Source organism: Pseudopipra pipra, chromosome 14, assembly GCF_036250125.1.
Source record: "Pseudopipra pipra isolate bDixPip1 chromosome 14, bDixPip1.hap1, whole genome shotgun sequence".
NCBI lineage: Eukaryota > Metazoa > Chordata > Aves > Passeriformes > Pipridae > Pseudopipra > Pseudopipra pipra.
In genome coordinates, this window is record NC_087562.1 from 7413645 (window position 1) to 7474083 (window position 60439).

Below are 60439 nucleotides of genomic sequence, written 5' to 3' on the forward strand. Positions count from 1 at the left end.
CCACCCACTCTGGTTGCATCTTTTCCCTCCAGCTCCAAGAGAGAGGACGGTTTTCTTCCAGAGGAGGGTGGTGATGTGTTTCCATGGATGGACAAGAACATGCATCGATAGAGAAAAAAAACAACTAAGTGGGAAGACACAGCCTGAAACTTCCTCCTGGGTGGGCAACGTGGCAGGGACTGAGCACAACAAGCCCTTCCAGGGGGGATGCACAGCCTAAATCCCGTGGGTTTCCATTGTATGGTTTATTTTTTGTCTTGGAGTCCTGACCGAGCTGGGTCTGGAATCCAAGTCTTGGCTCAAAACGAGCACTCCAGTAACACTGGTGGAGATGTCAGGATGCAAATCTGAGCCGGTGTGTGATTTTTGGGAAGAGCTGTGTTTTCATACATCACCCAGATTTTGCTTTATAAGCACTTGTGAGCATCTTTTTAATTATTCTCCAACAGAGCTCCCCCTTTAATATTTGTGTACTAATACAGGGGTGTATTAACACAAACAGATAGGTGTGTCAGGCACAGGGACCTGCACAGACACCCCGATGCTGCAAATATTGGGCACGTTTAGAGCCGAGGGGATGCACCACCGGACCAAGACCCCGCGAAACGCCACTGCCTGGGGAGGATTCCACATCTCCAGCGATCCCAGGGAAAAAAAATAAATATCTGCAGACTAGACCGGTGAGGGCCTCCCGGTGGACTGGGAGGACCCCGCTGGGATGCTGTGCTGGAGGGAGGGGACCAAGGTGCGCCGCAGCCCCGCTGGATGGGGATAGAGCCCAGACCGCTGCCATAAATCCCGAGCGCTGCCATCCCCCCCGGAGCGACAGCACGGCCTTTTCATGAATAAATAATCCGTGTTGCAGTTGCGGTGTGCCGGACCCGGCTCGGAGCAGAGTCTGCCCGGAGACCTGGCGGTGGCGGAACGAGGCGTTTGGCCCTTTCCCGGTGTCCACCCACCCACCCACCCACCTGCCAACGGGGCCCCCCGGCTCTGGCGGGGGATGTCGGCCCCTCGTCGGCCCCTCGTCGCAGCGGGAGAGAGGCGGGAGCGGGGCGGGGGAGAGACGAAGGGATAAAAAAAAAATCCAGGAGCATCCCGCGAGTCTGCGGGGGGCTAGGGCCCTGCTGGGGTGGGAGGCGAAGGCGACGCAGTTCCTGTCTCTTTAAATCCACTCTGAGCCCGGCGCCGGGAGCTGAGGCAGAGCAGAAAGCCCAGGATCCTGCTCATTAATAAGCGGGATTTATCCCCGTAGGGAGCCGGGAAGGAGCGGTGGGGGGAGGCCGCGGGGCGAGCCGAGGCCCCTTTGCAACCCCGCAGCCCCTCGCCCCGGCATCCAGCCTCGCCGCGAGCATCCTCCGGCCGGGATGCGGGATCCGCCGGGCGCGGCGAGCGGGTCCCCCCGGGAGTGAGGTTTGCGGCGGGGGAGCGGCGCGGGGGAGGCGGCCGGGGGAGGGTGTGCGGGGCGCGGGGCGTGCGCGGTGCGGGAGCGGCCGGGGAGCCGTGCGGGAGGGCGGCGGAGGAGGCACCGCATTGCTGCTGCTGCTGCTGCCGCTGCCGAGCCCCGCGATGCCGCCGCGCCCGCCGCTGCCCCCGGCCCTGCGCCCCAGCCAGCCCGGCCGGCGGCGGGGGGCTCCGTGGGGGCTCTGAGCATCCCCCCCTCCGGGGCTGCCCAGCGCTCGCTTTTTTCCTTTTTTTTTTTTTTTTTTTTTTTTTTATTCCCTTCTCTTGGCATTTGGCCTCTTTTTTTTTTTTTCCTTTCCTCCTTTTCCCCCACCCCCGTTCCCTGCCTTGGATGGTTTTTAGGTGGAGTCGTTTGCACCAAAACCCAATAGCTGCTGCTGTTCTTGCTGCTATTTTTTTTTTTTTTTTAATGATCCTGTTTCCACAGCAGGGGAAGAGAGAACTGATCCTCAACATACTCCCAGAGAATGAATAATCACAAGAAACTGGCTTAAGCAGCTCCCTGGATCTGGTGCATGATTTCGATTGAGTTTGATTTGGTTTAATTTTTTTATTTTTGTTTATATTTTTTTCCCCAAGTCATCGTTCGTGTTTTATTTTCTGCATTTCTTCCTATTTTTTTTTTTCACCTTTTGGGAGATTTGCAAACCGAATTACATGCATGTCCAGTGGGGGAAGGTTTAATTTTGACGATGGAGGGTCGTACTGTGGAGGCTGGGAGGACGGAAAGGCTCATGGCCATGGAATCTGTACCGGCCCGAAGGGTCAAGGTGAATATTCGGGCTCCTGGAGTCACGGCTTTGAGGTGCTGGGGGTCTACACTTGGCCCAGTGGCAACACTTACCAGGGCACCTGGGCGCAGGGCAAGCGCCATGGCATTGGCATGGAGAGCAAAGGGAAGTGGGTGTACAAAGGAGAGTGGACCCATGGATTTAAGGGACGGTACGGGGTCCGAGAATGCACTGGAAACGGGGCCAAGTACGAAGGCACCTGGAGCAATGGATTACAGGATGGCTACGGGACAGAGACCTACTCGGATGGAGGTAGGTGCCCATTGATCCCTTCCTGGGGTGGTGATGGGGTACAAACCTCCAAACAGGGACCCTGGGTTTAGGTTGGAGTCTGTGAGTTTGCAACCTGCTGGTTTGGAGCGAGGGATGCTCCCACCCCGCAGGAAATGAGGAACCAGCCCAGCGTGGCACCAGCCCAGCTCTTTGCCACAGGTAGCCCCATATGTCCAGCGGGTCTCTGGGCACTAGGTCCTCCCCCCTTCCTGTCCTCAACCAGGTTTTTGGGGAGGGGAATTGGCTGTGCTGGTGGAGGGATGCCCAGCTCTGGCCCAGAGGGGTCAGAGGATGGGGTGGGCCAAGCCTTGGGGAGACAACCCAAGTTGCACATGGCAGTTCTGACTGCACCACTGGAACCTGTAGGATTTGCATGGATGCAGCGCGGGGAAGGATGGAGGCGAACTGTGTCTGGGGGATCCAGGGCAGATGGGGGCAGCTCTAGTGCTGCCACTGCTTCCAACTAGGGGCCTGGGTGTTTGCACGTCCCCCAGCCCCTCCAAAGGCAGTCCCACACTTAATAATACCAGGGAAAAGACTTTAATTCAGACAAGAGTCTTACATTCCTAGTTTACGGCTTAATGCTTAGCGTAGGGGCTCAGAGGGATCACCAGAGCTATTCTCTGCCGTCAACACGGCTTAACGAGATGCTGAGGGGAAACTGGGATTAGATAAAAAACAAGAAAACCCAATTGGAGTGATCAAACCCCCAAAAAATTGCTGGACTAACAAGCTTTAAGGCTGAACTGGGAGAAACAGCTGGTGCTGTGCTGTAAGTGGCTGTATCATCCTCTCTCATGGTTTGTGGCTACTTCCATCGGAATTGCCTCCATAATCCAAGGCAGGCCTACCTGCCGGCAGCCAGAGGCATCCAGCACCACTGCCCCCTTGTTTTCCTGGGAACTGTGGCCATCCAAAGCAGGCTCATGGATTATTTTTAAGATGTTTTGGTTTTCCATACTGCTCCGTTGAGGAAATTGCAGTCTTGGTGAGCTCCATCACAGCCCTTCCTGAAAGGTGCTGCAAGACCTTTCTCTGGAAAACCCAGTTTGCTGCCTTGTGGTTGTACAGGGAGGAGAGGTTAAACCTCACCTGCAGCTGCTTTTTCATGCTCTAGAAGGGAGAGGCGCAACCATCTCCGGATTTTTAATGATAATTTTGTGCTGGTGGCTTTGTCCTAAAGGAAAATAGAGCTGCAACCTTTTGTTTCAGCTGCATGGAATGCTGCTGGGGTCTGATCTGGAATCTAGCGGGTGTGTGTTTGGAAGCCATCAATAAATCCCAGCAGTCCTTCAGTCGAGGATAAAGCTTGGGCAGGGAATAATTGCAGTCTCCCACGTTCAAGGTGGTCAGGAGGGGATGTGGGGGGGTTTCTGCGTGCTCCCAACGTGGGTGCTGTCTCCTCCTGGCACCCAGCCCTTGCCTGGGAGGTTTGTGGGAGGACAAACAGAAGTCTGGACAAACTACAGGTCTCTGAGGGCTGCGTGTTGCAGGGCTGGCCCTGTCCTCGGCCACGCACATGCCCCCACCCTGCTGCGCTCCCCATCCTCTACAGGGCAGTGTTTTTAGGGAGGAACATGGGGAGCATCCCACACTAGGGTGGCTAAGCAGCAATTTCAGTGTTTTCTGAGAACCTACCAGAAGGAAAGAGCTTTTTCTTCCATCTTGTCCAGCCAGCCCGCCTTCCCGGGGTTTGGGGACCGATATCATGTGTTTGTGATTTCAGGAGGAGGGAAGAGGATCAGTGTGGGGAAAGGGCACGGTGTCTGTGGCAAAATGGTCCTCATGGGACTCTCAAACCCTCTGAGGAGGAAGGGATGCTGTGCTGGGGAAATGCAAAGCGATAGGACCTGTGGACACCCCAGCAGGCTCTTCCACACCAGGTTCCCTCATCCCAGTTGGGCCAGAACCCAGCTGGAATGTCACTTCCACCAACTCAACTCCAAGCACCGAGAAGCCATATCCCTTTCCTGGTTGCCTGGCTCCATTCTGGGTAGAAAACACCAAAGTTGGGTATCTCCAGCCTTTTGAGCACCAAACCTCACTGAACTTTGTGTGTTTGGGTCCCAGAGGCCACTGAGTGCGGGAGCAGTGCTGGGTGGCACCAGGGAGGCAACTGTTGGGAAGGATGTTTCTCATTAATCTCTTCAAGTTATTACCTCCATCAAACTGAAGTATCCAAGAATCCTCGCCCCAGCATCTGTCACTTGCCACCCACAGATAAATATTCATCCCTTGCACATTATTTTTTTTTAGCTCCTCAGCCATGGCTGAGGGGCTGGATCCCCAAATGCGCAGCAAGGCTCGGGAAGTGAGATGCCCCAGAATCCATGGATTCACTCCAATTTTACCATTCCCTCGCACAACAGTGGGTAAGGGAACATCTCCAGCGCTATCTTGGCAAGCAATATTTTTGATGAGCACGTGTTGATGTGTTGGGGGGAGGGGACGGCACGCAGTGGCCTGGGCCACGTTGTCACCCCCTCTGTCCCCTGGGCGCTGTCCCCCGCCCCGCCGGGCCCTCGCACTGCCCCACACACCCCCAGGCAGCGCTTCCCCCAGGCACAGCTTGCAGCTCTCACACCTCCCACGCCACATGCCGGGCACACACACGCCTCTCCTCCCCACACCACGCCGCCGCCTCGCCCCCCGCTCCCCTTCCCACACACACGTGGTCAGCCCCCAGCGCTCCCTGACCCCTGCACACGCCAGGGGAATGCAAACCGTGTTCCCTGAGCTGTGTGGATTCATGTCCATCAACACAGACCTATTGCAGAGCCCACGTAAGCAAACAGAGCCCTGCTGCTCTCCCAGAAGCCCACGCTTTGCCAAATCTCCCCGGCACGCCTGACCCACGGCCCCGCACCTGTGGCACTGTCCTGTTGTTCCCTGTACACACTCACCCCCTCGGACCTCCCCAAACCACAACACTGCTGACATGTCCTTATCTTTTTTGCCAAAAAATCCCTGCCACCTTCTGCCCCCTCCAGAAGCACCCTGATATTACATAAACCAGGCTCCCGAGGATTGCTTCAGTTGGATGCTGGAGTTGCACCGCTCGTTTGCTGGGTCTGATTCATCCCAGCTCCAGAGTGGGAGCAGGATTGCTCCCTTTCTTCAGGTGGAAGGGGCTGCATCCACCTGGATCAGCCTGGATCAGATGTGAGCTGGAGCTGCTCCCAGTAGCTCTGGTGGAACCTCTCAGGGGCAGAGGGTTGGAGACCCTCTTTCGAGCAGGTCTGGAGATCTGGAGACGTCTCAGTTGGTACTTTCTGTACCTCCTCGGACACTTTGGGAATGCTCAGTAATTTCACCCTGGGGACAGTTGGAGTTGTAGCTACAGGCTTCCCATGGGAATCCTTGGGCTCTGCGTTGAGTTTGGGTTTAGCTGCTGAAACCATGGTTGTGGGGGTGGATGAAGGAAGAAGCCCCAAATCAGCATTTTGCCCTTTCCATCCCTGCCAACGCTGTTTTTATCTTCCCTCCACCTCTTCCCAGAGGAGCAGCTGGGATCCAAGACTGGACAGGGGCTTGGGGAGGGGACTAGCCCCCTTCCAGGTGCTCGGTGCCCAGCAGCCCTGCTGCCGCCCCTCTCCCAATCCGAATCTCACATGCTCCCCAAATCCTTGTTCCTCGGGAGGGCTACCCCGAAAGGGCCGGGTGGTCGCACCGTGGTGTTCATCTTGTGTAATGCTCTGTGCCCACTCACCTCAGTGAATCATCCCTTTGATAGGTGAGGGAAATATAATTAGTGTTTGCATTGTTAGCGCCGCCTGAGTAGGCAAGTGGGTTTTCTTGGCCCGGGCTGGGAAATTTTCCTGCGCTGGGGAGAGGGAAGGGGAGCAGTGGGAGCCACTGGGTGGGTCCCTCCCAGCCTGTCTCGCCCGGGCAGGAGCCGTGGTGGCTCCATGTCCCACTTTCCCACCCCTGCAGTGGCACCAGTGACACCTCTCTTAGCAGGTGCACCAGGAGCTACCAACCAAATGGCTTTGGGATAGTTGAGGAGGTGGAAAACATGAAACACTTTGCAAAAGCAGATCCCTTGCCAGTGTAAAGGGCTGCTCCGGGGGGATGAACTGGGAATGCTGCGTCTGGGAAGGGGCCACAGCCCCTCACCTGAGCTGAGATGTGGTTTGGGAGGAACCACCACCAGCCAGTGCTGCAGGGTTGGAACAAGATGATCTTTAAGGTCCCTTCCAACCCAAACCAATCTGGGATTCCATGATCCAGTGCCACCATGGCAGCGGTCTCGTCCCTCTCACCATACCGGCGTTTTCCTGGGTTCCTGTGCAGGGAACCAGCAAGCAAGGGCAAATTTCCATAAGGATCTATTCATAGCACGGATGTCAGAATTACCTTAAAAGTACCAGCTCTTCTCTTGTTTTGCTGTCGGGAAGGAATTGTTGATGCACTTCAAATAGTGGGCGGAAACAAGCAAATACAAGTGTGCCCTGATCCTCGATCCCGGTTCCTGCAGGATCCAGACACAGCTGTAGCTGGTCCTATCAACCCCCTCAGAACTTGAAAATTAATTAAAAAAACTCAGAACTTTGTTGATGAAGCATCTGGCTGTCTAGATTTGGTACAGAAGCTGCCCACAGTGGTTCTAGGAGGGCAAATCTGGAGACATCGGACCTGCCGAGCACAGAAAAATGAATCAAAATACTAAATGAAGATTCTGACCAGCCTCATTAAAAAGAAATGATATGAACTCATGGTAATTACTTATCTCACTGGAACATGCTGCTTAGTTTCAGGTACAGCTCAGGACAGAGGAAGAAGGATTTTGACCCCAGGGAAAAGTACATGAGATAGAAATTGCCAGACAGGCTTCAGACCCTCACTCCATCTTCCCAAGTATTTTATCCAGCACCAGGGGATGGTGAATGACCCCAGCTTTGGGAACCCCCTCAGACACCTTTCCCTGACCCATAATAGAGGGGAACTTAAGTCCTGAAGCACAGTTTTCATATAATTTCACTGGGGTGGGTTTCTCATGGCTTTTCATGCAAATCTCAGGATATTTGCATGTGATTTGATATCCCATGGGGCTCCTCGTGGTTGGGTGACATCTGCTCCTGGAGCTGAACATTTTTTATTTTTTTTTTTTCCTTAGAAGCTCCAGCTTGTGGAATCATGTGATTTTGCAAGATTTTCAGCTTTGGTTTCGAAGCAAGGTTTCCACCCAGGCTATTGCAGAAAAGTCATTCTTACAGGCTTGGGAACCAGCAGCCGAGAGCTAAAAATGCCTCCTGTTTAAAAATGCCTCGATTTTAAAATGAACCTGATGAATTTTGAATGCTTTGAGTCAGGTAATGCTGACGTAGATGAATGAGCTGTATTAATGTAGGCATGACTTGAAGATAGAGGAGCTGGGCAGGATGAGGTTGGTGATGGTCTTTTAGGGGGCAGTGCTGTGGTTTAGCATCTGTCTTGTGAATTTTGGCAGTTGTTGCCTGTTTGGGGTCTGGTTTTAGCATTGATTGAAATCCTGACCAAGAAAGGATTTTTTTGCAGGAGTTTGCAGTAGTTACAGGGGAGTCTTGATGCTAATTTACCATGCAAAAAAGCTGTTTAATTTACAATTAAAGCATTTTTAACAAAAAAAAAAAAAAAAAAAAAGAAAAAAGGGGAGCTTGGAGAAAACAAAACACTGGAATGGCAAGTGTTTATATTTTGATGTTGATACTGGATTTTAAAAGACGGATTATGGCCTTTGAATCAAAAATCTCTAAAATTGCAATTGATACATGAGCATTCCCTTAGAACAGCCACTCCTTTCTCAATATTATTCCCTGAAGAGGTTCCACTTACTCTCAGAGTACAGCAGAGCATCATGAATTTTCATGAATGAGTGAACAGCCAGAGCAAGGTCCCTTATTTTGCTGATTTTCACACCAAAATGATCACTATAAAGGTATTATTTCCTGCTCAGGGCATCACTTTGGGTCTGCAAGGTGTTTCCCTGGACTGAATAAGGGTTTGGAAGTGTCCAAGGCCAGGTTGGACAGGGCTTGGAGCAACCTGGTCTAGTGGAAGGTGTCCCTGCCCGTGGCAGGGGGTTGGAACGAGATGAACTTTAAGGTCCTTCCAACCCAAACCATTCTGTAATTTGATGGTTTGTTTCACAGGAAATAAATAAACTCTGCTCTTGCCTTATCCCATCCTGTGCCATCCCTGGTGCAGCCTTCTATCCTGATCCATGGGGATATCAGCCTCATCCCATCCAGCTGAGCATCTCCCACACCTCGGGAGGGATGCAGCCCCCAAAACACAGTGCTGGCACTCAGCACCTTTAGGGAGAGCTGGAGGATCAGCCCTTCCTCCTATGAGCTCTGCTGAGGAATGGGGTGAGATCTTGGAGTTTGCAGTAAGGATTAGAGCCCAGGAGGATTAAGGAAACAAGCATTAGCCTGATTTCACTCTGCTCTGTGAGAGGAGCACATTAACCTTAATAAAGGTGCTGAGCAATATCTTAATGTGTTTTTCCTTCCTTGTGATCCTGATTTTCACCCCAGTCAGCGGCTGAATCCATAAGGATTCAGCTGCCCTGGGAAGAACTGTGGGCCCCGTGTCACCAGGGGAAGATGCTTCCTTGACTTTCCCTGTTTGGCAAACCCAGTGCTTCCCACTCCCAGGACAATTAGAAATGTCTTTCTTTAGTTCATTCCTTTTAAAAGCTGTATTTTCCCTGACTTCAGGACCAGGTGTTTTAAGACAAATTACAACTGGCCTGAGAGGCATTCTGAACTCATCAGAATTAGTAATGCTGAGATTTGATTGTCAGTATAGTGATTTGAAGCCTTTCCCTGAATTCTGGCTGGAAAAGGCACTTACTAAGAGTCTTGGGGAAGCAGGAGATGCACAAGCAATGAGAGAGAAGAGGGAGGGAATGCTCAGGACAGACTTGTGTTTTCCTGGAGAAAAACTGAGTTGTTCCCCCTTGAAGCAAATACCCAAAGACGTGAATTTCCATATGAAATTTTTCTGGAGTGACTTCTCCTTAATATTATAAAGGCATGTATTCCTCACTGAGCAGTCCCTGTGGAAAATGGTTTAATTTCTGCAGCCAGAGTTATCTTCAGAGGTAGGACATCATCTCTGGGGCCTTGCCCCATTCCCTGCCCTGCTGTGGATGTGCTGTATGCTCTGCAAAGCCACTCTGTGCCCTCAGCACAAGGCAAACACCTTGTTCTGTTGGAGCAGCTCATCCTGCACCTCTCTCTGTGCCTCAGTTTCCCACCTGTAAGTGCAAATTCCAGCAGTTTCTGCAATATTGTGATGCATGTTAGTGTTGGCCAGTGAGGGAAGAGAATTCATTCTGCTGGTTGAAAAGTACCTTTGGGGCAGGAATGATGGCAATGAGAATATAAAGGTCTCCCCACGTTTGGGATGGGGCTCATATCCCCCAGTTCTCACCACAGGTGAACCTGTGATTTTCAGGTGATTTTCCCTGTAGAGAACAGCTGAGCAATCCCTGTTCTGTGCTATTTCAGCCAGAGATACTTTATGTTGTTATTTGCATCCACAGAGGAGGAGGAGGCAGATTCCCTGGCTGAGGAGAGGGAGGCTGTATAAATCCATCTCCTCCCTGCAGCCCCCGGCTCTTGCTCCTGAAGAGGTTCTGGCTCTGCCAGGGTCAGCCCTGCTCCCACCCCTACCACTCTGGACCAGAGCTCTTTCCTACTGTGCATCATCCAAACCCACCTCCAGTGCTTGGTTCCTTTAGATGGTGGCTCCCTGCTTTTAAAGTACAAGCCGACTGTGCTGATATGAGCTGCAGACTTGTAATACTTTATTATTTACTGAGCCCCAAAACAGACCAAATTCTACCCAGCACCCAGGCAGGAACACAGCAGCCCATGGCAACTCTGCTCTCATCCTCTTCTCCTCTCCCTTCCCCTCCATCCCTCCATCCTCCCTCTGGGTGCCCAGACCTCTCTGTGCCCACCGTGTCTGTATGTACCCAGCATTAGCACTATGACTAACATCTATCACGTGTTCCTGCCTGCAGATTATATTTGCATACTCAAAAATCCATACTTTATTTCTTCCCCTGTGTAAGCAGTTACCAGAGCATATTTTTGGCAAATTAGCAGCCACAGCAGAAGCATCTGACTGTGTTTTTAGCATGGCTTGGTGATGGTCAGAGGCACGGAAAGCCTTGGCAGGGTTGGAGGGGGGATAATTTGCCGTATCCATGCGGTGTTGCACACGGGAACCATCAGTGATTCCCACCTTTCATGGTGGGCAAAGCAGGTGGGAAGTCCCAGCCATCCATGTCATGCCTGTGTGGGATTTAGGTGAGCCTTTGGGGGATGAGACCAGCAGCTGGGGACAGGACAGGGAATGGAAGTCACCCAGCACAACACCTTGTCCTGCTGCCAGGAGGGATAGGGCAGGAAGGGTGGCTCCTGGGGTGTCGTGGCAGAGAACATCCCCATGTCCACACAGTGACCAGTGGGCCAAGGAAGGGGATTCTCCCTCTCTGCTCTGCTCTGGTGAGACCCCACCTGCAGTGCTGCCTCCAGCTCTGAGGTCCCCAATGTAAAAAGGATATGGAGCTGCTGGAGCAAATCCAGAGAAGGCCACAGAGATGCTCTGAGGGCTGAGCCCCTCTTCCATGGAGATAGGCTGGGAGAGCTGGGGGTGTTCACCTGGAGAAGAAAAGGCTCCACTAGGGAGACCTTAGAGCCCCTTCCAGTGCCTAAAGGGGCTCCAAGAGAGCTGGAGAGGGACTTTGGACAAGGGCCTGGAGGGGCAGGACAAGGGGGAATGGCTTCCCACTGCCATGGCAGGGTTAGATCGGATGTTGGGAAGGAATTCTTCCCTGTGAGGGGTGAGGCCCTGGCACAGGTTGCCCAGAGAAGCTGTGGCTGCCCCATCCCTGGAAGTGTTCAGGGCCAGGTTGGACGGGGCTTGGAGCAACCTGGGCTAGTGGAAGGTGTCCCTGCCCATGGCAGGGGATGGAACTGAATGATCTTTAAGCTCCCTTCCAACCCAAACCATTCTGGGATTCTATGATCCTATCCTTGGGAGGACCCATACAGTAAGGTAGAACATTTGGGGGGCACATTTTTCCCAGTGATCCCCCTGGCTGTTGCACATCAGCCGGGGTGGCCAGTGAGGATATCCCCATCACACACCACCAGGACTGAGGCTAAGTGAACATCCTCCAGTCCTCTCTTTTCTCCCATAGATCTCTCTTGCATAGGTGTTTTTGAGGTGTGAAACTTGATCTGTGTGTGAATCCTCCTGGGCCTTTCTGATATCGAGTAGCTGGAAAGGGATATCTGTAAAACTCACTCTTTTAGTCGGAATTCAAGAGCCCGGCCTAATTATTGCCATCGGACATCTTTAATTAATATGCTGCAGAGGTCGGAGATAAGAGGGGGGCTGAGCATACCAGGAAGGATCTGTTGCAAGATAAACTAGCAATTTGTAAAACCCAGTTACTTTGACTTGGTTTGGAAAAGTGGATGGGCACTCTGGACCTCTCGGACCTCCTTCCTGGATTTTGCTGAGCGGGGAAAGTGAGCTGGGAGGTTTGGATTGCTGCTCTTGCCCAACACAGTCACCACACCAGGAGGATCTGGCTGTACCTCAAGGATGGGACAGAAAAGCTGTCCTTTGGATCCTGCTGCTCCCATGTTCCAAGCCTGGGGAGCTGCTCCCAAGTCACCGGTTATTTTATTATTGTTCCAGTTAACCTGGAAATACACAAGGTATTGACCCACGATGGTGGGTTGTGTTTGTTTGTTTAACTCAGTGTTAGCGATGGATAGGGAGTATTTTCTAAACATTTGACTCTTTCTGAGGTCATGTTGTGATAATAACATGTGTGTGTCCTTCGGCCTCAAAGTGCTTTACAACATCCTGAATTGCTGCTGGAATGTCTCCACACGAGAAACTGGAGGCAGGGCAGGTCTGTGCAAACCTCCCCACGCGCTCTACTCCGTGTGTTTGCCAAAGGCTTCGTCATGCAGGACATGGAACCAGCTATCTTGGTTTGGGAAAAGCCTGGGAACAGCCTTCAGTCCGTAAAGCTTCTACTTAATGGTGTTCCTGGAGTGGGGCCAGAGGGCTCAGCAACCTACAAAATGCCAAATCTTGGGTGTGGGGAGAGGGTGGAAAGAAAACACAGTCATTCCAACCCCAAAAATCCTGGGTTTTTTTCTCTTTCTAACACCATAAGGAAGTTGGGCTGAGTTTATATCCAAGTGCATGATCCCACCTTGTGCCAAGCGAAGCCCCACGTGCATGAGCAGCCCATCATCCTCCCTTTGGGCTTCCCCCCATAACATTCAAAATCCAGCTATTCCTGTGGCCTGCCCTAAGGGAGCCCCTGGGGCTGCTTATTTTTGTGGAAGCAGAATTTCCCTGGGCATCACTGTTGGTCTTTGCCATGTTTCTCTAAGCAGGAGAGGACTTGGAGTCCAGACAGCCCCTCAGTTTGGGGCAGCAAGCAGCAAAGCTGAGTGCTTCCCACCTTCTGGCATTGCTCACTGGCACCTGCTGAGTGCAGCCAGAAAGGCTGCAGTGCCAGAAGGGGCATTTTCCAGGTGTTTCAGGTCTCTCCATCATTCTCAGGTGCAAAAGGCACCTGGAATGGAGACAAATGGCATCAGTGAAGTGACTCTTCCTCGTGCCCGAGGTTCCGGCCCCGGGTGCTCCGTGGGCCAAGGGTGAGCCATGGCTTGGTGGCCTCTTCCCAGCTGTGGTCTAGACAGACCTTGTCTGGAAGAGTGAGCAGCTCAGTTCCCTCCATGACCCTGGACCCACATGATCCCGGCCACAGTGCCTGTACCCAGGGGGATGAACTGGAGATGGGGATTGGTCCTCTACTCCCCAGGAAAATCCCCAAAATCTGTTTGGCAAAGCCAAGGAAATGAATGGAATCACGTCATTCTTCCTGGTACCTGTGACATCTCTGATCCTCCCAGAGCACTTTGAAAATAGGAGGTAATTAGTGTTCCCAGACCCAGCTGAATTGCTGGAGTGCCGCTGCCTTATCCCTGTTTCCAGCAGGGAATGTGGAGGCGCAGAGGTTGCACTCAGGATTTCACTGTTGGCTTTGAGCAGAGTCCTGCTCCTCTCCCCATATCTGAAAGGTGCAAACTGGGCCAGCCCTGATTTCAGGGATTTTGGCATGATGGGGACAACAGGAGCTGCCCTGCAGACTCTCTGCTCTCTTCCCAGAATGGATTTTATCCAAATGCTGAGGAAGTGCTGCTGCTTGTCATTGCTCAAAACATACAATCTTCTGCTGGGGAATCAAGAATGATGCTTTGGAGGCCAGTGACTTCCTGCTTTCTGCTTTCAGCCTGGGTGCTTCCAGCCAAGGATGGGGCTCTGCACTGTCCTCAAGGCAATGGAAATTCCTGCAGGAGTTTTAAAAGCGGTCTGGAAACAAGCCAGCCTTGCTCCAAGGGGAGTGAGCCAAAAAAAACCCAAACTCAGGCTTAGGAATACAAGTGAACGGGGCCAACAGCATTGTCCATTTCTTGTCTCCATGTTTCCATCCCATCCCAACTTTTCCTGTCTTTCCCATGAACCTGTTCCTTTTCTTATGCTTCATATGTTATTTCTGAAGAAGGAATATTCTCTCCAATCCATCTTTTGGGATGACTCCAGTTATTTCCTCCTAACCTCAGGTTGTGCCCTCTCCTTAGCTCTTTTTGGCATGGACGTGGCCTCTTCCTCATCCTTCTTGGCATCACCTTTATCTTGGCCAAATCCCACTGGAGTGGTGACACCAGGGTGATTTGGAATCTTCCCTGGGGTGGGAAGAGTGGTGAGCAAGATCACAACCTGCTTATTCTCTCGTGCTCTGATTTTACTGCAAAAATCCCATTCCCAGGGCAGGATCTGACCCTCTTTTCAGCAGGATTGTGGGGGTGGCTGCCCAGTACTCTCCTATCTGCTCTTGTCTGTGACTTAAACCCACAGATGCTGCCCTGGCCACCTAATGGATGCTGCATTTTCTCAGTGCAATCACTCCATTAATCTCATGCAACTAATGCTTTGGGAAGTGTTTTGCAAATATTGATGGTCAGGAAAGAGCTACAATTCAGACATGGCAGCTGCTTCGGTTGTATTGCCCTAGTAAGTCATGAATCACTGAGCTCAGGAGGATTTTGTGGCTGCCCCATCCCTGGAAGTGTCCAAGGCCAGGTTGGATGGGGCTTAGAGCAACCTGATCTAGTGGAAGGTGTGCCTGCCCATGGCAGGGGTTGGAAAGAGATGAGCTTTAGGGTCCTTTCCAACACAAATAGTTCCATGATTCTGTGATGATTTTCTTTCCTTTTCAAGACTTTCTTGGCTGCTCTTTGTCCTTCTTCCTCAGTGCAGAAGGGCCATGCAGAATTGGGATGGGTATTTGTGGTATCTTAGAGGCATTCATAAGAGTGACCTGCATGGCTGAGGGAAGAGTTTGGGACCTTTTCCTCCCCAGCAATTCTCCATCATGATGGCTTTTCCTCTTTCCTGGCTTGGGCAATACAATCAGCTTGTGGCCAGGATTGCCTTGGCTCTCTCCCTGCTTCCCATCCCAATGGAGGCATGTTCCCTGACTCATTCTATCACTCCCAGCCCCATCCTGTGGTCCCCACTGTGCCACCTTCCCACTGCACACTCCCTTTTCAACTCCTGAGCTCTGAAACTTGGGATAGCTATAGCCAGTCCATCCTGGCATGTGAAGTGGAAAATCATAAAATCCTGTTTCCTCTGCAGGGAGAAAGAGTCTCCCAGCTCCTTGTGAGATTAAACCTTGTGCAGTATCTGCAAATGTTGGGAGCAGAGGTTAAGCTGAGCAGGGCAAGGGGAGGAGGTGGCAGCGCTTAGCAATGTAGATCAGATGGCTCTGAAACCTCCCGACATCCACGGCCAAATCCTGGGATATTTAGGGGTTTAAAACAGAATGAAGTCAGAGGAAGGAAGTAGTACTGTTGGGTAAGGAAGGACGGATTAACTCAGCTCCCTGAAGGAAGCTCTTTGATCTGCTTGTGGCCATGGAGGTGCCCAGATGTCTTGGTGGCCCTCTGAGACAATCCCTGGAGATATTCTGTATGCTGCCTCCAACAGGGAAGCAGCAAGGAAAGCAATTACATCCATAAAAACAGTTAGGTTTCAGATTTTGCTCTCTGCTGGGAGTTGCTCCATGGTGGTGAGGGGAGAATCAGGATGGACTGGCTGGATGGGATGGCTCCTTGCATCCTCTGCTTGGAAAAATCAGCCTTGCTGAGGAGATGCAGAGCCTGCTCCTGGCAGCCATGCAATTCCAGCAGTACATTTTAAGGGCACACAGGGATGAGCTTCCTGGGCTCCTCAGCCTGACTGGGGACATGCACAGGCTGCAACTGGAACCTGCTGGGACCAATTTGTGCCTCTGCTCTGGCCGGGCCACGCTGTCACGATCCATCCTGGAGCACCTTGTTCTGCTCTTTGCCTGTCCCTCAGCTTTCCAGCACAGGGCTGTGCTTGCTTTATGGTGCTTCAGCTTAATCCAGGGAGTTTTTTCCAGCTGCAGATTTGCCAGGAGATGAGGAGGTCAAGAGACGTGCCTGGAGACAGGGATCAAGTCCAGGGATTCAACCAAGGGAAAGGGAAGACTTGGGCAGGACAGGCTCTGATGAATCCCATTCAGGACCTTTTCTCCCTTTCCCCTTCCCCATACTGGCATTTTTCCTTGAAATGCATTGAATCCATCTCCAGGGGAAACAGGAGGCTGAGCACAGTGTGAGAACATCCCAAGCCATCTTGGAAGCTCCTTTGCAGAGTACTCGGAGTGTTGAGGGTAATTTCTCTCACCCAGTTGCTGCCCATCACCCCAGCAGGTTGTCCTGCCAAGATGCTCTGGGATGGAGCCAGAAAGGGCAGTGAGATGGTGCCAGGTCCCTGGGGAATGCATGGACAGCTTGGTGGGCTCTCTCCTGCCACAGCCACCATTCCAGGCTGCCACTGGGCATGGGGCGAGCCATGGGGGTATGGCACCAGCTGTTCCCTGTTCTTGTGGACACCAAGGTGGACTGCAGTGGGACAAGCCAGGCTCACAGCTCCAACCCAACCACAGGACATGTCTGATGTCTCCTCTGAGCTGTTTTCCAGCCATCTTGCTGGTTGTCCCCCATCCTTCTTCCTGCCACCACCTCGCCCTGCCCTGCCAGTGCCTGCCCTAATCCCTGTGCTCTGCTCCCTCCCCAGTGCTAATCCTATAAACCCTCAGTAAATCCTGCCCACCTGCCCCTGCCTCTCCACGTCCCTTCTCCAAGGCAGTCTTTGTGGGATCCCTCAGTTTGGGGCTGGTGTTTTTTGGGGTTGCACAAAGCTGTCACCCAGACAATGTAGCACCTTGGGATGTTGCACTGGAGCACCAGGAAGGATGCCCAAGTCCTGCAGAATTTGTGCAAAGCACTAGCAGATAAAAGACAGCTGATGCACCCCAAAATGCACCCCAAAATGTGGCCTGGTGCTGGTTTCACACTCTCAAGAAGCAGTTCCTGTGCTCAGCATGAGCCACTCCAGCCCAGACCTATCTCCAGAGCTACTGCTGAGCCCCAGAACCGGGTGTGAAAATTCCTAAGGGAGTCCTGGGGGTAGGATTGGCTGGATTCATGCAGAGTTCACTATTTCAGCAGGTCTATTTTAAGACTGCCTTGGCGTGTGGGAGCGGGGCTGGCACAAAGGGAGGTCCCAGTGCTCCGAGGTGCTGCCTGTGCCCATCCCAGCCCTTTGCAGCCGGGGGCTGGGACCAGCCACAGCATCCCAGCATCACCAGTGCCTGGCAAGGAGCCATCCTTGGGCTCGTCAGTCTGCCCCAAAAGGGCTTAGGCGAGCAGTGAATCACTGTGTCTTGAGCTGGTCCAGAAAAGATTAAGCCGACCTAAGAATAAAAACAAGCCCTGCAGTTCAACCGGCTGGGATAACGCCTGGAATTGTGCCAGTCACCAAGCTCCAGGAGAAGATGGGATTATGCACCCCGAGCAGATTACCACCCACCCCCATTTCAGTGCACAGGGTGGATGATGTGCTCCAGTTGTGCTTCTCGGACTGGATGGGTTCCTTGTCCCTCCATTCCCAGTGCTGTGGTGGAGTCCTGTGTGTGTTTCATCCCACTAATGACCAGTTAAGCAACTCCAGTAACTGCCCAGACAAATGTAGGAGCTCAAACGGGCCCATTTCTGAGGGGAATAACCAAATGGATCTCTCCCCATGAGGCCTTTGTCTCTATAGAGCTGCTTCCTTCCTCAACACACCGGAAGAAGGCACTATGTGTATAAATAAATGTATTGTTATATGCCACCCATCCAATGTGATATAGCATTGATCACTGTCGGCAGCATGGATGGGATTGGAATCTGCTCCTGGATAACAATTCCCCCTTCCCATCTCCCTACTCCCTTTTCTTTTGCATTAGGGATTGATCCAAGGGACAGTTCCTCAATGCCTTGGCTGGTTTCTAATATTCCTATGCTGCAGGTGGAGTGCAGGCCTGCAATCCAACCATGGATTTCCTCCTACAACATGACGTTACAATCCTTGTCACGGAGATGGGACTGGGATCCAGAGCTGCCCTTGGCTGCTCCCACTAGTAAAGGGCTCGCGGAGGAGTTTGATGCCATTAGCTGACCACAGGCAGCCATGCCATGAACCCCCTCTTTGCTTTTTGTCTCCTCTCCCCAGGGACATACCAGGGCCAGTGGGTCGGAGGGATGCGCCAGGGTTACGGCGTCCGGCAGAGCGTTCCCTACGGCATGGCCGCGGTTATCAGGTCACCCCTGAGGACGTCCATCAACTCCCTGCGCAGCGAGCACACCAACGGCACGGCGCTGCACCCCGACGCCTCGCCGGCCGTGGCCGGCAGCCCGGCCGTGTCCCGGGGGGGCTTCGTCCTCATGGCCCACAGCGACGCCGAGATCCTCAAGAGCAAGAAGAAGGGCATCTTCCGGCGGTCGCTGCTGAGCGGGCTCAAGCTCCGCAAGTCCGAGTCCAAGAGCTCCTTGGCCAGCCAGCGGAGCAAGCAGAGCTCGTTCCGGAGCGAAGCCGGGATGAGCACGGTCAGCTCCACCGCCAGCGACATCAACTCCACCATCAGCCTGGGCGAGGGCGAGGCCGAGCTCTCTGTCATTGAAGACGACATCGACGCCACCACCACCGAGATCTACGTGGGCGAGTGGAAGAACGACAAGCGGTCGGGCTTCGGGGTGAGCCAGCGCTCGGACGGGCTCAAGTACGAGGGGGAGTGGGCCAACAACAAGCGCCACGGCTACGGCTGCATGACCTTCCCTGACGGCACCAAGGAGGAGGGCAAGTACAAGCAGAACATCCTGGTCAGCGGCAAGAGGAAGAACCTCATCCCGCTGCGGGCCAGCAAGATCCGTGAGAAGGTGGATCGGGCCGTGGAGGCGGCCGAGCGGGCGGCCACCATCGCCAAGCAGAAAGCGGAGATCGCGGCGTCCAGGTAAGGGCATCTCTGTCCCTCCCCACGTGGCATCTCAGCTGGGGTGCCACCCCAGTGGCTTTGCTGGGATAAGTGGGATAAGTGCTCAGGGCAGTGTTTTAGGGATGCTGCTGGAGGCAAGTTGTGGAGGGCATGTGCAGGCACAGCAGCTGTTGGTGCTGTCTGGACCCCAAAGTGGGAGCAGGCAGCACCCTTGGGCGTGCCCAAACCTCATGGATGGTGTTCATAATGGGGTGGATCCAAGCTGAATTGTCCCTCTGCTAATTCCAAGCGGGCTGCGGATGCACAAGCTTCCCAAAGGAGCCGGTGAGGCCTTGCAGGGCCACCCAGGTGCAGCTGGGGCAGGGGTGGTGACACCGTGATGGGACTGCATGTGTGGGGCTCACAGGCTGAGAGCTGTCACTTAGGGGGTACTGGGTTATCCACCCTGTTTTTCCCTATCCCTCTGGAGAAGCAGGATTATGCCCTTAGCAGACTCCTGAAATGCTGTTTGCTCATATCCTCTGTCTGACTTACAGCCAGGAGGAACCATCCCAGGGTTGGCCTGTGCTGGGAGGATTCCCAGCTATCTCCATTCCCAAGAGGGTTTTTGAGAGGAAAAACAGTCAAATCTCTGGCTGCAGCTGATGCCTGGGGAGGGTTTGCCCTGCCTGAGGCTCTGCTGGAAAACAGCAGATCTGGGTGCCCAAATAATCCTCCTTCTCCCTGTGCAGACTGCAGTCAGCATGGAACTGCTCAGGGATCCAGAGCTGGGACCTGATCTGGCTAAAAATCAGCAGGAGGGAAGGGGGAAAGGAGTCGTGTCTAATTTAGATTGAAATAGGGTCCCCAGCTCAAAGCAGGGCCAGCTCAAGCACCTCCTAGCTGGCTCCCAAAAGGCACCTGGAGCTTTGTGGCTTTGCAGCAGTTCCCAGACTGGAGGTGAGCTGAGGAGGAAAAGCTCCTCTGGAGAATTCAGGGCTCTTTGTATCCCTTTTTGGGATGGTTTATTAGAGCATGTCATTCCTTTCTGTTTTTGAGCAAGAGCTATATATAGCAACCAGGCTGGGAAAAAGGGCTGGGGTTAGGGGAAAAACCCAGGTACCTCCTCAGTCTCCTGTGCAGGATTAATTGTTGAGTCTGGTATATTTGTATGCAGAGTCACACTTGAAATCCTTATCAGCCTGCCTGCTGATGGCTTATCTGCAATATGAATGAGACTCCCAGGCCTGCTTTGGGAACCTTTTTGGGCTTGATGATGTTTTTGAGCTGATGTTGTACCAAATTGATGTCAAAGCTTTAGAATAAAACTAAAAATCCTACTAGAATGCCAGGTAGGAAAGCAGAGCAGCAGAAAGACTAGATCTTTCCCTGTGATCTGGGGATGTGAATGCCTCAAAAGGCCTGAATCCTGGAAATGTGGAGCTCTAGTCTGCTGTGGGATGAATCCTGGAAATGAGGAGCTCTAATCTGCTGTGGGATGCTGGGTCTGAGGACCTGAGCATCCTCCATCTCTGGGTGGTAATGGTCCTGGAACATCATGAATGTGGGATTGGAAGAGATGTGACCCTTCCCCCTTCCATGCTGGAAATGCTTAATAAGCTCTTGGCATATAATATTCCACTTCTGATTATGGGAAAGAAGAAAAAAAAAATCAAGTCAGACAGGAATGCCTGATGCAAATACTTCCCTCTCCTGCACTGACTGGGGTGCTGTGGACCTGAGCTGTGCTGGAAAGCAGCAGGGAGGATGGAGGATGGAGAGCTGGAGGGAGGATGCAGCCTGTGGTCACATGTGTGCATGGAGGAGGGGAAAAGCTGTGGGATTTGTGAGATTTGACCCCTTCAGTCACCAGTGAAGATGCAAAGAAATAAATACCTGGGATGCAGTGGCTTGAATATATTCCACCAGAGACCAAAGCTGGTCCTGCCAGAAAATGCTCTGTGAGCAATCCGACACCTCCATCCTGCATCCCAGCTCCCTCCTCCTGGCTAGTCTGCCCTTGACTGGACACATGGAAGGAAGCAAGTGCTGGGAATGCAAGGCTTGGCTCTTGCCATGGCCCAGCCGCCGCCTGCGGTGCACGAGGGCTGCTGGTGTGTTGAAAAGCCCTTTATTGATCCCCTGCACTGCCCAGCTCCGACTGCAAGAGCTGGGGACAGAGACACTCCAACGTGACTCTGTGCATTAGCCCTGAGTTACCAACGGGCATGACACCATCCTGGGAATGTTTGCTGCCTCTGTTAATGGCCTGTGCTGAGGCCCCAGTGTCTGTCAATGAAGAGCCAAAGTATCTGGCTAGAGCTGGGCAGGACTGTGGGATTTAGGCTTTGCTGGAAACAGAGGGCAGATGGATTAGGTGGATGTACAGGCTCAACCCTAGAAGCGTCCAAGGCCAGGCTGGACGTGGCTTGGAGTGACCTGGTCTAGTGCAAAGTGTCCCTGCCCATGGCAGGGGGCTGGAACGAGGTGGGCTTTATGGTCCCTTTTAACCCAAACCATTCTGTGTTTGTATGAATTTTATGATTCTATGATAAAGCAGCTCTCCCTGCTTCTACGCTGAGGTCATAGAATCACAGAATCATAAAATCACAGTCAAAGAATCATCACAGAATCAGGGAATGGTTTGGGTTGGAAGGGACCATAAAGCCCATCTCGTTCCACCCCCTGCCATGGGCAGGGACACCTTCCACTAGACCAGGTCGCTCCCAGCCCCGTCCAGCCTGGCCTTGGACACTTCCAGGGATGGGACAGCCCCAGCTTCTCTGGGCAACCTGTGCCAGGGCCGCACCGTTGTCACAGGGAATAATTTCTTCCTAATATCCAATCTAAATATCTGCTCTGTTAACTTAAACTGCTTTGTCTGAACCCTTCAATCCTGCAGCTCGAGTTCTCCCACTTTGCAAGGGTTTTGGCCGAGAGTCTCTGAGCCTGCAGAATCAGAAGAGAGCAAGGTTTTACATACCCAGATCCAGCTAGAAAGGCTTTCATCTAGTTAGTCCGATTAATTTTAAAGCTTCCTAATGAAGGAACACTCCCCTGCAGTGCCCACACCAAATTCCACCGTCTGAATAACAAGAAAGGCACAAAACAGGCAGTGGGTGCCTTGGTGGAGGAATCCTGGTGCTCATTTTGGTGGCTTTAGGAACCAGGTGTGCAACATCCCCCCTCTAAGACCAACACGAGTGACTTACCAGCACCTGGGGATTTTATATAGCACTGGTGTGTGTCTGTGCATGTGTGTGTGTGTGTGTGTATTCTTTTCTGTCTAATGATATGGCTGAGTTCACTCTGCAGCCTTTCCCTTGGTGGGGGAAAATATGTGCCCACCCACGTATTTCATTAAATTTGTAAGAATTCAGTATTTTTGAAAACTCTGCCGCTCTGTCAGATTTGGTTGGAATTGGCCAACACGTTCAAAAGTTATTAGTGTGGGAGTGATGGCATATAGATATATAAACAGCACAATCACAGAAGTAAAGCCCCATTTCCTGAGGAAAGTAGGCTAAAAACACAGTGTACTGGAGACAAGTAAATTGGGTTCCTAAAGTTGTTTTAGTCAGAATGGAGTACAATGATTTCTGTGACACAGAAAAATAAGCTCATTTAAAGAATAGTTTTTTAGATTTGGGAGATGATTCTCCTAAATTTTCTCTCATGCAATTAAAATGAGAAACACTTTATTCCCTCTTATCATTCCCATTCACCGAAATCATTTGTGTAAAGTGAGCGGGCAAAAAGGGATATGAATGAGGGCTGAGAAACTCCTGTTGATAACAGCTGCCTCATCCCTGGACGTGTTGCCCTGTCCCTGGAAGTGTCCAAGGCCAGGTTGGATGGGGCTTGGAGCAACCTGGTCTAGTGGAAGGTGTCCCTGCCCATGGCAGGGGCTGGAACAAGATGAGCTTTAATGTCCCTTCCAACCCAAACCATTCTGGGATTCCATGATCAGTTTTTGGAGGTAGCCAAGGAGGGAACCCTTTTTCAGCCTGTTTAAAATAAAGGTGCAGGGTGTCCTTTAAGTGCTATGAGATCCTTCATTCCCTCTCATATCAACCAAGAGCCACCACTCTTCTGCTGCCACCCTGGAAGGATGAAAGATGCACTGGAGGCACCGACTCCCATCTCATTAATGCTCACATTGATACCTACGGCAAATTGTCTGTAGGCACTGGTGTGTCATGGTCCACTAAAATATAATATCCAGGCAAGAAAGGTGGGCCAGAAAGCTCATCCCACCCTTGGCTTTCAGCACAGCCTCCTGCTGTAGGTGATGGATGCACGTGGAGTGTCCGGGCGAGCTCAGGACCACACTCCACACTGCACAGGTGATGATGGTAGTTCTAATGCAAAGCAGACAGACCCAAATTCTCTCCAGGGTTTCCTTGTGCTACCACAGTTCAAGGTGTTGTAATTAGTGGCTGGACTGCTTATGAGAGGAAGGGCCATCAGCAGTGCTGGAGATGAGTCCCAGATGGGTGGCATGTGACAACACTCCGCTCCTCTCCAGCACTGGCTTCATGGGACCCCTTGTTCAGAACTTTAAGTAAGAGCTCCTGGGAGCAGCCAGTGCCCTGGCACCCTGTGGGGGGGAGGCTGTTCTCAGGTTAGTCCTAAGTAATGCTCTTCCTGGCGTAATTATAGCCGAGCCATTCACCAACCATGGGAAAAATATAATTAAAGCTCGACAGTCTCAGGAGGAGTCGGGCTACAAATTACCACAGTGTCATTCAACTTCAGAAAGGGAAGCTGGAGAAAAATAGAAGAAGGAAGCAAATAAAGACAACCTGGCAGTGAGGGGGGGGTAAAGGGAAGTGTTTGGACTCAGCATGGATGCTCCTCGAGGATGCTGCAGTGAGGGCGAAGCATCCGGCCGCGTTTGACGTACGACAGGGAGCGGGGAGGCAGGAAAAGCCCCGGAGAGCTGAGCAGCAAAGTGCAGGAGGTTGTTTGAGCCAAGCAGGTATTTTCTTCAGAAAAATAGAAACGCAGCCCAGGCAAAACCCACAGAAAAGAAAAGATGCTGCAGTTGTGATCCCAAACATTGTGAGTCGCGGTAATGTCCCCACCGGCGGCTCGAGCCACCGTAATGCTGCTTAATGCTCTGCCAGGCCTGTGCCTGCAGCTCTGCCATTGTGCTGCACTGCCTTTGATTGCAGGTTTCTGCTGCTTTTTGGGTGCCTGAGGGGTCTGTCTGCGGGGTTCCCGCATTAGTCTCGCCCTAATCCTGCCTCGTGCTGCCCAAGGGGCTTTAGATGGAAAGGGAGGAGGAGGAGGGGGGTGGGGGTTAAGGGGAGTGTTGTGGCCCCAAAAGGGTTGTGTGTCCCCTTCCTCAGGTCGGGATGGCAGGGATGACCAAAGCAAGAACAGGTCACAGATTCAAGGATAGGGCTGAGCTGATGCCCAAGCGGGTCAGGGTCTCCCACCAGCCCCTCTTTGGGCAGCTCTGGGTCCAGGGAGGGTTCCTCTGACTGTGGTCCCTTGGAGAAGTTCTACCTGTTTCCCTGAGGCTGTGGAAGCCACCTGGAGCCTGGAGCTCTGCAGGAGTCACCTCAGCCCATGAGCTGGGGGACTGATGGGGTCACGACAGCATCACCTGGTACCTGCTGGGTCTCATGCAGGGTAAGCACACTGCCTCCATCCCTGCCCAGTCTCTCCATCCTTTCCTTCAGGGGTGCAAAGAGACAGGGAGGAAAACACAGAGAGGATGGATGGGGGTGGCTCAAAGGCTGAGAGCAGCTGGGGCAGGAGGTGATTCTCTTCCTTCATAGCACCCTTTTCTTGTCCCTCCCTGCCCTCTCTCCCCCAAGCAGCCCCTGTGCAATGCAGAGAAGAGCAAAGCCAGGGGCTGGCAGCCTCTGACAGGCTCTGCCACGGATGGAGCTGAGCATTCCCTCCTACCAGCTCCTTCTCTGCCACCTCCCTCCCCTGCTCCTGCCCGTGCCAGGCTCCTGCATATTGACAGTGGTCAGAGGATGGGATTAGGATCAGCTGTTATTCCTCATGTTGGTGTGTCACTGTCAACTGGGATGACACGGGCACCTCTGACTCATGGTAAGCCCATTTCCACCTCTAGGCCAGGACACTCAGGGATCAGCAGATCCCGGATGGCATCCTGGAGCGTCGCAGCCCTACCCAGTGCCGGCTCTTGCGGGATGTGATGTCGGCACCGTGACTGTTTACGTCCTCCTGCGATGCCAATTTAATAACTTCCTGCTCAGACAGGATTTACAGCTTTAAGCCCTTTTGTGGCCGTGTCAAAAGTCAGGAGCAGCCGCTGTGCTTTGCGCAGGGCCAGCTCGGAATGTCCCCAAGTGCCACCCCGCTGCCTGCAGGGCAGGGATGGCAGGGCACATCCATCCACAGGTATGGACAGGCTGCAAAATTGAGTGTCTTTCATAGGAATGATGCTTTACAAGGTAATCCAACTGGAAAAACTTTGGCAGGGTCTTCTGTAGCCTCTGGGAGAGCAGCTAGGCAGGTTTTTGGTTTTCATTGCCCTCCCATCCTTCAGCCACCACCACTGATCCCAACTTGGCAATTCCCACCACCTTCCTTCTCTGTTGAGCCAAATAAGAGCTAAACCACCCCATCCCTATGGCCCAGGCATGTGACATACATTCCTATAATCATTCCCAACTTTGCCAGGTTGCAAATAAATAACCAATTCAGAGCAGAGATTCCCAGCCCGTTGGATTTGCCGTGGTCCTGTCCAGCTGTGCTGCTCTCCCAGATCCATGTGGTTGTGTCATATCAGGCCCACAGCAAAGCACAGCTGGAAGGGATGGTTTTGCCGGAGAGTGAAGCAGGAAAGGGGTCTTGGGATGCGGGAGGAAGCGGAACAGCCGGTGGGATGGGAGAGTCGTGCCGCTGCTGGAGCGCCGTGTGCCTGCTCCATGGTCACCTGTGCAGGGAGACCAGATGGAAGCGGGCAGGGATGGATGGCACCGGCCGGCAGCGAGGCGGGAGGATGGGAGGTGATTCACTCCTGGCAGGCACCGCTTCCATGGGAAGGGGCTGCCCCGGAGAGCTGGGCAGGAGGCGAGGGGGAGCGCGGGGGGCAAAGGAGAGGCTGCCTCCTCCTCTTCCTCCTTCTCCTCCTCCTCCTATCGCACAGCAGCCCATCGCAGCCCAGATCATCTGCCTGGACTTTAATCCAAGCCTTTTACCGGCTTAGCGCAGGGGTTGAGCGGCCGGCGCTGCTGTCCCGCTGGGACGGCCCTTCTGGGGAGGTGGGGCAGGATGATTTCAGCCCCCGGAGCCCTGTGAGATCCCCCCACTAATCTAACAACCTCCTGCCTGCCCTGACTGCACAGCACAGGGAATAGGGAATGAGCTAAGGAAGAGGACGGGGAAGCTTCTTCCTTATCCTTTTGGGTGGAGCAGCCCTTCATCAGATGGGAAAAAAAGCAAAAACCAACAAAACCAACACAAACCCAGCCCCTGCTTTTTCTTTCTGCTGCTCTTCTTATTCAAGGACCAGAAGCTGCAGCGTTGCTTTTCTCAGGGATCTTGGGGAGGGAAGGATTGTTCCTCCCCCAGCACGATTGATCCTCCCCCAGCCTTCTTGGCTGCCTGGCAGATGGGGCTGGCTTGCAGCCCCCTCGCTCTCCTCCATCCTCATCCTCACCCTCCATGGAGTGCAAGGAGGCTGCTGAGGGTTCAGGCCCAAGGGCTGGGTGTGGAGGATCCTGACTGTGTCGTCCCAGCCCCTCACTGCCATGTCCCACCACCCAAACCCCCCAGCCATGTCTGTGGGTGCTGCTGCACCGTGTCCCTGCCGTGTCCTGGCAGTGCTGTATCCCAAGGCTTTGATCATGGGGAAGAGCCAAAGGGAAGGTTTTGGGTCCCCCTGCTACCTCCCCATCATGTGAGAGAGGCCTGCCTGCTTTTTTCCTCTCCCAGCTCCCCTTTTGGGTTTTCTGGCTTCTGTTCCTTCTGGCTGCTCCCACCCCAGCTGCCCACCCACCTACTTCCCTGCAGCAACAACCCCAACACCCCCATGTTCCTGTCCCCCCCCAAGCCCCTTCCTCCCTGGGGAGAGCAGAAAGCAATATCAGGAGCACAGCCAAGATGAAAACACAGAGCTGAGCTAAAAAATGAGTATTTCCCTTGCTGGTGTTCCTGAGCATTGCTCCCCACCACAGCCAGAGATTGGGATGCTGGGGGGAGCACAGGGGGATGCTGGGGCTCCCAAACCCTCTGTGCTCCTATAGTCAGTTTGAAAAGTCTCAAGCAATGAGGTTTCTGTCGCCTTCTCCATGCAGGACAAATGACAAGCTGTCCTGGCTTCCTAATCCAGGAAATTAAAGGATTTGACCGTAGACCCTGCTAAGCAAATTTCCCCCCTGAAAATCCCAGGGAGATTTAACCCATGGATCTGACTGATTATCCCGTTAAAGTTGTGACTAAGAAAGGTCCCAATTCTCCAGGGTGCTGAGCACCCTAAAATCCCATCGTGGCAGTGCTGTGGCCATGCCTGGTGCTCAGCCCAGTGTCCAGTGGGACCTACTTTTCAATTTTGGCCCATCTCCAGTGCCCCATTTCCATGGAGAGCAGCTTCCCTTTGCATCATGCTCACTTCCAACTGGGACAGCAGGGCCTCGCAGTGCCCCTGTATCACCCTCCAGGGTCATGGCAGGTTATGTGTGGACTGTTGGCTTTCCCAGTTGGGCCTCAGGAGCAACCCATATGGGAGATGGGATGGGTGCACCCTGATGAGGAAGGGGTGGGCTCTGTCAGCAGCACCAGCTCCTGTTCATGGACCACAACAGCAGAAGGGAGCCTGGGACCAGGCCATAGAGCTTTGCTGAGCTCACTCTGCTCAATTAAAGCAGTTCTGGCATCTGTCCCCAAAGGAAAAGCTGCAGGAGATGGTGAACTCAAGCAAGGCTGGGGCAGCGGACACTCTGCCATGAAGTTTGTGAGCTGCAGTGGCTCCATGATCTACCCCAAACCAGCAGTTCCTCAGGGTTGTACTCCTTTATGGAAAAGAAATATGTTTGTGAGCTCAAATCTGGACACAGTGGTCACATTGTCCCATGGTCACTCCAGAGACAGGTGGGCAGCTGGTCCCCATCCAACATGAGAAAATCCCTGGGGACTTTCAAACAGCCATGGCAGGTGACAGGACTTCCCAACCCTTCAGTCCTGGGCATGAACCCTCCAGGGAAGTGGTGGCAGGGATAGTCTGCCACTCTCTCTGAAGAGAGCCAGGGATAAAGCACTTTTCCAAGGGAAGAGCTGTGGGGCAGGACTCGGGCAGGGACCTTGGGCTCACCTGAATTGTATAAATGGGCTCTCTGGAGAGCCAGGCTGCACCTCCTCTCTCTTACCCGGTTGTGTTGTGTCTCTGTCAGATCTGTCTCTCATCCCCATAGCACGGAGGTGAAGCATAAATAATTAAAAGCCCAGATTCTCTCCTGGCAGAGCTGGGCTCCCAGTCCCTTCCCCTGTTGTGCTGCTGGCTACTTAAGTGGAAATTTTCACTGGCTTTGCCTCGGAGGCAGGTCAGACCTGCAAACCCAGGGCCTCGGGGCATGTTGGTGTTTGAGGGCCTGACAGGGCACCCACTGCCCCAGCAGGTCCTGTGCAGCCACATCCCATCCAAGGCATTCCACAGGATGCCTGGGGGTCACTGGCATGAGCAGCATCCACCAGTTGAGGACCAAAGCAGAGCTGAACAAGGACCCAATGGCTCAGACACAGGTTGAGAAGCCTCATGAGCAGTGGGATATTTGGGGGTGCAGCTGATCTTGGGGCTCCTGTGCACTCAAAAAAACCAGAGGAGAAACTCACAGAGGCAGCTGGGATGAAGGAAGCAGCTCCTCCTGGGTGGGCTCTGAAGTTTGAGGCAGACAGGACATCCTCGTTGCTGTGGCAACTGGGATGATTTATTATTTCCCCCCCCCACCCAGACATCAAGGCTGTGGCCAACACTTGCACTACAGAAGGGTGACACAGCCCCAGAGGCACCTCCAGCCCCTCTCCCTCCTGTCTGCTCCCACCAGGGCTGCAGGTGGTGCGGGGGGTTGGGTGATTGGTGCCCCAGGCAGTGCTTAAAATGAGAAAAAACTTCACCAAGCACTCATCGTTCGGTTTTCTCATCGGTCCTGGGGGTTGCTGGTGAGCACATGTGGGACTGGACGTGGCAATGGGGGATGGAGATGATGCTACCGTGCCCCACACATGGCTGTCTCCAACCACTTTGGGGCTGGTTGTCCCTTACAGCAAGGAAAAGCTTCCCTGTCATCACCAGGTCCATCCCGGAGAGGCTGAAGGCAGCAAGAGGTGCAGAGGGGTGCCCATCACCAGCATCTCCTCCAGGCAGGAAATCGGCCTCCTCCCAGCTCTGCGGAGCAACACATGGATGTATTTGCTTTCCAGGCATCTCTGGTGGTCAAAATACAGTTTTCCAGAGTAAAAATACAGGGGTTTTTCGGAGTACCAGACTGTTTAAACACATCCCTTAGACCTCTGTTACATCACCTAGGAAAAGAGTCCTGTCTCCTACCCCACGGGGCTGGAGGTGTCAGAGAACTCCTGGATATCAACCACCTCTGCTCCGACAGCTGGAGAGCATTGTCACTGCTCCTGGGGCCATTTCAGCTCCTTGGCTTGGCCTGAGTCCAGGCTGTGCTGGAACTAAAATTTTAACTTCAGTTAAATGAGGTTTTGGTTGATTTTGGGTGAGGTTTTTATGCCGTTTGCTCAGAACCAGGGTGGGGTTTGCTGGTGGGCTGGTTAAAACACTGCATGGCCAGAGGAAGGTCACAGATCCTCCCTCTCCATCAGCCCATCTCCAGGGGAAAAGGAGGACCATGAGCTCAGCATTTTGCTGCCTCTTTGGGACTTTTGTGGCTCCAACAGCAGGGGAAAAAAAAAATTGCCTGGAAAGTTCATTTGCCAAATGTCTGTTTCGCTTGAGGTGACCAAAACTTGTGAAGCTGCCAAAGAGTCTCAGCCAAAACACAAAGGGGGTGAAGGGTCAGGAAAGGAAAAAAGACTTTTCCTTGCAGTTCTGTTGTGGTTTGCTTTGAAATTTGGCTTAACTTCTTCTTTTTAGGTGTCAAAACTGAAATTCAACGGACAGACCAGCTTTGCTTTTCTGTTGGCACCTCCCTCACCTGGAGTGTTTCGCCTGAACTCCTCAAATTCCCTTATTCTGAGCACTTTTCCCTTGGCTATAGGAAAGAATATCTAATTATTCCCAAGGGGCCGGGGTGTGCTGGTGGCTCCTCGAAGGGATTTGAGGGATTCCCTGGAGGCAGAGCAGAGGCTCCTGAGGCTCCCTTTGCCCGTGGCCTGGTTGAGTTTCTCTCCCTGTGCTGCACTTGGCATTGAGGTTTCCACCTCCAGCTCCATCCCATGGTGGCATCAGCCCAGTGAGGAGGGTAGCATGAAAAACAGGGAAGAATGGGGTGTTTTGGGGAGTTATCTGGTGATGGAGGCCAGGGTGAGATGCTGATGATCCACCGAATCCTCCACCTTTTGACCTGCAGCCTGGGGCAGGTCATGGCAGGAGGGGTTACCCAGTGTCCACACCAGCCAGGCATTTTCTGATGGTCTTCAAGCATCCCACAAAATTTCTTCCAAATTTGTGGCTGGACTGGGAGTAGTCATGGAATCACAGTGTGGTTTAGGTTGGAAAGGACCTTAAAGCCCATCGAGTTCCAACCGCCCCGCCATGGGCAGGTCATGACCATGTCTCCACCCTCCTCTCCTCGATGAATCCATGCAGATGGATGATGTCCCACCAACCCACCTCTCCAGACCCACCACCAAAACCTGGCCTTTCCCTGCTCAGACCAGCAGTGATGGGCTCGTGAGGGTTTTGCTGGGGCTGCCTTTGGATCCGGCTTTACCCGGAGACAGGACGACGCAGCCGGAATGCGGGATCCAGCCTGAAGCCATTCCAGTCAGCAGCATGTGCAGCCAAAGCCGGCCCTCCACATGTCCAGGCAGGCTGAGTTACGGCTGCTCGGGGAGCTCCAGCTTGGCCTGTTGTGCATTCCAAAATCTCCACCCGACTGCGGCATCGGTGTCGGGATTTTCTGCTCTCCTGTTCCTGCTTTTAACACAGCCAGGAGGGATCTGCAGTGTGCAGATGATCCGGTGCTGCTTCCCGGCTTCCTCGGAGATTTTGTGCCTCCTCTTTGCTTTTTCTATTTCTTTTTCTTTTTCTTTTTTTTTTTTTTTACTTCTTTTGGTTTTTTCTTTTTCCAAGGGTTGTTAGGGATTTCTTCCAACCTGTTCTGCCTCCTGCCTGGCAGTGGCAGGCTCGTTTGTAATGTGCTATTTTTGCCCAGAGTTAGAGGAGCGTTTGCTGTGCCTTTGGGATGTGAGCGTGGAGGGCTGGCAGGGGATGGAGAGGGGGACTCAGCCTCTCCCATTTCCACTAGATACATTTTCCACTATGTCCATGACAATTATCCAGTAAAATCACGGAAACCTGCCCTATCCAAAGCACCACAGCTGGAAAGCAAGAAATATCCCCCCTGCTCACTCCTTTCCTTCCTTGAAGCTGGCTCTTCCCAAATCCTGCTCCAAGTGCGTTCCCATACGTTTTGCATCACTTTTCAGTACATAATGTTGCTCACATCACTGCAGTTATCTCATGCCTTCCCCAGATTATAAGGAAAGGGGAAAATCCATCCCTGGAGCTGGAGTTTGCTCTTTCCTCTGTGTTGGATTTGGGAGAGGGAACCACCTGGAGCTCGGCTGCAGCCTGGGGGCAGTTCCCTGTCCCACCACTGCCCATGTCTGGCAAAGTGGCAGGTCTGGAGAGAGGCCAAACCTCAATCAGTCAGGTGAGACAGTGGCATCAAAGCCATCCTTTCCCAAGGCAAATCCCAGTCTGGGCTGGCAGGCACTGGAACACCGGGATGTGCAGGTACTGCCTGGCCGTGTCGCTCACCTGCCTCCTCCGGAGCTTCATTCCAAGTGACAGATGGCAGGGGATGAGGCTCCCTCTCCAGATGTTAATTATCTTGTGAGCTGTGAATAACATCTCAGGGCAGCCTGTGCATCATCTCCATCAGCTTTGTCCTTGCTGGGGGGCAAGAAGTTAAAAGGAAGGAAAACCCACCAGGAGGGAAACGCAGAGTCTGCCTGGCCCTGCTTATTCCATGTGTCCCTTGGCCAGAGAGATGCTGGGAGCATCCTGGCTGATGGTGGCAGATGTGCCTCTGGGTACCAGCTCCACCTGGCTCGGCCCTTTGAAGTCAGAGGAGTTTGATTTTCTTGTGCCAGGGCTGGGATTTTCTGTTTAGCAAAAAAAACAGGGATAAAATGAACAAATTCGAGAAACCCCATGAATGGTTTCGGATGGTGGGAATAAGGTGAGCTGGAGAGGATCATGGTGTTATGACCATTTGGACACTCTCATCTTCTCCACTGGGAAGGGCCCAGCTTAGGGATGTGGTTTGAGTTGTTTCTCTCAGAATTTTGGGGACATGACCCATCCCTGTACCACAAGTCACCAAGACTTTGCATCTTTACGTGTCATGAATTCAGTTCTCCAGCAAAACTGATTTTATCTACTTCAAGGCAAGGCACAGGACACAAGGACACGGCCTGGGAATTTTTTTTCCCTTACTTGGATTTAAAAATGGAATTTCAGTACAAAATAGCAAATGACACCTCAGTGAATTCACTCTCCATTTGTAAGCTCCAAAAATTTAAAGGTAGGGAAGGATCTGGCACAGGTGCCTGGAGCTAAATGGGAACTGGCTCCATCCCCGTTTCCATGAATTTGGGAGTTCATGCATTCCATGCCCCAGCTGGGCCACAGGCACCTGCTCTCCACAAGGTCTCCCAGCTAGCCTGGGAATGGTTTCCCCCCTTAATGTGACATTTCCCGGTGTAAAACCACAGGGAAACTTGGATTTGGGCTTTTGACCACAACATTTTCCGTGCTTTGCTGTGTTTTGCTTTCTTGGGCAGCAACAAACACACCGAGGGGTTTTTTCAGGATTAAAGGGTTTGAGGGGTTTTTTTCTTTTTCTTTTTCTTTAATTCTCTTGAAATGTGACTTTCAGAGCCATTTTTTCCAAGCCTGCAATCCCTGTTCCTTCTGTCCCGTGCCATCCCAGCCTTCCCCAGCCCTTCCCTCTTGCTGTCCCACTGATGGGAGGTTTCCTGCTACTCCTCCCTGTGCTCAGGTGCACAGAGCCCAAGCAGGAATGATCCATCCTCCCATCCCAAACTCTCCCAGTGGAGCTGGGAAGCCTGGCAGCGGGTGTTGGGAAGCCAGGCTTTCTCTTTGCTATGCACAGCACCTGCTTTGTGTCTGGCTGCAAGGAGCCAGAGCAGACGGTTTTGGCTGCATTACGTCATGTCAGAGGTCACATTAAGCAGCTTTTTTCCCTTGATTAAGAATTCCAGAGATGGGGGGGATGGGGGTGTGGAGGAAAAAGCAGACAGAGGGAGCGGGCAGGGAAATATGCCTGTGATAAGCAGGTAAATGGGAATTTATGCACAGATAGCTAATTGGTGTGTCTAATATTCCACCCCCTGAGTACAAGCACTGTATTACTGCCTTCACAAATCACTCAGGGCGAGCCTGGTGCAATAACAACGAGCCGGGAGAGCTGTGAAAAGAGCCAAGCCGGAATTAAGAGCGGGTTTTATCGGGGCAATAAATGCCAGATAGGGAAAATAACAAACAGGTTGTTAATTGCTGCCATCTCCCCGTTCCCTGAAGGCATTGTCTAGACAGAGCCTGGCCCTGGGTCGTGCCTACCCCGACCCTCACCGGCAGGTTATTGCGCTGGGATTTGGGGCTGGAGAGGTGCTGGATGCGGGATGTGTGCCAGGTGAAGCCCATGGAGGGGGAAAGGGAGGCAGGATGGGCACTGCAGCTCTCCCCAGCTCTGCCCTAAATCAGGGATGCTCCCGCAGAGGTAAAGCCAGACAGTCTGCAGTGCCTATTAATAATTCAGTCCCAATTTGTCCCATCTAGGAGAGCATGAAGACCAGCCAAGCCTCCCCTCCTCGCAGGCAGGGATGGAGATGCTGCCCGGAGCTCGCAGAGCCTCCTGGTGCTGGTTGCAGCGATCGATCCCACGCTGGCAGGGCCGGGAGCTGGGAACGCCTCTCTTTTGCCATCCTGGAGCGATTGGATAGCCTCGGGAGAGGGTTGCATCAGCATTCCCATCTCCCAGAGCTCTGGCGTTTGGTTACCGGCATCGATCACTTGGGGACTTGTGCTTTGTGTTTCTTGGTGCATCTCTGCTGGATGCAATTAGGGCCAGATCCTGCTCTGCTGTGCCAGAGGGAGTGGAAAACAACCCCTGGGGAATCAACACAGCTGAGGGTCTCGTGCTCATACCAGCCTGGGTTTTACACACGGGGAGGTTGGACTGTAGAACTCCTTTTCCTTGTTTCATCCAGCCATCCCTTCCCAGGACAAGGTGCATCCCGAAGCTTTCCCTGAGCCCCCACTGCTTCTCAAGAGCTGGGGTTGGATGGCAGAGCCTGCAAATGCTCTCTCTGAATTTTTCCTGAAGTGTTTTCTCGCAGCTGGTGTGTGTTTTAATTGAATTTCGCCATTTGAAAAATACATGAACCTCTGTAATGGAGGGAGAAAACATTCCTCCTGTAGGAAGATAAAGATGCATTAAAAAAAAAAAAACAACAAAAAAAAAAATCAACCCCAAAGCTGCCTGATTACATATTGACCTGCAGACAGAGTGAATCCAGTGGAGCCAGCCTGGCCCCTTAGGAAAACTTCAGGCTGTTCATTATGGCCCAGGATGAGCTCACTGGCAGATTAACTCCATCCTCACCACTTGTGATGCTAGAAGCCCTCAGTGCTCTCAGTGAAACCTTCAGTGATTTACAAGTTTTCCATGAAAATATGGACCACTGGGTCCTTTTACGTGGTGCAAAGTGTTTAGGACTTGTTGCAATCTCATATACGCTCCTGTTGAGGAGCTGGAGAGCTCAGGAGAGGTTTCCATTGGCTCTGGATGTGGGATGGAGGAGGGCTGGGTGGTCTCCATCCCTGCAGAGGATCCTGACAATAAAGCAGGAATTTCCTACTTCCCTGTCAAACCTCAGTCCCACTGAGGAGGAGGCTTTGAGTTCAGGGGGGCATCAGGGAAGTGAGGAGTTTGCTTGGAAAGGAACAGAAATCCCTTGGCGAGATCTGCCATGTGAATTTCAGGAATTTTCTTTTGCAGAAATCTTGTCCATATGATGCTTTTTAACATTTAAATCACCAATAATAACAATAATGCAGATTTTCCCATGTCCAGCCCAGAGCTCCCTTTGACCCCAAACATGAGTTTACTCAGAGTCTGCTGCCTGTTTTTTTATTAAGGAGTGTGTTTTTCATACAGAAATGCAAGAAAAATAGGAATAAGGATGGCAAAAGCCTTACCTGGATCCAGCTCCCCCTTTGCACTATCACTGCACTCAAACAATGGGCAGAGAGAGACTCAGTAGTGAACCAGGTTTCCTGTGACTCCAGGTGCCATCCCAGAAATTCCAGGTGTCCCATTTATAGCTCAGAAATGTTTCTGGGGTTCTGTAAACTTGCTCTAATTTCCAGCCTAATTTTTAAGCAGTTTGTCCCACTTGTTCTCCTGCCAAAGAATTCCATTAACCAAAACACCTCTCGAGCCTCACCTGGTTCTAATTTTGCTTCCTTCCTTCCTGATCCATCAGGATTTTGCTGAGAGCTCCCCCCTTTTTGGGTAAACCAGCCCCCAGTCTCAGGTTTGCAGCAAAGGCCTTGCATTGACTCCTTTCTCACAAAAAGCCAGCCCAGAGTCACTGCTGGAATTCCTAAAAAGCCAAATTCTTCCTTGCAAATCAGTTGATTCCAGCTTCTTATAGATTAGCTGGAGCTGATAAACTTGGCATTAGGAACCAGGCACAGGTACTATCCCTTCCCTTGTCAGCTCCAGCCAAATCACAAGAGATCTGCAAAGATTTACAGAAATCTGGTTGGTTGGGATTTTTCCTGCCTCCTGCCAGCTCCCCTTGCCAGTTTGACCACTTGCCCACTCATCCTCCAAGAAGAGTGAGTCAGCTTGGCAAAAAATTAATAAATAAAATATCCCAAGCCAGTCCCAGCGTGGACTCTCTGCCCTGACCCAAACTGGACCCTTGGGACTGAAAAGCCATAAACCATCCTGGCCATCACCCCTCTGGCTCTTCCCAGCCCTGTCCTTGCTGAAATACCCTCTCCCAGTTCACCTTGGATAGTGAAGTGCACTAAAACCCTGGAATCATGGAATGGTTTGGGTTGGAAGGGACATTAAAGCTCATCTTGTTCTACCCCCTGCCATGGGCAGGGACACTTTCCACTAGACCAGGTTGCTGGATTCATCCCAGCTGGAGGAGGAGGCTGAGGATGCTCAGAGGTGGGAGGAATTAAACAGCTCCTCTTGCATCACTCTTCCCTTCATCCCATCATGAGCCCACCGGAAGAAGATGATCTTTAAGGTCCCTTCCAACCCAAACCATTCCATGATTCTATGATTCATAGGGAAGGATCCAGCCTTATTTTGACTGTGGTTTCTAGCAAAAATCTATGGCAGCACTTAGGGCAGGAGAAGAAGAGTGATCAGATCAGGTCCTGTCCATGTGTCATGGAGAAAAACCCGCTTTGCAAGGAAATAAACTCAGGCAATTAACTGGGAATTAAGATTTAGCGGCCTCCACGAGCAGCAGGAACATGTAGGGGAGACAGCTGTTAAATTTGGGATGTGACAAAGTCATGCAAGCACTAACTGGATTACTTGCATTTATTTGGGAATACTGATGTATTTTATTATGCAACATATAGATCACTATAATTCTGCTTTTCACTCCACTGGCGGCTCCCCCCCCCCGAGCGTCTTAGGGAGCTTTACAAACAATTAAGCTGCGCTTTCCATCCGCTTTGGGGGAATCCAGGGTATTTGGGATTGGAGATGGCTTAATTAATGGGATTGATTTTTAACCCTCTCTGAGCCAAAGCCTCGAGTTTTAGCTTTCAAAAGTTCGCTGCTCTTCCTGGGCTGATCGTGGGATGAACTGGCCCAGAGGTCACTGGAGTGAGTTTTCCAGGGACACAAATGCATTGGTCCCTCCAGGGATGGTGATTTTAACCCATTTAGGTTGGACATCAGGAGGAATTTCTCCATGGAAAGGGTGCTCAGGCATTAGAAGGGGCTGCCCAGGGAGGTGGTGGAGTCCCTGAAGGTGTCCAAGGAACAACTGGACGTGGCACTCAGTGCTCTGGGCTGGGTGACGAGGTGGGGGTCGGGCACAGGTTGGACTTGATGGTCTTGGAGGGCTTTTCCAACCTCACTGATTCTGGGATTCTGTAAAGGGAGGGGATGATAAATCCTGGAGAGAGGAGCAGAGCTTGGGAGATCCCAGAATTGGGTGATAGCTCCATGTGTGCTCCTGCTGCTCTGCAGACACCTCCATGTGTCCCCACGACCCTTGGAGATGGCACAAGCTGCTGTTCAGCACTTCCAGACTCCTTCCCTGGCAGGCAGTGACAGATAAGTGCCTCCAGTTGCCTCTCCAGGGAAGAGTTTCAGGAGGCAGAGTGTAATCCTGCCTGCTGAGTTCAGTCCAGACGCTCTCAGACGTTATTAATCCTTTGTATCAAACCAGCAGGGACCTGCAGCCTGCTCTAGGAATGTGCTGCAGGATGGGAGGGACAGGCTCATCTGCAGTTTTCAGTCCAGGAGACAGCAAAGGGATAGATGGATGAAGGACCTTTGGATCCACATCTCTGGGAGGCTCTGATGGAAGGTGTCAGATGTTTAACAACCTCAGTGTCAGTATCTGAATTTCAAGCCTCAAGTGGCCCCATCCTTGGTACTGGGGGGGTTTAATCAGTGGGTCTGATGTCCCAGCCTTTCCCACAGACCACATTGTGCCAAAAGTGTGGCCTAGAAGAGAGCTGGAGAGGGACTTTGGGCAAGGGCCTGGAGTGACAGGACAAGGGAAACTGCTTCCCACTGCCAGAGGGCAGGGTTAGATGGGATACTGGGAAGAAATCCTTTCCTGTGAAGGTGGAGAGGCCCTGGCACAGGTTGCCCAGAGAAGCTGTGGCTGCCCCATCCCTGGAAGTGTCCAAAGCCAGGTTTGACAGGGCTTGGAGCAACCTGGGCTAGTGGAAGGTGTCTCTGCTCATGTCAGGGGGTCAACCTGGGTAATCTTTAAGGTCCCTTCCCACCCAAACCATTCCATGGTTCTATGAAAAACAGGAGCAGTTTGTGCCTCCTCTCCTAGCAGTTTGCTTCACCTCCTGCTTGGAGCATCCCTGCTCCTCCTAAAAGAGAAGTGGGATACCTGCCAGGGAATGGGCTGTAACACGTTTGTCCACTCCTCCAACCCTGCATGAGTGTTAAGCAAAGAGAGCACTGGACTCAAGGTGGGTAAAAAACCATTTCCACCCAATTTTTGGTTGCACTGGTCACAGAGGACCTGTGGGACCTGCAACAGCATCACCACAACCCCTCCACCACCTTCAACAGCTCTAGAAAACAGGTTGGATCCACTTGCAGGGCTGTTCCAACTAAGCCCATTGAGGTAAATAAAGCACTTATTAAAGCAAGGACACTTGGAAAGTGTCAGCACTGGAACACAAGTGACGGCACCGGGAGCGGGAACCAGGCGTCTCTCCGGGCTCAGGGAGGTGACAGCACACAGTCACACCCCCCCTGTTTCATAGCCCTGGTTTGTGCCACACGATGGGATGCCAGGCACATTCCTGGCCCTGTTTTCCATTTCTAGGAGCCTGTCAGGAGTGGCACTCCTCCCTGCACAGATGTTGGGAAATTAGAGGGAATTCAGAGAGCGGCAGAAAAAAAAATGATTAAAGGAGATGGAGGGCCTGATTTTGGAGGGAAAAGAAATCAGCTGAGCTATTTATAGTTCTGCCTGCACCGGGGTGGGAACAGGAATTTTTAAAAGTGCCTGGATAGCTCGGATAAGGGGAAGGGACAAACCAGCCTCCGGAGGATGCTCGCAGAGAGGCTGTGTGAGGGTGTAAATCCGGAGTGATGGGATGAAATGCCATCAAACACGAGCATTTGGGGAATCATTGGTGAGTGCAGGGGACAGTTGTTCATCCAGAGTGAAAAGAATGCCCTGAGAAAGATGTGTTAAGGGGTGGTGGAGGTGGGACCAGTGCCAAACCCCCGTTCCAACCTCTGCTCCCAGTATTTATTTACATCCAGCGTTTTACGCAAAACGTGGGGGTGGGGATGGAAATCTTCCTCTTTGCATCCCAAAGCAAGTGGTTTTGGTTAAAAAAAACCCAAACCAGCTTTAAATTCAGGCCTTCAGCTCCAGAGGCTTGTGGGAGATGCACGGAGACGCTGCTGGGCTGGGATCCCCTACGGAGGGATGTGGGATGGAGGGGACCAGCCTGCTCCGGGGTGATGCATCCCTGGGGGAACAAAGCATCCTGCTCCTGTTTCCAAACTGATTTCCAGGCTGGGAAGCAGCTCATGAACATCTTGTTGCTGTAACATCCCTCATTCCTCAGCGAGCCCCAAGGTCCCCATGACAGCTCCTCTGCCGCACCAAAGGGTTTCAGAGCAAAGGGGTTCTCTGGGGGCAATTTGGGGTTGTCCATGCAGGGAGGAGCTGCCTAACGTGGTCCTTGTGTCTCCTGTTGCCTTGCAGGACCTCTCACTCCAGGGCCAAGGCAGAGGCGGCTGTGACAGCGGCGCAGAAAGCTCAGGAGGAAGCGCGGATCGCCAGGATCACTGCCAAAGAGTTCTCGCCTTCCTTCCAGCACAGGGAAAACGGTCAGTTCTGAGCCCTGCAGAGACCCAAACCCCCCAAAAATGAGCCCTGAGCAGAGGCTTGGTCTGTGCCCACAGCTCCCAGTCCTCACCAGGACTCTTGGGGTGGGAAACCTCCCAGCAACACCAGTTTTCAGGAGATTTAGCTCAAGGCTTTCAATCCTCAACACTTCCACCTTGTTCAGGGCTTTTTTGTCTCCTCTTTTCACACCAAAACACTCTCATTTTTTAGTTCATAGTCTGTGATGGTTGCACAGAAAAAAACCAACAAGAGCTCTGGATGGAAAATGCAAACACAGATGGTCCCAGAGGTCACCACTGATTTTACACCCATGGCTTGTGTGGTTCATCATTTCTCTGGAATGCCTGGACCGGCACACTCTAAGACCTGATCCTTCCCCTGGCTGTGCAAATCAGTCATACTTGTGCCAAGGTGTTGGAAAATCCATGTTTGAGCTTTACCTGGTGGCAAACCCTCCTTTCCTTCCATCTTCTTCAACATTCCTTCCCAGTTTGTCCAGATTTGTGCTCGTTGGCAAGAGGTTCAGGCCCAGCAAAGGCTCAGGGAGGAGGGAGCTGAAGCGAAGCCGTGGTCAGTCAGGGGTCTGCAGGGAAACTCCAAGTCCCCACAGCAATAATTAACATAATAATTAATATATGGGACTGGGTTTATTCAAAAGTTTTCCTGCACCAAGCCCACATTGAGAGGTGTCTGTCATTATTGTCTCGCCCTCCCAGCTCTCTAACTGAAGATTACTCACTCAGCTTAATCGCTCCAGGGGCTGGTGCTGGTGACTCACGTTCTCTGAGGATGGGAAAAGGGATCATTGGATCTTTTGGCCCAGCCTGCCCATGCCCCAGTCCTCACTTACCCATGGCACAGAGGCTGCGGGGGCGGCCGGGGGCATCCCATGGCTCAGCAGGATGAGCCAGATGGGGTTTGGGGGCTGACTCCAGCCATGGACCTGCCTGAGCTGGGGCAGATCCCCATCTAGGAGACATCCATGGGCATTTTGGGATGGTGGAGCATCCCCCTGGCAGAGCACCAGAGCCCCACGCAGCTCTGTGCTCGCTGAAGAATGTTGAACAACCCCACCCCCCCAGCATCTCTCCTGCCGAGGTGCAATTTGTACATCAGAGATCTGAGCTTTCTCGCAGGTCTGTGTGGTCCCAGGGGCTCCTTCAGCCCTGAGATATTCCTCATCTCCATTTCCTCTTGCCAAGAGACTTTGCTGTTTTAAATCACCTCTTGGAAAGATATTTTTAGGTAATACATTTTTTACTACCTCTCTAGACAGGGACACGGCGCTTGACTTGTGCCGGGGTTCGTGTGGCTGGTGCTCCCGGTTGGGTGGGTTGGGAGTCAGTGAGGGGAGGGGAAGGGAGGCGGTTCCACTTAGAGCACATTAAAAAACAAACACATCATCCGAGATGTGTCGGGAAACGGGGAAGCGCCTACCGAGAGACTCAGGCACATAACAGGTGGGAATGGCTGTGACACCCCACGGACCCTGGGACCTCAGGCTGCAAACGGGCGGGGTGGGGGGGCTGAACAGGGGTGGCGGAGCTGCCACCACACAGCACGGCATTGCAGGGGCTCTACGTGCTCACCTTGCACAGGATCGTGGGTGCTGGATGTGCCCCCCTGCACAGGATTCAGGTGCTGGATATGCCCCCCTTGTTCAGCATCGTGGGTGCTCTGTGTGCTCCCCTTACTCACCGTCATGGGTGGTGAATGTGTCCTCCTTGCCCAGGATCACGGGTGCTGGATATACCCACCTTGCACAAATGCCACGGATGGTCTGTGTGCCCCCCCTTCCACAGGACTGCGGGTGCTGGATGTGCCCACCTTTCACGGGGTTGTGGATGCTCTATGAGCCCCCCTTGCACAATTGTGGGTGCTGGAATTGACTCCCTTGCACAGGATTCGGGTGCTGGATGTGCCCCCCTTGCACAGCACTGTGGGTGCTGGATGTGACTCCCTTTCAGGGTGTTGCAGGTCCCGAGTGCCACCCCCTGTGCACACTGTAATGGGTGCTGTGCCACCCACACCATGGGTGCTGGATGTACCCTCCTGGCACAGCATCGTGGGTGCTGGATGTGCTCCTTGCAGTGTGGTGGGTGCTGGGTACCACCCACCTTGCCCAGTGAATGCTGTGGGTGCTGGGTGTCCCCACTTTGCAGGGTTTTGGGGGGGCTGGGGGGCACTCACAGAGGGGTTCATGTCCACCACCATCCTGTCCTGGTCATTCCCGCAGAACAGACTCCAGACCTTCAGGTAGAGGCTCCAACAACCCCTTTAGGGGCGAGGTAAAGGTGTTTACCTGGGAAAAATGAAAATATCCATGCTTAGTATCCTGCATCCTCTCCCCTGTGGTTTTCCATCTCCATCAGCCACAGGGATCTCTCCCACCCCCATCACTCTCCCTGTGGTTGCTCCTCCCTGGTTCCTGGATGCAGCAGGGTCAGTCCATGGTGCTGGTGAAGTAAGTCCCCCAAGGTGACAGCAGCACACCAGTGTCAGAGGCAGGAGCTCAGCACCGCACCCAAATCCCAAACGTGGGTGCTCCGGGTGCCCCAGGGCACAGGTTTGGCTTTGAAGCCTCCTGGGCTGGGCACAGCTGCCTCAATCCTGCTGGAAATCCACAGTCAGTGCTCCGCACCCTCCTTCGCGCTCTCACAGCCGTTCTTCCAGGAATATCACGTGCTCCACGACTAATTTTAGCTCGGAATAATTGTTGCACATCCTCGGGTGTCGAAAGCCGGCAGGACGGCACCAGTGCATCTGCCGGATTCCTGCGGGAGGAAACGCCTGGATCCCTGCGGGCTCCGGGACTGGGGGGCAGCACCTCGTCCCTGCTCCTCCCAGAGCCCCAGCCAGGGGCTGCAAAACTCAGGGAATTAACCCATGGAGAGGCAGAGTTAGACCAGCTCGTTGCAGGTGTGGGTGGGGAACATTTAGGATGAGGTGGGGCTTAATAACATGATGTGGGTCTCCAGGGTGAGGATGCTGGAGCATCACTGGGCTTTCTTGCCCCTGTTGTGGGGCTCTGGGGATCAGGGAAGGTGCAGGAGTGGTGGGTGTAGCAAGGCCATGGCTGGTTGTGCCATTGGAAATCAGCTCCTTGGAGCTGGTGGGAAGCTTTCAAATCTCTGGAACTCCGGCAAAAGCCCTGGAGACCTGAATTGTGGAAGATTCCTGAGACAAACGGGGACACGCGAAGTCTTGGGTGAGCCCGTTCCGACAGGTGGCTTTCCAACCTTCTCATACAAAGCCCTTTATTCCCTCTGTCCCTCAGTTTCCTATTTGTGGTATCAAAGGCTGTCTGGAATGGGAATGTCTGAACAACAAAATCAGTTTGTATTTTATCCCAGGGACATTTATTCTGCATGAAAACAGAGGGGGTGAGCTCCACCTTTGTCCTTCACAACAATTTCCCGCCACTATCAGGATTCCTCAGCAGCCTTGGATAAATCCCAGGAAATTCAGTCTCCAACATACAAACAGGGACACACGGAACAAACTAAGGCTGTACTGAGTATTGTCTCCATAAACTGAATCATTAGGAGATCATTTTCTATAAATTGCTTCAGTAGGAGATTTCTAAGCTTGTTACTATTTACCTCCCCTGTAAGAGCTTTGTTGGGGACATCCAGCCTCACACTCCCATGTGCCCCACATGTATCCCAACCCTGACGTGGTGGGACTTGGGAGTAGCTCTGGGTGAAGGCACATCCCAGCACCAGAAGCTCCCCAAAAAGATGTGAAAGAGAAAATTCCTCAACAGAAGTGGAAAGATCAGAGCAGGCACTTCCAAGCATTTATTTTTAAACGGTGGCAAGAAATTGAGCTCTTCCTTTTGGAGCCTCATTTCTTGCCTGGCCATGGCAATCGCAATTAGACGCATTTCAGGGGCATTAGGCACTTAATATATTTATCAAATTATTCCTGTAATTTAGCATGGCTTTAGCTGGGAACAACTTGAGAGGGGAAAATGAGAATTAACCACTATTAGCTTGAACCGCCTTGAAATAATTCGGTGTTTCATCAATGATTAACAAGTTGGAGTTTTTTTGTTACTGTCCAGAGAAGTGAAGTGTTCCTTCAGCAGCAGAAGACATTCAGTCCCTTAGAAGTCCCTGTCCCCAGGGAGACACTGTCTGGGGAATCTCTGGGTTTGAAGAGAATGAAGAGACATGAGCAGGATGGAATAAGGAGGATGGTGTATGTTGTACGTGGTCCTGCCTGTGTATGTGAGGCACGGCCACCTGTGTCCTCTCCAGCACACCCAGGGGGGCTGAGGAGGGAAATGTCCATGTCCTCCTGGTCTGTGTGGGACAGGAAAGCTCTTGGATAAAAGGTTTGTGGGATTTTCCTTGCACATCTGATGTGGCCATCTCCTTATGAAACCTTTGAGGTGAGATTTCCCTTCTGCAGCTCACAGCTGAAAGCTGAGGTGTTTCCCATCCAAGAGAGGTGTGGGGGCTGTTGGCATGGGATGATCCATGGGGTGTCCAGGAGCACACAGTGATCCCAGTGGCACCCAGCACTCATGGGGTGATCCCAGTGACACCCAGCACACACACAGAGCACAGGGTGAGCTGGGAGCTGCTACCAGCCACATCACACATTTCCCTTCTCATGCTTCCAGACGGGGACCTGATGGGAAAAGGTGATCAGGTGGATCCCAAAAAACCATACTAACCCCCTGCACCAGCTCTGCATTGTTAGTAGCTTCCCCATGTCCCTGGGGCTACAAAACCATTCCCATGCCGGCTGCAGCCGCTCGCACCGGGCAGCTCTGCGGGTGCTGGGGGTGATGTGAGGGCAGGTTTGGTGTCAAACCAGCGGTGCCTTTCTCTTGCTCCAGTGGCAGCAGCTGTTTATTGTGCTGTGGTGCTGCTGTCCCGATCCCACCCCGCTGTTCCCCACCATCCATCACTGTTCTGCGAGATGAAAACCCCGGCGGGCACCCACAGCATAGAAATAACCCTGTCGCCTTTCTCTCCCCCTTTCTCCTCCCCCTTCACGGCCGCACAAAAAGGGCTCGAATGCCAGAGACCGAAGCGCCAGAACTCGAGCGATGACATTGAGGTCCTGTCCACCGGGACCCCCCTCCAGCAGGAGAGCCCCGAGCTGTACCGCAAAGGGACCACCCCGTCCGACCTGACCCCCGACGACAGCCCGCTGCAGAGCTTCCCTGCCAGCCCCTCCTCCACGCCCCCCCTGGGCCCCTCCTGCAGGAACAAGAGCGCCCACTTCTCCAGGCAGGTCTCGGTGGACGAAGAGAGGGGTGGGGAGATCCAGATGTTGCTGGAGGGGCGTGGCGGGGATTACCTGCGACCCAACAGCTGGAGCAGCGAAGAGAAGGCCGGCGGGACGCGCGGCGTGAGAAGCGGGACCCTGCGCGCCGGGCAGCTGGGGGCGGCCCCCGCCCCTGAAGACTACAGAGGTCGGAGTGGAGGACACAAACACTCGGCCTCCAACCACAAGCAAAGAGAGAGGTGGACAGATTCCCCTGCCACGGTTTCATGGACTTCCCACCACAGGTCCCACAACCACAGCTCAGGGAGCTCCAAACTGCTTGAGCTGGACGAGGAGAAGATGAGCAATTACGAGATGGAGATGAAGCCCCTCATGAGGATGGATTCTTATATGCAAGAGATTCACACCCAAAAAAGACACTACAGCAAAGGGGGAGGCTGCAGGAGCATGGCTGACGACCACCGTGGGGAAGAGCGGGGCTTCGGGGTTCAGAGACTGAGGTCTAAGTCCCAGAACAAAGAGAATTTCAGGCCAGCTTCCTCTGCAGAGCCCACGGTGCAGAAACTGGAAAACCTGAGATTCGGGGACAAAGCTGAACCTCGGCTACTAAGGTGGGACTTAACCTTCTCCCCGCCACAGAAATCTTTACCTGTTGCACTAGAATCTGAAGAGGACAGTGGGGATGCGCTCAAATCCAGTACGGTGAGTAGGAGAAACTGTGTGTGGAAATCTGGTGGAGAAACCTCGTGCTGTTGTGGGTCTGGGATGGGAAGGAAAACTGAAAAACCTGAATTATTGTTGGGTTTTGCCTTGAATCCCCCTGTCCTCACTTCTCCCATCCTATGAGGTTTTCAGAGCAGGCTGTTGTGGTGGGAACAGCAAGATTTTCACTGGAGGATGTGAGCAGCAAGTTTGAGTTTGTTTTGCAGCCCAGCTCCTGGTACAAATCCATTATTGCTGGGAATCTGGTGAAAAGCTGCAGGAGTAGACAAGGCATTGGTGATGGTTCCTTGTGTTTTGGTGATGGCAACAGAACTTCACAGTGGTCCAGGAGTGTGTGGAGGACAATCCCTCGTGAGACATCCCTCCCTGGGCTCCTCATTTTGGGAGGGATAAGGATACTTTGGGCATAAGGATACTGCTGGGAAGAGCAGGAGGTGTTCAGGCCAGAGGAGAGGAGACAGAGTGATCTTCAAACACATAAAAGCTGCTGCAAAGTGGAAGGGAATAATCTGTTCTCGATGAACAGAATTAATGGGCTTAAATTCAAGCCTTAGAGGAGGGGTGAGCCATTAGCCATCGCTAATGAGTTGAGGGCTGTAATTAATTGCCTGGGGAGGCTGTGGTGGATGGGGGGAGGAGGGGGTCTAAGACTTGGTTGTACATCAACAACTCAGATGGAACCTGGGCAGAGCTGAACCTCCTTGGGAGGAGGCTGAGCTGTGTGATTTTCAGGTTCTTTGCCACCCTGATTTTTGATGATTCCTGGATTTATCATTGGAAGCTTCCTTACTTCCTCACTTGTTCTCCCTGTTGCTTTGGCATTGCTGGAAGAGTTCATGGGGGTCTGATGGGAGCAGTGGGGAAGCCACCACTGCCCCAAATTGCCCCTTGTCGAGTCAGCACCAAACACAGGGCGGGGCTGCAGGTCCCATGCTGGATGTCCCAGACCTACACAGGAGAAATGGAAAACCTATAATGCTCAGGCAGTGACATTTCAGGCTCTGGCAGAAGGAGCTAAATCTCCCTGTCAGGGGAGCAGAGGATGGTGCTTGGTGTCTTGGGGTCATGGAACTGAAATGGATTTGTCAGTCACGCTGAAAATTTGGGCTCGAGGCATGGTGGTGTGTAAGGGATGATTCCCGTTGCCATACCTACAGCATCCCTGCTCCTCCAGCACTCTGCCAGCACAGTCAAGGTGTTGGCACCTCCAAAGGTGGGAGAGAGGAGAGAGTGGTGGCATCTGCAGCCCAAGAGCAGCCAGGATGCAGGAAGGACTAAACTACAGATCTGCCACAGCTTCCCTGCTGTGGCTGTGGATAAATCCCCCACACACACAGCCCTGAGCTTTCTACCTTCCTGTTCATCCTGTGAGCTCGGCGCAGGCTTGGGAGCACCCACACGGCTCTGAGGGGGAGCTGAGCACGGAGTGTGCTGGTGTCTGCTCTGCAGGACATGTCCTTCCAGCCCTGAAAACACAGAGCTCCAGTGAATTCAGCCCTGAGCACACCCCACTGAGCCAACCCGCGGGTGCTGAACCATCCAGGCTGTCCTTACCTGCCTGTGTGGATGCCTGGAAGCACTGGAGACATGACAGGCAGCATTAGGAGCCTGACAGGCTCTCACAGGGGAAGAGCAGCAGCAGTAATTGCACAGACACCAACCCTGTTGAAGTCCTTGGGACTCACAGATGCTGCAGCATCTTTGACAACATGACCTCCTGTGGCAGCAGGGAGCTGGGAGAGACATGAATCACAAACGAGGGATGAAACCACAGTTTCTCCTCACTGGGAGCCACACGATCTTCAGGAGATCTCTGGCACAAACAGTCCTGGGGTCTCTCCCCACCCACCCCATGTCAGATGCGCTGCCGAGACTTCCACCTCACACATAAACCTCCCTCCACAACACTGGAGGAAAATAGCCACTAACACAACATCACTGGCTATTTCCAGGGAGTCCTGGGCACTAGGGAAGGGGCACAGCCTGCATGGAAAAGCGCATGGAAAAGCCATTAGGATGCACATCATACTTGTGAAGTGCTGTAGCTGTGGAGCAGCATGTTCAGTTTTCTCACATTCATAACCGAGGGTGGAACAGATGGCGAAGGTTTGGGAGGAAGCTAATGTAATACAGAGGAAGAGATAATACGTGGATTTAAATAACCTACAATGCCAGCAACAATTTGTTCTAGCAGGAATTGCACGGTGCTAGCAGGGTTTGGTTCCAGGGGCCTGGCAGGGAGGGGGTGGTCAGAGAGGAGCAGGGGAAGGTGTAGGAGAGGAATGGGATGTGTGTTCCAACCTCCTGCCTAAACCCATGACCTTGCCTGCACTTGCCATCAAGGCCCTCAGAGCATTTCAAATTTCAGTGAATGTAGTGAGTCCCTGAGGAAGAGGAGGGTCAGACTAAGGGGGAAAGATTTATCCCACAGTCCCCACATCCACCTCCGTGTGTGCGCTCAGCAACACGGAACAGTCACCATTCACACACTTAATCCTGCAAAAATCCACTGCATCCTGCTCATGCTCCAGCTCACTCCACACAGAATAAAGGCTCCCCAGTTTCCCCAAAATCTCCATTTCTCACACTAGGCTGAAATTCCCCTTCCCTTCATCCTCCCTGGTGAGCGTCGGCTCCAGGGCAGGGCCGGCTGCACACGCATGTCCGTGCACACGTGTGTGTGTGTGCCCACACTGCCTCAGCTTGCATGACAGCCTGCTTCCCTGGGATCCACAGCACTGCCATCTGGGAAGCTGCTCCCTGTAAAGGGCATTTCTCATCTCCCAGGCAGCTGGGCTGTTCCAGAAAGGTGCCTGCCAATGAGCAGGAAGGATGCTTGGAGCTGAGTAGGGCTATTTTTGCCCTACCTGGAGTATCCCTGTGCCGAACTGAGGTCACCCTCCCAGCTTAGCTTGTTTTAAAAATAATCTGCCATAAACCAGCTCTACACAAGCCATCAATGAGCCCAGTGAGCTGGCTCTGTGTTGAAGTGCCAGCTCCAGCTTCCAGACAAGGCACACCTCTGGCAGTGCTCACCAGAGAAGGCTCAGGATGCAGGGCTTACAAAAACACATTCCAAAAAAACACTGCTCTTGATTTCTCTGGACCAGCTGGAGGCTGTGGGGTCCCTTGTATCCAGCCTTTTCCATCCCTGCACACATAGGGATGCACACTCCAGGGAGGAGTCAGACTTACAGGTTGCTCTATGAGCTGTGGGAACTTTTCTCTGTCATTTTTCACCAGTCCTTTTAAAGAAGCTCCCATTTGTTGGAGCTGCGCGTAAGTAATTGAAAAATACTCTTAGGAAGGTCATTTCTTGAGGCCACTACTCAATAACACTGATGAAATTCAGCCCTGCTTGGTGTTCGCTCTCAGGGGATTTGGGGGTTTCGGGGTCATTGAGCCAGTGCTGAAGCCACACAAACGCTTTAAAATTACATTTAAAGCCACCTGATCTCTCTGTGTCTCTGTGTGCACTGACCCCTCATGCACAGAACAAACTCCCATCAATTGTCAGTGTTGGGGCAGAGGGAAATGGGAACCAACGTGCCGGGACCGGTGTCGGTGTTGTCGGATTAAGGGATTTATAGGAACGTCACCATCCCTTCCATCCTTAAAGGCCCACAAGGCACAAAGCTCAAGCCTGTGCCTGGATGCTTCACAGGTTCCTGGAGCCTTTGAGGAGATCTAAAATGGGAAAGGAAAAAAGGAATTGTTGAGAGACTGAGAAGGGAAAGTGGCATTCTAAAACGCCAGCAACCCTTTTATCCATCAGCACAAAACACAGCACATTGTAGGGCTGGGGGAAAAAAAAAGAGACCAGATCTCCTTTTCTGCAGGTGCTGAACATCTGCAGCTTATGAGAGGGAAAAGAAGGGCTGTGGGCACAGAGGAGCTCAGCAGGCCCGCGGGAAGGGCCGGTGCTCAGGCACGAACGGAGCCTGATTCATCTGCCTGTCCTCGTTTAGCAGGAGCAATCACGGCCGCTTAGGTGGAGACTTCCAGGGACACGTCGTGGTCTCACTTAAAGGCACCCTGGAGACGTGAGTAGGCTCGAGACTTGGCCCTTTAAAATCCCACTGTCTCATCGCATCGAGACCGATGGGAGGGCAGGAGCCAAAAAAAAACCCCACCCCAGCCACCCCTGACATTTCCTTGCACCGTCACACGCTGGCGGATAAAATCCCAGCGCTCTCAGCTGTTTGCTGCCTCCTCCCGCAAACAAACCCGCGGAAAAAAAAACTGCAGCAAAGGCAGTTCAGAGGCATCTCCCGGGTGAGGGATCTCCAAGAGACCCCCCTGTCCCCCCCAGGTCCCCGCGGGGGAGGCGGGGAGGAATTCCAGCAGCTGCAGCATCTCCCTCCCTCGCGCGGCGAGCGAGGGGCGTATTTGCCATCAAGATATTCCGAGCAGGTTTCGCTGTCGCTGGGGAAAGTGAGGAGGAGGCAGCCAATCTGCAGCAGGAGCAGGGATCTGCCGAGTGCTCCGCGCAGCCGGAGGGAGCCGAGGGAGGGATCAGGGCAGGGGGCTCAGCACGGGCTGGCACGGGACGGGGAGGAGGGGATGGAGCGCCAGAAATGGCATCTCCCCACTGATGCCGTGAGGGATGCTCCCCTTTTCCAGCGCTGTGGGGTTATTCTTGAAGGGATTGACCTCGAGCTGGTGTGTTTTCTTCAGAGAAGTTGGGCACTTTTAGCCCTAGAGATTGTAAAATGAGTTAAAAATAAGAACTGGGTGTTTTCTCTGTCCCAAAGAGGCACCCACTGTTTGGGTTGTGCACGGAGATGCTCCCATCTGTCTGCCTTGGGACCAGTCTGTTGGGAAAGGCACCTGGGGACTTGTTTGGCATTAACCTCCCTGGGACTGAACCCCACAGCTTATCTCTGTTGTTTTAGTCTTCCAGCTTCAGGTTTTTCCATTTATTTTTTCCCCATCGGGAGCCATCCCCAGGTCTCCTAACAAAGGCATCCCTGGGTTTCCTTGTTTCTCTCATCTCAACCAGATTCAGCCCTAATCCCAAATGGCCGTGGGACCTGCGTGTCCAGACAAATAGAAGCCATAATTACATGGGAATAGGGAAGCAGAGGAGCCCTCTTGCCATCCTCTCACCCCTCTGGAATGAGGCAGGGCTGAGCATCGCCCCAGGGGCTGCAGTGTGTGCAAAGCAAACCTTTTTGGGGTTGTCTCAAATAATAACCAGAAACTGTTCCTGCTCTAATCTCTCTCGTGTTCAGGCATCGCAGGTGTGACGTGTAACAACAGGAGGTAGATAATGTTCACAGAGAAATGGGATGTTTCGCTCGACAGGGTCCTTTTTCAAACCTTTTTCATCTCCAGGGCCCTTTGATGTTCCTGAGGGAGCACCTTGCTGACTCTGCTCTTGTCATCTTGGATTCAATTTAGGGGTTTGAGCCCAATTCCACATTGTTTAGCTTGGAAAAATTTGGGGTCAAACACCAACTTTTGAGTGCACAAGAACCAAAAATCTTAAACACACAGAACTCCAAACACACATAAACTGTAGAGAGTTCTCTCCCAGCACCTCTAAACTGAGGATTGAACCAGGGGGCACAAACCAGTTCACTAACAGGCACCCTCTTGGGATAAATCCTCATGTTTTTAGCCTTATTTCCCCCCAGAAGTGGGTTTTCCATCCCATCCAACTCAGTTTCACTCACACAGGCACGTTTGGCATCTCCTGGGCCCCTTCCTGGAGTCACGGGAGATGCTGCAATCCACTGGAGAAAGCAAAGTGAATCCCTGATGTTTCTTTTGCTAAATGCTCCTCACCCATTTCACAGAGCCTGTTCCTGGCAGTTATGTGACAATTCAGCACAAATGTCATGGAGCTGCTAAGTTTGCAGCACTTTCCGCAGTGCTGAGGCTGGAAAACGGTGCATATATAGGTTTTTTTGCTGATCCAAGTCCTTGGTAATTACACTTAATAGATCCCAGAGGGATTCCTAGGTAACCTGCACTATGGTTTCCATGGCAGAGAGGCAGAGCTTGTACCCTGTGATAACAGATAATAATGGATTGTTAATGCTTAAATTAATTATGCTACAATTGCATTTGTAAACCAGCTGTCCCTTGTATTCCCAGTAAGACTCTTGAGTTGCTACACAACAGTTACAGGATAAAAACAAACAAGACAGAGGGGCAGAAATTACTCTACAGCTCCAATTACTGTTATTACTCCTGTGCCATATAGCAAGGGGTTATTCATATTTTAGTGTATCCATGAGTTTAGGTCTAAGTTTCTGTTCTTTAAGCTTGGAAGGAAATCTAAGAATTCCTTGGAGACTCTCCCTGTTGATACAGAAGGACCCTTTAGCCCAGCTAATGTGCATTGCCCATCCTTGGCAGATGTTTTCCTTCTCCTGTGAAGCACTCCAGGATCTAGTTATACAGAATAAAAATAAAAAGTCCCAGCCTGGATTTGCTGGTGAAATTCTTGCCGGAGGATGCTTGGGCACACCAGAGCTCGCTGGAATGTTTCCTTTCCCGGAGCCAGGCTGGTAGCCATGCTGGGTGGGATTCATCCCACGTCACTTGGGCTCCAGACAGCCTGGATGGGGAGTGCAGGCTGGATGTCTAACATTTAGACAGCTAAAATTGGGTGAGAGGACGCTGCCAACTGGCGTCTGCTTCCCAGGGAAGCGGGTTCTGGACGGGCGGGCACGGAGCTGGGAGGCAGGATGGCATTCCAGAGCTGAGCCTGGCTCCTGGCTGGCAGGAAGGGTGGTTTAACCAAATCTCCCAGCTCCTGACAGCCTGATTTCACAATTTCCTATTGCAGGGCTAAAGAGAGTGTTGGAGCTTCTTGCTGTCTTTGACACACAAAGCCCAGCTCAGGAAATAGGCCCAACTGGCCTCGGGGTTTTCCTTGGGCTCCAGGAGATCCCTGCCTGTGGCAGGGGGTTGGAATGGGATGATCTTTAAGGTCCTTTCCAACCCAAACCGTTCCATGATTCTATAGAAGGCTAAAGATGAGATAAAGCCCCACCAGACAACACAGAGTTTCAAATCAAGGGCTCTGTCTCTTCTTTCCAAAGGCAGTGACTCCTGTTAGGGGCTTGGGATGTGGTGGGAAGAGTTGTAAAAGCCACTTGTTCTAAAACAATGACTGGAACTGCAGCAAAAGGGAGTTCAGTGACCTATGGTCAGGCTGGGCTCAGCAAAACATCTCTTCCAAAGCAGAGCTGCAGAACTGATTCATCTCCTGCCCGGGCACCGAGCAGGAATCACTTCTTGGATGACACATATCCCAGGACATCAAAGGAGAGAAGGGCAAGTGTTTCCTCTGAGCAGAGGTGAAGGCACGAAGACCTGACAAGATAGAAATAAGCCAGACATAAGGGTTTAGAGGTGCAGCAGGATTCATAATTGGAGCTAAAACAGAAGTTTTGGACTCTCAAAGCTGCTTATCCACCAGCTGCCATGGGCAGGGCTCCAGCCCCACACCGGGGGAGTAGCCCTACCTGCCATTCCTGCCTGGAGAGCCCTCAGTGGAGCTGGCACAGGGACAAGGGTGTTAAAAAGGAAAGAACTGTTAAAAAGAAGCAGAATTTGTGAGTTGTCAGACAGTCAGAGCTGTTCAGTTCACAGAGACCCCTCCCCTCCCTGGTCATCCTATTCCTGGGATGCTTTTGCTGGCAAATGTGGAAGATCCCACTCATGCAGTGGCAAAGGAAGGATTTTCTCCTGCCTCTGCACTGCAAAAGGGGATGCAGGATGCAAACAGGCACAGACTGAGCCAGGGAACTGAGCAAAACATCCGTGCAGGGGAAGGCAGGTGCTGCCAATGGAAGTGGGTGTTGGCTCCCCCCATTCTTCCAGGTGAGGGCACTACTTCGATGGACTGGTGTGTAAATCATAGAACTGTGGAATCATTTAGGTTGGAAAACGCTCTAAGATCAAGTCCAACCATCCCCCAGCACCGCCAAGGCTACCACTAACCCATGTCCCCAAATGCCACATCCACAGGGCTTTTAAATCCCTCCAGGGATGGGGACTCCACCACTGCCCTGGGTGGACAATCCTTTTGGTGAGGAATTTTTCCCTAATATCTGATCTAAACCTCCCCTGGTGTAACCTGAGGCTGTTTCCTCTTGTCCTGCTGCTTGTTACCTGGGAGAAGAGACCAAAGAAGTGTATCCCTGGATACATCCCATCAGCATCCTGTGAACACCAGTACGAAGGGTTGTGATCTCCATCAGCCCAGCATTTGGTCCATCCCAAAGCATTTGTGAGGAACAGCAGGGAATTGGAAGGGTCTAGTGGTGTGAGCAGAGCAGGGGCACAAATATTTGCCGCTTTTTTGGCAGGGAACTCAACCACTGAGTGGCCCAGGGCCGATGGAAGCACGGCTGAGCCCTCCCTGGCTGCGGGGCCGAGGGATCCGAGAGCATTCCCTGTGTCCCTGTGCCCTGCCAACAGCAACAATGACAGTGCTAATCGCCTGCAATCTGTTATTATATTACCACGGGCTCAGAAATGGTAAAACCCAATAATCTTGTGAAATGCAGCTAATCCCCCCCATCCCAATAACGCCGGCGCGGGGCTTGGCGGCGGCCGGGCTGGGGAAGGGGGAGGGCTGGCAACAAGGGGGTGGTTTCTGCCTTTGGAAGCAGCCGGGCGTGGATACCTGGCTGCCAGGAGAGGCTCTCCACAATCCCTCCGTTGGTTGGCTGTCTTTGACCCTGTTGCTAAGCTACAAATATGCCTTTCCAGCGAGCTCCAGCATCCTCGCTCCCACCCACTCCCAACTGCGAACTGAATCAGCCTGCTCGGAATGAAAGGAGCTCTGGCCAGCAAGGAGAGTGTTTTTGCCTTTTATTTTCCAGCAGCTCTGCAGAGTGGCATAAGGAAAGCTCCCAAAGGGCACCCACCCCTGCCCCGAGCCCTCCCAGCAGCCACAGAAGCATTAGGAGGAGGACGGGAGCCTGGGGAAAGGATTTAGAGCGTTCCAGGCGTTTAAAGCTGGCACAGCTTGGCTGCAGCAGGAATAGCTGAGGATCCCAGCTACTCCAAGAAATAGCTACCACCTACCTGCACACAAGATTGCTCACCCTGGTGTGAGCCACGTTAACATTCTGGGACGGGGAATGTTTGGTGACAGGGATGAGGAGGCAGGGATGGGGTGACAGGGATGGGGTGACAGGGATAAGGTGATGCCATGGATGTTTTTCTGACCAATGTTCTGCACAAAGATGTGTTGGAGGGTTGTCTACAGTCCCCACGCTGAGGGGTCCCTTTCTGTCATTCCTGGGATTCTAATGGGGTCCGAGAGCCACATCCTCATCAGGTCCCATACAATTGTCTGGGTTGTCCTTATGCTCAGTGGAAAGCAATGGATGCTCCTGGGGGGATGTTCAGCCCAGGCTGTGGTGGGTGTTCCATGGGCCAGGGTTCCTGCAATGGTTTCCAGGCAGAATCACACAATCATGGAATGGTTTGGGTTGGGAGGGACTTTAAAGCTCATCCAGTTCCACCCCCTGCCATGGGCAGGGACACCTTCCACTATCCCAGGTTGCTCCAAGTCCTGTCCAACCTGGCCTTGAACACTTCCAGGTAGTTCCCAGGAGCTTTATTTGGTTCTTATAAACATCAGAAAAGGTTATTACAGCTTTCCCAAAATGTTGCCTGAACACAGATCACTGTGTCCTGGCCTGATGTTTGCCATCACCAGAAGGCCTGGAGAAACAATTGTGTTTATTGGGAAATGTCCTGTGGAGACTCCTCCAAACCATCCCTAAACACCTGTATGATCCAATAAATGGGGTTTTTTCTTCCTTTTCATTGACCACCTGGTAAAACAACCAATTTCATTTTTTTAAGGCCAGATTTCCTATGGGAATGACACAGGGAAGTCCATGTCTTGGTCAGTGGGTGCATCCAGGTGTTTGCTTGGTAGCCTAAAAAAATTCACTGAGGGTTTCTGGCACTTTGGGATCATTTGCTGGGGTGTCAGTCAGGGTTTGCCCATCCACAGACCTGCCTGGACCCCACAGAGCTCCTGACCCTGCTACAGGGCAGCCTTGGGCAGAATTCCAACGTTCTAACTCCTCTCCTTCTCTTTCTCTTCCAGGGTTCAGCTCCCATCCTGGTAGTCATGGTGATCTTACTAAATATTGGAGTCGCCATTTTGTTTATTAACTTTTTCATCTAATTCAAGACTGTCTTGTTTGCAAAAATAACAGTTACATGTATGAATGGGGGAAAAAAAAAAAACAAAAAACAAAAACAAACCGGAACCAAACAACAACAACAAAACAAAGGGAAAAATCATAACTCGAACTGTCCTCCGACAATTTCCAAGTCTTTTCACAGAAGAACAACAAACGATCGAGTCTCACTCACAGTTTGCCTTTTTTCCTGGGTAATGTTTTTTGGATTTTAGCCAAAATTCTTTGCTTGTATAACACTATGCTGTGTGGCATGGCAAAATGCTATCAACACTCTGCCCCCCCAACACTGGGAAGGATGAGAAGGAATCCCAACAAAAGAAAACCTCGTTTCCCTTCCCCTCACCCCCCATCCCAAAAAAAAAAAAAAATATGGTCATAACAACAATAATGAACCCCAAACTGGAAATGAGCTGGGGGGACCATGGGGAGAGTTTGTTTGATGTATGTATGGGTGCTGGGACGCTCCAGGCTGAGTTTCCCAGGGAAATCCACAACAGCTTTAATGACAAATGGGAGAGAAAAGCAAAACCATGCTTTTCTCCATTTGGAAATGGAGGAATGTTGCTGTAAGAAGGAGGAGAGAAGGAGCACAGGGAAGGCATGAACCCTGTCTGGATGGAAAAAATGGGAGAAGGGCCCCCATTTTGGTATTTGTTTTTAAAACAAAGCAGCAATTGGCCTTTCCCAAAATTCCTTGGGGCAGGGGGGGAATAGGGAACATGAGGTGTGAGCAGCAGGCCCACCACCCTCCTGCCTTCACTCCTCCTCCCCAGGCTGCTCCCCGACATGGCAAGGCTGCAAAAACACCCAGTGCTACTTTTAATTCACAGCCAATTTCTCCTGGGTAAAAACATGTCCCTGGATTCCCCCCAAAAAAACTTGGAGGCACCATCAGCAACCCGACTTGCTGGTCATTGTGCCATGCTGGTGAGGAGCATCCCAGCCCATCCCATCCCAAAGTGTGTGCACGGAGATGCCGGGGAGCAGACTGGTGGGGAGGGACAGGGGAGAGAGGGCTCAATTCCGACCCACTTGGGATAACAATAAAACAAAACCAAGCAAAAATAAACCTGTTTTTCCAAGGCATCTGGGGAGGAGCACTGGAGCATGTCCCAGAGAGGAGGGAGAGGGTGGTGGGTTTGTCTCTTACATCTTGCTGTGGACTGTTTCAGACATCATGCTTGGGCTCTGAGCATGTAGTATTTTGCACTTTGTAATGCAGGATGTATATTCCAGCTTCCAACATGTCCCTGTAAAAAAAAAAAAAAAAAGAAAAAAAAAAGAAAAAAAAAGAAAATCCAACCAACCATCATTGGCAATGGCAGCCTCTAAGGATGTATTCTTTTCTTTCTTTTTTTTTTTTTCTATGTCACTTAATTTGTTTCTACCATCTTTGTACTATGCCTGCCTTGATTTTGTCCCCTCCCCTTCCCCACGGATAATCTGCATACTCATTAAAGATGCCGTATCCCTGTTCTGAGCTGTCATGGTCCCAATCCCAGTGCAGTCTCAGCTCCATTCCTTGGAAGTGGCCGATGGCCCCTCGCTTTCCCAAGGGACTGTTCCCTCCCCCCAGGTGGAGATCGGCTTTGCCGGTGATCCACCACTACCAGGCACAATTCCAGTGGCTCCTTTGGGATTTGGTACGTCCAGGGACCAAATTCCACCCTCAGTTCTCCCCACTGCAGCTCTGTGCGAGTGTGGCAGCACCCGAGGGTGGGATGAAACCCTCACATGGATATTTGGGGGGGTGGGAAAGGAGGGGGAAATCCCTCCTGGACATTCACATCCAGAGTTGTTGGATACAGCCCGGATTTGTGGACTCAGCTTTGCTTTGCTTCTGTTTTAGCTGTTTCTCTGCTACCTTTTCAGCAGATTTCTTATTACACTGCACTGGATTGCTATATTTTTAACCAGAAATAAACTAAGGATTAGAGCATGTGCCAGTTAAATTCAGTTCTTTTCCTTACATGGTCTGATTCCCTCCTGTCGCAGCTTTTCCTCCTCTTTTCCTTCCTTTCCCTTTCCAGGCAGAGGGCTATGGGTGGACAGGGGAAAGGAGAACTTTGAAATTTAAATTTCCACAGTAACTGTCCATCATCTTCCCACCTCTTCCTTTTTTTTGTTGTTTTGCTTTTCCCTTTTGGGTCCTTAGTCATCACTTTTTCCCTCTTGAATGGTCTCCGCACACTCGAAATGAGCCAAATAACGACACGTTGTGATTGCAGCCCTGGGAACTCACCCTGGGGTTTGTGATTCTGGTTTTACTCTTTGCAAAGACTCTTGAGGAGGAGGGGGTTTTTTTGGACATTCAAGTGCACATGACACAAAGGTCCCTCCAGGAGCTGGTTAAACAGATCCCTGCGAACACAGTAGGATATTTAGATACATATAAACCAGCACAAAAACACCTCATTACCAACCCAATAAAAGTACTGGTGATTCCCTGACTCATTTTTCCCACTGGTAGACTGACTAGTTATTGCTGTTCTTGCCCCTGGACCAGCGTAAATCCAATGTGAATTTCTAATTTCTATGTTCCAGTCAAGCTCAGTAGAAAAGACAGTCAAGGACTAATATTAATTGGCTCCCAAACCACGTGGTTTAAAAAATAATGATGCCTTTCTTAATCCTGGGGAGCTGAGCAATTTTTCTTAGTCCTGGGCTTTTCACATTTGCCCAAGGCCAGAAATATTCTTGAGAAGTAGCCCAGAGAGAGAGGTAATTCAGTGTATTGCCCTGTCTTATGAGCCCTAGTTCCTGCAGATCTACCTGAGGCACATTAAAATGTCTATCAACAGGGCACATAAATCCATGGAAATTGTCCAGACCTGCTGTTTTATGTCCATGCTGGCAGATGCACGTGGACACTTGAGGTCTAGATCATTTTTTAGGCTGCAATGGAATTTTTATGTTCCTACAGCAGAACCCGAAGCACGAGGAGGGGCTGGGGCTCAGGGAACCATCCCACCTGCTGTCACAGCAGATCCACTGGGAAAAGGGCACCTGTCCCTCCCCAGGGAGACTTGGGACCTGGGCCAGACCCCACCTGTGTGAGGGATGGGCTGGTCTGTCAGTGCATCCCTGGGGAAGACAAAAAGGAAGGAAGGGAATGAAGACAAACCCCTCTGCCTGCTCTTGCCACGTCAGCTTCTCACCAGCCCATCTGGCGTCTGGGTTGCTGTACCCGAGACCCAGATTCTGGGACTCTCCAGGGCCTGATCTTCCAGAGATACTGAGCTGTGGCAGCATCTATTTACCTCGTGTGGAGTTGGGAAGTGCTGCTGGGAAAAAACCATCCAGACTGCAACAGAAGGGGAGGGGCAACAGGAGAAACGATGTCGGATGGATGGTGAAGGTCTTAATTGAAACCTAAGGACTAATTACACATCCTGACAGGCTTTGCCAAGTTAAGGGAGGGTGGGAAAGCAGGAATTTTTGGAAGCTGTCAGAGGGTGAGGTTGGCTCCAAGGGTTTGTGCCAAGGTAGAACTGAGCAGAGGCAGGATGGGATCTCCTGCCTGTGCTGCAGCTTTGGGGCCTGTGGGTGAGGTGTTTGCACAGTCCGGACACTGTGGCAGGGTTTCCTGGCTTAGGGAAACACATCGACTCCTTGCACAGCCCCTACATGAACTGCATCAGCTGTAGGATCATAGAACCACAGGGTGGTTTGGGTTGGAAGGGACCTTAAAGACCACCCAGTTCCACCCCCTGCCATGGGCAGGGACACCTTCCATTATCCCAGGTTGCTCCAAGCCCCATCCAGCCTGGCCTTGGACACTTCCAGGGATGGGGCAGCCATGGCTGCTCTGGGATGTTTAGTGCTGGTTGGATCCACCCACCCCGTGGTATTACTGGAGCAAGTTTTGCCAATACAGATCAGACCAAGAATGAACCCAGACTGCAGGAGGAAGGATGAGATCAAGGCAAACAAGGAATTTGCCAGCAGATGCCTCTAGTTCCCCTCTACCAGAGAAGGGTGAGGGAGAATCTTTCCCTGTACAAAGCTAACCTTCATCCTTGGCACTGCTGCAATTCAGCTTCAGCTCCAGGGAAAAAATCCTGTCACTGTGTATCCCTGGATTTGCAAAGGGAAGAAATGGTGAAGTAAATCTGGCAAGAAGTGTGTTCTCCCCTGTCTGGTTGGACCTCTGGACTGGGGTCTTATGCACAGTTGTTGTGATTTTAAAGCTACTATTTTTCAAACAAAAGTAAATTAGTAAAAAAAAATAATTCAAACAAAACCTGCACGTGCAGCTCAGTGGCAGATTCCCCAAAACTCTGCACACAAAGACATGGACTCACCACACACGAAGGATCAAATGCCCACAAGACCAAGGTGAACTCACCCAGTGACCCCAGGGTGACTGACTGAGCACGGGTTCTCTCCCAGGTTATCAATAAAGGGTTTGCTTTGTTTTCACCTTTCCCAGGTTATCAAGAAAGGGTTTGTTTTCATCTCTCACCTGCTAGTTTGTGGGGAAGGTCCCTCCCTATCAAACATGTTTTTCCCTTGACAATTCCATCCCC

General features: G+C 52.2%; 1 protein-coding gene across 1 annotated transcript; it reads left to right on the forward strand.

Annotated features, from left to right (window-relative positions):
* Window positions 1-1849: 1849 nt before the first annotated feature.
* Window positions 1850-56979, forward strand: JPH3 (junctophilin 3). The gene is made up of 5 exons (XM_064671003.1): window positions 1850-2507; window positions 18210-18987; window positions 39610-39734; window positions 44777-45699; window positions 55811-56979. Exons 1-5 carry the CDS (start codon window positions 2126-2128, stop codon window positions 55889-55891), a joined length of 2289 nt encoding a protein of 762 aa, XP_064527073.1. The 5' UTR covers window positions 1850-2125; the 3' UTR covers window positions 55892-56979.
* The last annotated feature ends 3460 nt before the right edge of the window (window positions 56980-60439 follow it).

Excerpts from the sequence above, each read along its gene's own strand:
- JPH3 (XM_064671003.1), top strand. The coding sequence starts at position 2,126 with ATGTCCAGTGGGGGAAGGTTTAATTTTGACGATGGAGGGTCGTACTGT. Across the intron at positions 18,988-39,609 it reads GCGGAGATCGCGGCGTCCAG|GACCTCTCACTCCAGGGCCA; the intron begins GTAAGGGCATCT and ends GTTGCCTTGCAG. Across the intron at positions 39,735-44,776 it reads CTTCCAGCACAGGGAAAACG|GGCTCGAATGCCAGAGACCG; the intron begins GTCAGTTCTGAG and ends CCGCACAAAAAG.